The sequence below is a fragment of the Mytilus galloprovincialis genome, chromosome 4, assembly GCF_965363235.1.
Source record: "Mytilus galloprovincialis chromosome 4, xbMytGall1.hap1.1, whole genome shotgun sequence".
Taxonomy (NCBI): Eukaryota; Metazoa; Mollusca; class Bivalvia; order Mytilida; family Mytilidae; genus Mytilus; species Mytilus galloprovincialis.
The window spans coordinates 68078769-68139716 of NC_134841.1; the positions used below are offsets into that span (position 1 = coordinate 68078769).

The window sequence follows — 60948 nt, forward strand, 5'->3', positions numbered from 1 at the left end:
AAAAGCGATGCAGCAGTCAACATTGTGTTTGCAATGTTGCAAACTTTCTTCAACATTTTATTTGAAATAAAATGTTACGTAATGCAAACGTTTGCAAGGCGTTGATAAAATTCAGAACCAGAAGTTATGTCTTATCCGAAATAAGTAGTTTGAGCTATACAATGAAGCACTTTAATGTTTTTTTATGCATACGAATTGTTTTTCGAGATTTACAATTCAATTCAGTTCAAATATTAATTGCCATAAAATACAAATGTATAGTATGCGACACAACAAACCAAATTAACCGTCATCAGGAATATTCAACCCATAACATTTTAAAGCAAAGAGTTCGTAATAACGCTCCAACGTTAGCGGTATGAACAAAAAGGAAAAGTTGAACAGATTAACCAAATTCATTCAAGGTCAACGTTTGTATAAGTAGCTTGAACCATAGTTTCTTTATGATAACTTGAATTAAGAATTAGTTATTTAAAAACTAGTAGTATGTTCTAATTTCTCCTTAAAAAATACATTTTCTAATGTATTCTCATTAAAAAAGACAGAAAATTAAAACACAAGTTATTACTCTGAGAATACTCACTTAATTAGTATGGCGTTCATTATCACTGAACTAGTATATATATTTGTTTAGGGGCCAGCTGAAGGACGCCTCCGGGTGCGGGAATTTCTCGCTACATTGAAGACCTGTTGGTGACCTTCTGCTGTTGTTTTTTATTTGGTCGGGTTGTTGTCTCTTTGACACATTCCCCATTTCCATTCTCAATTTTATCACATATACTGAAAATAGTTTGAAGTCAATTCATAAATATTTTTAACCATGTTTACTCTTTCTCTTTAGATAACCAAAGACATAATGAAAATGATCAGTATTTTTCATGCGATATACAAGGGCTATTATATTTTTCATATTCAAAAATATTCCGTATTTCATTTGAAGTTATTATTCATTATTGAATCTCAGAGTAAAGGAATCTAGATTGCTATGAAATCTTTAGCAATGTCAAAACGTTTGATTATTTTTTTAAATAAGATGTGACGTCTTATCTCGATTCAAGAAAAAGCTGTTAAATTAAGTGTCAGTATGCGTACTTCAATTTCTTTCTGCTAACGTAGATAGCGTTAAAGTAATGAATATCACATTACCGGTTTAATTGTATTTCAATCATATGTGACAGGATTATCATATCAATTTTGTCTGACAAATAAACTACCATTACCAGATTTTATTTTTACAAGTATACAGTTTGTATATTAGAACTACTTTTTATAATATTGCTTATACCGAATGTAATTGTAAAAATCTGCAACTTGCAATAATACTTAAAATATACTATACAGATAATGTTTTGTTAGTTATCAAACACATCGCCCTAACGTCTTCCAACCAGTCACAATGGAATTTAAACTAACAAAATACCTTGTGTAAACAAACAGTAAGTTACATAATCTGGCTTTTAATTGTTTTAGCGATGCCTTTGAAGCTATAAATTAAATCCATTACGTTGTCAGTTTTACCTAACTTTTGTTTACGTTATCCTATTTTATGTTTTCGATCAGATTTAGCATCTGTTCGACTTTTGTTTATCGTCTGCTTCATATAATTACACTATCGTGTATATTAAGATTTTTAACTCCCCTCCCGCTAAAAGGTTTGAAACCGTATAGTTTTCAAACCCCTGTCTTTTAGTGGATAGGTGTCACCAATCGTGCCACTTCTTGGATTCATTGAACAGCAATCTTGTCTTTACTTTATAGTAAAGCTATAATTCTTGCTTTATGAGATGTATTCTAACAATTCCGTTGGAAAGGGAAACTCAACTCCTTCAGCTTTACGGACGTGCGTTTATAAAACAGTCTTTACGGACGTGCGTTTATAAAACACTGTTAACTACTCATTGAGAGGTCTTAAGGTTGTCATCAACTAAGTAAAATCACAAAAATACATAACTCCGACGAAATTCAGAACGGAAAGTCCCACATATAAACCTAAAACGAATTGATAACAACTGTCCTATTCCTGATTTAGTACAGACATTTTCTTATATAAAAAAAAAATGTTGATTGAACCTGGTTTTAAAGATAGATAAACCTCTCACCTGTTTGACAGTCGCAGACATAGTAGGAAAAATGTCAAAATAGGGGTACATCAGTCAACATTGTGTTATAATCTGAAACACTATGTACACAAATATCTATATCATATTTCAAAGAGGCATAAAGACGAAAGCTCATTAGTATTTATCGAAAGACGAGACCCCCGGGTGAACTCTCGCTGAAGATCCATCATTGATTATCAACAAGGTTTTCGCATCTCCTAATGAATTCTTAGACAAAGAACGTATCTATTGCACAATTCGAACAAATTTTCCAGTTACAGTAGATATTCTCGCCTTTCATCTCTGGAATCAAGCAAAAGGTCAACATGGTATTTGATTTGATGCTTGTTTGTTCTCATTCTTAATATTGATGAAAATTTTGCCCCTGGTCGTTTAGCAAATCATTGTTAGAATAAAAAAATGAGGAGATTTAAATAAACAAATATTAGTTATGGTTTTCAAACTATTTTGATCTGAGCGTCTCTGATGGGTCTTATGTATACGAAACGCGCGTCTGGCGTAAAAAATTATAAGACTGGTACCTTAGATAACTATGAGCTATATTGTGTTTTTATAATAAATACAAGTCCAGTAAAACGCTCCGGACACATGAACCTTATAATGTCTTGTCAGTTTTTATAGGTGCAGTAATCACAAGAGCAGTTTATAATCAAAATCTAATTAATGAATTGTTCTAAGTGTACATGTATCCAAGAAAATAAATAATAAACAAGGAAAACATTAACACAGTTCTGCATTTATATAATACGTAAATTTGTTAACTTTGATTGATGTACCTATCCCATTGTAAATTTGTATTTATTAATAAGTGTATACAGACTCAAAGTAAACATGCCAAGTCTGATAATGTTTTATGAAGACAAATATTTACTAGGCGTTGCCTTGAGTAAATTTTAAGAAAGTGAAGTTGTATAACTTAATGGGAACCGGTATGGTCTTATGCTACAATACTATATTACCCTTTGTTGGTCAATGGGTCGAGCAGTAACTTTATAAAAATAATGAATTTTAATTGCAAACAAAACATTTTCAATGGTAAAAAAGGTTTCCTATACAAAAAAAAACAAGTATGCGTATTTCTCTGATTATCATGTATCGAAATGCAAAAGTTAATATTGTTACAAAACAAAACTTATTCAAACAAGAAATATTCAGAAATTTTATGATTCTTTGGACTGTAAAAATATATAATTATGCCAAGTTATGGTCATATCATATTAACCAATAATTATATGTATCTATGTTACAGTGAAGAGTTTAGAAGCATGGTTGTTACTTTGTTTGATAACAACAAGCACATTTCTTATTTTGAGCAATAGTTTGGATTAGTTCTTTCCTCAGAAATACCCCCCCCCCCCCCACCCACCCCCCAAAAAAAATAGTGTTTATCTTGATATGATAGAAATGATAGTAGAGAATATGATTGTCATAGTTTGAAATATGACTTTGAATGGCTTAGAAGGTAATATCTTGTGACATCAGGCATATGACCCCTGTTGAGAATTGTCTTCATGCTTCCAAAACTCGATGTCAAAACCAATATAGACCAGACGAATATATTTTGTCCGCCATTTTGTTTTCCAGATGCAAAATGATTTTTGTTTTTGGTTGTTCCCGTATTCCTACAGTATTATTTAATAACGAATTCACGGTCCTACGAGAAAAAGTTATGTGTTGGTTAATTGTTATTGATTGGTGCTGGTGATCGTTCAGATATAAACTTAAACGAAAATGATGATGTGCGCCTATCCGTGCCGACCTCGTCTTATTTTCATATGAATCGTAGTTCATTCAGACAATTGTCAAGACCAAGATGAACCAGGCTGTTTGAATTCACTTTCAGATATACTTCATTCTCTTCCAGTCTCAATTTTATTCAAGACCATTGTGTATTAATTGTGAAGTTGATACGGAATATTTATCAACAAGGTAATGGTCAATTGTGTATACTTTAAAGAAGTTCTCACATAAAAATTGTTTTGATTAAGCGTGGTAATTAGAATACGAAGTCTTCAAACTTTTTTTTTTTGTCACTTAATAGGCAAATGTGCCACTTCGATGTGTCGATATTTCTGACGAATTGGTGCCGATAGTAGTTTACGAGTTACGTCACTTTGTTGACAATTTTCATGAACAAAATACTTTTTGATGCTATCATATATTTTATGATGACATTAAGCACCATATGCAGTAATTTACCAGTGGATATTATTAAAACTATTTATTATCCTTTTACCTAATATATTTAGATACTAAAAAGAATCTTTTTATAATTTTAAAAATAATTTAAACAAACTGAAATAAAATGTAAGGCTTTGATACCCAGCTTTGATATTTACATTAAATGATATTTTGTGCCATAATATATTTATATTCCAAGATGAACTTTGGTAATGTTTTTTCTCTGCTGTAACCAAATCATATAAACACTGAAATAAATTTCTACTACATAAAGACGGATATCCATAATATGCAAAAATACTGGATCTAGACAGGGTTATTAAAATGATCACAAACAGGAATGCCTTGTCCTACCTTTTCCACATATACACTTAAAAGAGATAATAATCAAAGTATTCTCAATGTAAATTCTTCATAATTTGAAATAAAAAGAAATTGGTTTGCAATCCTTGCATGATTAATCTATAATAAGAACAAGAATGTGTTCATAGTACACGGATGTCCCACTCGCACTATCATTTTCTACATTTAGTTCACCATGAAATTGGGGTAAAACTCTAATTTGGCATTAAAATTAGAAAGATTATATCATATGGCACATGTGTACTAAGTTTCAAGTTGACTGGACTTCATCAAAAACTACCTTCACCAAAAACTGTAATCTGAAGCGGGACAGAAGGACGTTGGGACATAACAACAAATTTTGTCTCATTGATTGACTATGCGGTATGGGCTTTGCTCATTGTTGAAGGCCGAACGGTGACATAGTTGTTAATTTCTGTGTCATTTTGGTCATTTATGGATATTTGTCTCGTTGGCAATAAACCACATCTTTTTTTTTTATAGTTCTACTAAATTGACTCAAATTATATATATATAAAAAAAAATAAACCAATGTAAAATTATTTAAATGGTTTATATTCATGAAATTGCGTATAAATAAGAACGAGAACGATCGCGATCGATTCAATTCCATATTGTTCTATTTATTTATTTTTTTCTAATTAAATGCATATTAAAAGTATTTCAGAGCGCTTAAAGTTAACAATTATGTTTTAAATCACAAGTCATGAATTAGTCACACTTCATGTAAGTGTGAAAATGCTTTGAATTAGGAGTGATTAAAATGCAAATCTGAAAGAGAATGTTTTAAGTTCAAAGGCAAGACTTTTGCATTTATTATTGCGGGATTCCATCATCATAAAAAAGGAAGATTTTAATCATGAAGGAGTTGTTTTAGTCATCTGAAAGTTGTGTACAGACAGAAAAAATTCCCTTCCTTTATTGTTCTAGTTAAAACGTCAAATATTTCACTTAGAGAGAAAAATTCAGATCTGAACTCGCCATTTCTTTTTTAAACAAACACACTAAATGTGTGTATATTCTGTTCAGATGCATGTTGACATCGATGTGTAAGACTAAAAAACTACAATGTCAAAAAATGTCTTTCTTTTTGAATTTAGTTCAAACGGGTTTCCCAAGGGGTGACAGAATGTTCTTGATAATTGTTTAACTTGAGATACGTATTATTAGTGAGTTATATATAATATATATAATCTGTGTTTGTCTGTAAAAAATAAAGGAAAAAATAACACAACAATTTTGCATAACTTGTTACGGTAGTTGTTAGAAGACCTCCAAATTAGGTATTATTTTCTCCAATGATAAGACACATACTTAGAAGATAGAAATAAATCTATTTCTGACCCAAATAGCATGTTGTGTCGTTGTTCTCTTATATTTAATGCGTTTCCCTCAGTTTTAGTTTGTTACCCCGATTTTGTTTTCTGTCCATGGATTTATGAGCTTACATCGGTATACTACTGTTGCCTTTATTTATACGTCGGTTGGACTTCTTCTGGTCTTACCTTTTTAACATGCCAACATTTAATTGTGTTTCAAATTGTTTTCTTATCGGTCAATGTTTACAAACTCCTGATGTACAAAATTCCATACAGGATGTGTATTCGAAAGTTGACTTTGCGCATGTGCGTACTTGGATGAAAATAGAAGGAAATTTTGAGAGGCTCGATATGAGTAAATTTATCCTGATTCTTTATTTGGTAATAGTTTTCAATGAAATAAAGTTTATTTGAGGTTTATTTAACGGAAGCTGAATAATATTTAGTACAAAGAAGTAACATGTTGTTGGGATGAAAATACGAGATTATAATCGTTACCTAAGAGATGGCGAATTTCGCGCCACTCTTAACTGTAACTATGGGGACACCATAGGGACAGCTAAATTTTAGCAATTGCTAAAGCTACATAGCATCGTCATATAAAAACAAGAGTGTTTGGCTTATTCGGGGTTTTGGGATTCCACAGTCTAAGAGGAAAGGACATACGGAAAGAAATACAGATGTTCGGACAGGGCTATTTTTAGATGTGAAATATGAACACCTATAAACGGAACTGTCATGACAGCACTAGAGGAATCAAGCAACAGTTAAAGAGCGGCAGGAGGTCTCCGAACAATTACAGAAGAATCTGCCTGTACGGACCAACACACTGCTAAGAGGCTGAAGACAAGCACACCTTTAGAAGCAGAGGGTCACCAATTATTACATGAGAGATTTGTAAGTAGATGTAATGAAGATATCCTGGCTAGGCCACTAATGAATGCACACAGTCGCATGGACGAAAAAGGAAACGACAGACAAAGAACAAGACAACACAATGGACCCGAGTAGGACATTTATAGAAGACCAGCAAGAAATATAGAAAACGTGCATTACCAAAACACAAGATGTCAAGATTTTCCAGATTGCTCAGGCCAAGGAGCCCGTGTTCCCAACAGGAGGTCCCAGCATCACTTACATGCAATACACAGAAATGATGACATGCCCGAAACAAACAGACAAAGAATATCAAAATTAAGGACAGCAAACCAACACAGACAAGAAAATGAGTATGCTGCACCAAGGCAAGAAGTAGGACATAATGGAATTACAGGCTTTCAAGAATATTACATATCAACCCCTACTGGGTATAGACCTTCATCACAACAGCCATTTTTGGTGACAGATAGACAGACACACACAAGAAGTGGCAGGAGAGGAAGACACAAGAGGAATTGGCCAAGCATGTTGACACATATCCAGTGCATAAGAAAATAGTAGGTATACAGAAGACATCATGGATTACCATCAACCCTGACAGTTTCTTTAGACATTCTGATATGCCATTCTTCATTTCGAGTGATGATATCGTTGTAATCAACAAAGAGAAGAGCCAAGAACACTACACCAAGAAAAGAAGGGAAACGGAAGAACAGCGACACAGACTGTGAAAGAGTGTCTTCAAGTTCCAGAAGCGAGTACTCTTAGGTCAACAAATACTGGCAGTTCTGCCGTCTTCTGAAGAGAGATGAGATGGGGGAATATGATGCCGTTACTGTTGCGTCAGGTGATTTGGATAACACTGAGGTGGTGAATGTAACTACAGTTGTTGAAACACCAAGATTAGAATTAGAAAATTCTTCAACTTCAACATCATCATCCAAATCTACATCCAAAGAGGAAATTGACAAGCAAATGCAAAACTTTACCTCACAATAGAACAAAAACTTAAAAGAAGAATCCAAATTCATAAATAAGAGTTTTAAACTAGGGGAAGAAAATGTGAAGCAATTAACCTCAATGGTCGGGGAGCAAACTAAGGCATTCAAGATGGCTAACAAACTAAAAGGGCTGAACCAGTGGTTAAGGGACAATAATGAAACAAAAACTGCAGATAAAGACAATAGAGAAATTAGAGAAAATAGGGATAATAGGGACAATCATACAGACAGCAGAGAATACCAAGATTATAGGGCCAGAGGATATTATCCATATAGATAGATGCTCAAACAGTAGTCAGTGATTTGACTTTAATTGTGACAAGTTGTTTTATGAACAGTGACATTTTTCGCATCATATATATATGTATTATATAACATAAATGAAATCAACAGTCTTAATGTTTTATGCCTTTATTTAAAGTTCAAGTTCGGAGGACCTCACTTAAAACATAGGGTATTGTAATGATCTACAAACTGACCCCTCTTTTATTACAAGAGGTTGTGTAAGTTATTAATTTTGCACATTACTTATACCAACGTAACATATGTTACAGTTAACGATATGGTTCATTTACATAAATATTTGGTATATGAGATTGGTAAATGTATGTACATGTGGAGGAGTCAACATACAATTTTTGTGTACGAAGTGGGACGTCTGGTTTTAGAGGATTTTTTTCGTTTAAGCACATGACATCTGTTTCAGAGGTTATACGTCGGTTGGACTTCTTCTGGTCTTACCTTTTTAGCATGCCAACATTTAGTTGTGTTTCAAATTGTTGTCTTATCGGTCAATGTTTACAAACTCCTGATGTACAAAATTCCTTAGAGGATGTGTATTCGAAAGTTGACTTTGCGCATGTGCGTACTTGGATGAAATAGAAGGAAAATTTTCAGAGGCGCGATATGGGTAAATTTATCCTGATTCTATATTTGGTAATAGTTTTCAATGAAATAAAGTTTATTTGAGGTTTATTTAACGGAAGCTGAATAATATTAATAGTACAAAGAAGTAACATGTTATTGGGATGAAAATACGAGATTCTAATCAGTACCTGAGAGATAGCGAATTTCGCGCCACTCTTAGCTGTAACTATGGGGACACCATAGGGATAGCTAAATTTTAGCAATTGCTAAAGCTACATAGCATCGTCATATAAAAACAAGAGCGTTTGGCTTATTCAGGGTTCTAGGATTCCACAGTCAAAGAGGAAAGGACATACGGAAAAAAATACAGATATTCACAAAAAGAAAAGGTACAGAACTTTCTCTGTAATTTAATATAAAAGCAAGATACATATTTATTTTATAGCTTATTTAAGCTTTACAATTACTTGACAGAGGTGATTCTCACAATTTATTGCAAATATTAAAGAGAAACAAGCTATTCAGGACGAAATATTTATTTATAATTTCAACATTAAATTGATTTCTAGTCTGACATAATTCCAAAAAGAGTACATTTGCATATATCCATATACGGGGTTAATCCCGATATATTGATTTGGTACATGGCTCGAATATTTGGTACAAGGCAGAGTAACTCGTTTGAAAAGATTGGTATATGAAGTAAAGGAAAGAAAACTAAAGAACAAATTAACTTTATTGTAACTCTTGGAAATCCTGTCATAAAAAATAGCATTAGAAGTTCAGTATTACATTATTCCTCTATTAGATTTAAGTATATTTTCCCCATCCCAACAACCTATTTTTTATTTGTAGAGTTAAATGTGTTGCGTACACGCTACCCAAACCCCGTGATAATATGTTGTTTTTGATAATCTCGTATTCTTGTCTTTCATTTTTGCTAATGTGCATTGTGTATGTGCCTTTTGGTGTTATTACGATACATGTAGCGTGGTCTGTACTTATGCATCCCGTTTTAGTGCTATCGCTAAACACGTTTGTATGATTGTCTTTCATTTTTTGTAATGCACTTTGTCTATAGAGCCTTTTTATGTTTTTTTTTTTACATATATATATAACGTGGCTCTGTACCTATACATCTCGTCATTGTACTGTGGTAAATTTGGTTTTTTTTTCTTAAATTTTTACTAATATGCTTGGTCTATTGTGTGCTTCTTTGTAACATAATTGATTGTTTTGAGTGATTACGATTATAACTCAATGTTGACTGCTGTACCACTATTTTTGACATGTTTACCTGTTATGTCTGTTTGTTGTGTTCATGCATTGTTTTATTTCATAACAGCGTTTGATGCGACTGTCATACAAGTTGCAGTTTAAGCTAGCTATAAAACCAGGTCTAATCCACTATTTTCTACATAAAAAAATGCCTGTCCTAAGTCAGGAATATGACAGATATTATCCATTCGTTTGATGTGTTTGAGCTTTTGAGTTTACCATTTGATTATGGACTTTCCGTTTTAAATTTTTCTCGGGAGTTCAGTATTAAGTTATTTTACTTTTAGTGCACACTTGTGTTACAACTTCTTTTTCAATCTTATACAAAATTTATGTATTTTTAGTATTATGGAGTATTAGCGTTTTAAGATAATCGGAGCTACATGTGACGTTTAGTAGTGACGAGTAGTCAATACTTCGGTGTTGACATGAATATCAATAATGTGGTTATTTTTATAAATTTTCTATGAATTAATAAAAAAAACTAGGGATTTTCCTAACCCAAGCATAGATTACCTTAGCCGTATTTGGCACAATGTTTTGGAATTTTGGATCCCCAACGCTCTTCAACTTGTACTTCTTTGGCTCTCTAAATTTTGATATGAGCGTCACTGGTGAGTCTTATGTAGACGAAACGCGCGTCTGGCGTACTAAATTATAATCCTTGAACCTTTGATAACTAATAAGGACACAATCTCTAGTTCAGTATCAGATGAAAGAATTTTTGATTCATGTATTTTATTAAAGCTATTAAATACCTTTAAATTTGTATTTCAATTAACATTGAACGGCATTGATATTTGGCTCTTTAATTTAATTCGATTAACTCATGAGGCAGATATTACAATTTTGCAGGTATGGAATATATATTATATTTGTTATTCTCGTGGGATTTTGTCTGCTGCTTGGTCCGTTTTTGTGCGTGTTACATTTTAGTGTTGTGTCGTTGTTCTTATATTTAATGCGTTTCCCTCGGTTTTAGTTTGTTACCCCGATTTTGTTTTTTGTCCATGGATTTATGAGTTTTGAACAGCGGTATACTACTGTTGCCTTTATTTATATAAAGGCGTCTAATGGCACTACTGTTATGTCGAGATCCACTATGCTTTTGAAGCAGTTGGCATTTTAATTGGATGCCATGGATAAAAATATCAAAGTAACTAATGGCTTATGTGGATTAGTAGCTAAACATTACTTTATTGTAACAAATGCCTCAAAAGCAGATGGAAAACATATATGGATATCGGCTGAAACATAAAGATTTTAAAACTTATCAATTCGGTGAATGGTAAAACCGAGAAAGAGCTTAAGATTTTAAAGCTTATCAATTCTGAGAATGGTAAAATCAAGAACGAGCTTACAATACTGGACAACATGCCTTCAATTTTTGATATTTTGTTCAATGTCCAAAACCAAAGAGAAAACTTTAAGCTTTATCTTGAGTTAGTTTGCACCGTAAAATTCTCCATTAAAGAGCTGTCTGAATGTTGAATGAAAAATGCGTCCTTTTAATATAGTCGTTCTGTTGGTTGATATAGTCGAGCGTTTTGCTTTCACACCTGGAGTGAGACAAAAACCCACTGTTTCTGGGATTTGCAGAAGTTTGAAAAATTAAATGGCTCAAAATCAATATATTATCGAGCACACAATGGTTGTTGGGGGAAGGGGGTTGTTCCCTACTCATTAAAAATATATGCATATTCTATTTTGGTAACCTATAAATCAAGTTGAATGCATTTTTATCGTTTGGTTTTGAATTCCAGTTCTCATTATTACTACACAAAAAAGTATTTCTCACAATTTAAAACAAAAACCTTTCACACTACATGTAATAACGAAAAAAATCAACAAGATATACAATTTGTCACTTTTACTCACCTTGAAGATAAATTGAAAATTGCGAGTCATGCCAAAATGAATGAATATTTAAAATTAATGACTAAAAACCTTCTTTTCCGATAAAGTTTCTTCATATACCGAATGACACCCGTGCTACAGAACAAGAGAAAGGTGTGTTAAAAAGGAATGAATAAAACCTTGAAAATAGATTGAAAATTACAAGAATGAATGCCAAATTAAGATTAATGAATTAAAGAAGAGAAATGTTAAAATAAATAAAAAGTATGCTACAAACTGCATACCGTCAGCAAGATATACATAGAAAGCTGAAAAAAAGAAATTAAAGTTACTTCAGACTGAAGAAAAAAAAACACCATCTTTGTTGATATATTACCGCGTCAAAAACAAAAATTTGAAAACAAAAATACCGATAAGCTAGTAACTCAAATTTTCACACCAAAACAATCAGCAAAGAAAACATGGAGGTATCTTCACTCACAGATAAAGTTTCTTAATTAAAGAACGAAAACTTTATTCGAAAGATGAGGTGAAAGAATGTTTACAATTAAAGCGGGAAATATATGCTGCATTATTATCAATGAATGTAGATAAGTCATTTTCAAAAAATATCGAATTTGCAGTACACCCATGCTAATTTTTTTGTTTCTAATGGAAATTTCAGTTGTTATGGTATGAATGAAAGCTTGTCGGATTTGTGATTCAGAACATTATTAATAAACACACCTTACATCTATTTTGATGAGATTAAATTCCATGAAGACCGATTTTAGGGGTATTTATGTGCGTACAGTGTCAGAAAAAACACATTTCGAATGATTTTTTACGATTTTTTGATTGCCTTGATATCTGCAAAAGGGACTTTTTAAGAACGTTAATAAACACATATTGATAGCCGATATTGATACTCTGGCTTTTTTGGGATATGATTTACTCAACCGACACAACTGTAAGATTGACCTTGGCAAGAGTACCAACATTTGGAGGCACTGAGATTGCATGTCAGAAAGAGTCGCTAATGGCGTCTATTTTTTAGGTTACCATTGACGAAAAAGCTTAATTTGTTCATTAGAAAATTCAATACATGGTCCCTCATTAATAATGAAAGTGTCTGCCAAAGGTGGGACCTCCCCCTCGACCTTTAATAGTTTCCCGGCGGTAACATACCCGTAAGATTGGCTGTTTGTGTGCCTTGTGTGTAGGTTCTAGTATTTACCTTCTGGTTAACATTATTATTTTGTTGTCGCCCCAGAGACGCCTGAAATTTTCTGCATTCCCTTTTAATGTGACCTTTTGCCCCACAAAAGTAACAAAGTCCTGCTGGTTTTTGTCTGGTTTCCAACCTTTCAATGATGTTATCCATATCTTCTGTCTCCTCTGAGTCACTTATAGAAATTCCCGTTGTTTGGCGTATAAGAGGCGCTCTATTTGAGTATTTACTTACTGTCCTGATGTAAATGCCTCGTATTCTAGCCCTATTCTGACACTATGGTTTCCCTTGAAGAAGAAGAAGAAGAAGCCACTAAACATAAGTAGCAGAGATAGAGAACTCGATAGATAACACTCCCCTTATGAGTGTTCAGGAGCTTGATAAATCAGTAATGCAGGATCAAGAACAAGCCTAGAAACTAAAGAACTAAAGACTATAAAACCCTTATCTAATTTCGAACCCTTTTTACTAAAATTATACAAAATCGTTTAGGTATATCAGCTTCTTTCTTAGTCTCGAAGGACGCGACGAAACAAGATCCGGTTCTCCAGTATCTATTACATCAGACGATGATTCCGGAACTTTATCGAGAGAACCGAAATAGGGTTTCAACCTGTCATGGTGGATGACTATTTCTTTCGATCCGTTTTGCCGCGCTATTTTATAAATTAAGTCTATATAAACTTCTCTATACAATACCCCTACCAAATTTAGTTTGTCCCCAAACTGAACGCATTTAACAATAATAGTCAATAAGTGAGCATAAAAAAAAAACAATAGTTAAATGAACGCATTATTTGTATAATACTGAATTTGATGCACACATTGTTCGGCTGTGTCTTTTAACACAATTAGTAAAATCTACATGCAATAATGTCACAACTGCTTTCTTTATCCTCGTGCGTTTTCTTTGGAATTTCCGGCATCTTTTGTGTTTGGGTTCCTGAAATGGTGGTTAGTGGAGTAGCCTGTACATTTTCATCACGAGTTTCGAGTGTAGTAGAAGCCTGAACTCCAGTGGCCTTGTATCTACGGACTTGGATTTGTGGTACCCAGTGGCTGGTAAGTAAATAGACCGTTCCATCCGGGAGCTCACATCTCTCAGTTTTGATTAGACCAGAATAACCATCTGGCAAAATGGTAGTAGAGATTTTGAGAGGTTCAAAGCCTCTTTTAATAATAAAAATTCGGATTTTTTTTATAAACGTTTATAGTATTTAAACATATTAAATAAAACCTTCAAAAATAGAGGATATCTGCCCAGTTCACCCATAACTGCAATATTTGTTGCTTTTTTACTTACTCCAAGTATAAATTTACAAAAGCTTAAATGAGCCTTCTCTACCGCCAGGTCTCCACATAGTTTTTTGAAATAGTAATCCCCTTGAGTGTTTAGTTTGTGAAAGTTAATGTCATTGCCATACATTAAGACTGATTTAACTGTATGGTCAAAAACATGAAGTAGAGTTTTTTAGCTCACCTGGCCCAAAGGGCCAAGTGAGCTTTTCTCATCACTTTGCGTCCGGCGTCCGTCGTCGTCCGGCGTTAACTTTTACAAAAATCTTCTCCTCTGAAACTATTGGGCCAAATTAATCCAAACTTGGCCACAATCATCTTTGGGGTATCTAGTTTAAAAATTGTGTCCAGTGACCCGGCCAACCAACCAAGATGGTCGCCATGGCTAAAAATAGAACATAGGGGTAAAATGCAGTTTTTGGCTTATAACTCAAAAACCAAAGCATTTAGAGCAAATCTGACAGGGGTAAAATTGTTTATCAGGTCAAGATCTATATGCCCTAAAATTTTCAGATGAATCGGACAACCCGTTGTTGGGTTGCTGTCCCTGAATTGGTAATTTTAAGGAAATTTTGCTGTTTTTGGTTATTATCTTGAATATTATTATAGAGATAAACTGTAAACAGCAATAATGTTCAGCAAAGTAAGATTTACAAATAAGTCAACATGACCGAAATGGTCAGTTGACCCCTTTAGGAGTTATTGCCCTTTATAGTCAATTTTTAACCATTTTTCGTAAATCTTGGTTATCTTTTACAAAAATCTTCTCCTCTGAAACTACTGGGCCAAATTAATCCAAACTTGGCCACAATCATCTTTGGGGTATCTAGTTTAAAAAATGTGTCTGGTGACCCGGCCAACCAACCAAGATGGCCGCCATGGCTAAAAATAGAACATAGGGGTAAAATACAGTTTTTGGCTTATAACTCAAAAACCAAAGCATTTAGAGCAAATCTGACATTGGGTTAAATTGTTTATCAGGTTAAGATCTATCTGCCCTGAAATTGTCAGATGAATCGGACAACCTGTTGTTGGGTTGCTGCCCCTGAATTGGTAATGTTAAGGAAATTTTGCTGTTTTTGGTTATTATCTTGAATATTATTATAGATAGAGTTAAACTGTAAACAGCAATAATGTTCAGAAAAGTAAGATTTACAAATAAGTCCACATGACCGAAATGGTCAATTGACCCCCTAAGGAGTTATTGTCCTTTATAGTCAATTTTTAACAATTTTCATAAAATTTGTAAATTTTTATCAACATTTTCCACTGAAACTACTGGACCAAGTTCATTATAGATAGAGATAATTGTAAGCAGCAAGACTGTTTATTAAAGTAAGATGTACAAACACATCACCATCACCAAAACACAATTTTGTCATGAATCCATCTGCTTCCTTTGTTTACTATTCACATAGACCAAGGTGAGCGACACAGGCTCTTTAGAGCCTCTAGTTATTTTTGGTTTATGGCCTGAGAAACAATTATTTTAGTTTAAATAAGGCCTTTAGCCCTTTATTATCCATTTCATGTTGGCCATCTGTAAATTTGCCATTAATACAAAATTTGACACCCAAGTAGGTATAATTTTTTGTGTTCGTTTAAGGGGGGGGAGGGTATTATTTAAATGAAATTGAGTAGAAAGAAGTCTATCAGAATTGCTAAAAATCATGACTGGATTTAGTAATATTAACTTCGAGTCCCCAATTATTGCAATAGAATAATGGATTAAATGTTATAGTTTATTGCAATAGAATAATGGATTAAATGTTATAGTTAAGTTTGCTTCACAGGCAATAATATGCCTCAAACAATATTTCCAATTTCCATAATGAAGAAAATAATAAAAATCTACGTATAATTTAATCAGAGCTTGCTCCAAGCATAATGTACAAGGTGTTGATGAAAAGATTAGTTTATGGTTCTTTATACCAAACATTTAACAACGTTTACCGTCATTACATATTGCTTTGTAATTATCTGTCTAATTTCAACGATAATATAAATGAATTTAGTCCTCAGGCCGTTTTCGAAAGGAGGAGGGGAAAATAAGTTGGCAGCTAAGTTGAGGCGACCCCATATCGTTGTATTGGATCGGATTTTTAAACAAGTTGCGCACACCTGGTGACATGTCTGTTTTTAGGCTGCACGCTGCTGGTGGCAGCAGAAACAGGCTTTCTCGCGCCATTTTGGCTACTTACTGCTGTGATAACATGTACTTTGAAAATGCGTGCGGGACACATGCAGGTTTAAATACACATGCACAGACCTGCCTGCTTGGGAAACCACCCAACTCCGCTAAAGACGGTCCCAAGCGGACAACGTCATGGCAAAAATTCTAACAGACAAATAATAGTACACATGCCACAACATAGAAAACTAAATACTAAGCAACACAAACCCCACCAAACACTTGGGGTGATCCGGAAGGGTAAGCAGATCCTGCTCCACATATGGCACCCGTCGTAAAATAATCTAGAAAAACCGAGGGAGAATCTTAATATCTGTTTGTTAATAGTACGTCACCATTCACCAGAGATTAAGAAGTTTAAAGACGGAAATGTTTTAATGATAAATCAAGATATCATTAATTTAGAAAAGAGAAGCAGCTTTAACTATTTTTAATTAAGAAAAGAAAGGCAGATTACTCCATGAAAGTTTAGGTCACAGGTTTTACGCATAAACGTTTAAGATAAAACACTATAACAAGTTTCTTCAAATAGAATTTTGTTTTTCTTTACTGGAAACTAATTCAGAATAAAAAGATTTTTTAACATTTGAATGCTAATGAAGGAAACATTATTTAAATCTTCCTTTATACTTTAAAACTAAAATCTTTACGTCAAATGAATACACAACATTTCAAACCGTCGAATGCTATCAACATATATCCAATTGTCAATCACAATAAAACCTTACGACAATTTTATGTTTTGTATATCATGTCCGTTTCTCCTGTGGAACCTAGTTTGATTGATTGGTCAATGCTTACTGTTGAGCGACACCTATTTCATGTATATATAACATGTATAGGACTAGATCAAATTAGATTATTCACTGCAGGAAGATTCTGTGATAAAAGACAACATGGGTGAAGGGCTAGGGAATTCGGACTTCCACTGGAAAATGAAGAAAAATAGTAGACAGACATTTTGACTTACAATAGGCCATTTACGGCCTCCTCGGTGAATTGTAGTAACGATTTCTAAAGAGCAAAGAGACCGTGGAATTCTCTTTGGACATGTTTCACGAGGCATCGCATTCAACGTGTCAATTCTGACCAGACGTTGCTGTGTACTTGTACATCCCACAGCCAAAAGGGCGCATTACTTACAAGGGTTTTACTGTCGGTCTTAATTTGTAACATTTTCATTTCTAGTACTAAATGTGAGTTTTCTAATTATAAAAATACATTAACCATAAACCCTGTTTAACATACATTTATAAATTGAGGGATAACTGTTGTGTCTTGATTCTGTAATTTTTGGATATTTTCAACTTTCCGATTTGTCGTTTCAGTTATGTTTCTTTAATCATTTATATAGGACATCTAGTAGTATTAACTTTATATCTTCCTAGGTATTCTATTTTGTTTACCACAAAGACATTGTTAAACTCCTTAACTTATTAAATTCAAATTTGAGACATTAATATCTAGGTCATTTCCATCCAATATTAGAGAATATATGTCATAATCTTTCTATCTTTAGTAGTGTAAATTATTTTGCAATTGAAAAATGTAATTGCTAAAGATATATTTGCAAAGGAGCTTATCTTATAAAATCTGATCTTTCACTTTGCTGCTTTATATTTCTTTAGTGGCGGGCTGACAACATCCTATTAGGAGTCGTCTGTGAAATTTGTTAAACAACGGGTCATTTTATGTGATTGATATTCAGGAGTACGAACTCTACAATCTACCAAGACATTTATAATGTCAAGCTCCAATTCGATTTTGACGATGTTAGTACAATGTACAAACCCATTATTACCATATAGGAAACAATACTCCCACAACTAAGGACTTTAATCATTATTTTAAGAAGCTTCAATGTGCCAAAAATAAATTATTTTGTAATGATTAAATTCTCTGGGGCTATCCACTACAAAACATTGCGAATTCGTCTTCGCTTATTTAATGACTTTAAACGTCTCTCCAAATTGTCAATTCCCGAAAGTATTATTATCTCTTTTTAAAGGCTTGTAAAATAGAATTCGAAATAACTCATTTTTTACTACTTAGTAAACTTGTAAAGCAACTTGATTTATCACATTTTAACCTTGAAAATACTGGAATGAGTTTAAAAACTAAATGAGTGAAATACATTACAGTCAAATAATATACAAGATTGAGAATGTAAATAGAGAATGTGTCAAAGAGACAACAACCCGACAAAAGAGTGGAAAACAGACGAAGGCCACCGATAGGTTTTCAACACAGCAAGAAATTCCCGCATCTGTAGCTGGCCCCTTAACAAAAATGTGTACTAGTTCAGTGTAAATTAATGCTTAATTCCAACATTTTCTTTAAAGTAATAATGGTGGTTTTAATCGAAATATTTTATACAATTCAATTCAAATATTTATCGTCATATAAACTCTGAACAATAAGTTTGTGACAAATAACAGAAACGTACACAAAATGAATTTCAAAAAACCATATGAAAACAATAGTCATAAAACATAAAAAGTAAAAAAGCAAAACACAATCTATCTATATGATATACAATTACATTTATATAAATAAATCAAGGATCCCCTGTCCTCGGTTCTAATGAGTGTTTAAAAAAGGACCCTATGCTTTCTACTTCTTTCGAGGGTGATGGGCAAAGAAGATATTTAATTTTCTCATTTTCTTGCCAGGACTATATAAAGCTAAAAAAAATTAAAAAGGTCAACAAAAGAGTTCCGTTGGCCTATAATCCATTCTTAAATTCAGATAATATGCGAAATTCAAAAGATATAAGAACTAAGTTCTAAACTTTCCAATATCCTTCCACCCGTACGGGCTTTCCGAAGTTTGAGGGAACACACAATGTCCAACTTACAAGCGAATAAAAAAACTTTGCATCTACATTTTCTTCGGTTGTTAAATGAACAATAACATCACAATAATACTAAACTCTTAGGAAAATTCAAAACGGAATGTCCATAACTAAATGACAAAATCAAATTAAACCCAAACACATCAAACGAGTGGACAATTAATGTCACATTCCTGACTTGGTACGCAGTATTTTGACGAGTCAGAACGTACGCATGGCTATAGCAGTGACTCTGACTTAAAGCCAGACTCTTCAGTTGAGATTTAAAATATATAAGTTATTCTTAGTCACATCTAAACCCACTGCCTTATTGTCAATATTGACCACAACACTTAAAAGTTCAGAGACAGATCACTACGGACAACATTTGAATAAGAAAGTTGAAAACATTGGCACCGAAAAGGGTTCAATGTAGAGGTACTAGTAGTTTAATCAAGCAGTACTATGGGGTCACTTAATCCTTAGATGGTATATAAATTTGCACTCGCGTCATTTGTAAATAATTTATGTGTGTCTAGTGTACAGAGTTACATCGTGTGGTTATTGTTAATTTTAATGTATTTCAAGATTGTTTAAGTATAGTCAACTTTTTCTACAGCCATGTGTTAAATCTTTAACACCTAACGGAAGCGTACCGGATAAAACTGATAACCAAGATATATATACGGTAAAATTAAAGGCGACAATGATAATACATGTAAATCGCATAACTATTCAAAATGTTTCTGTATAACTGGTTTTGGTTTGTTCTAAAAATGCCGCCAAAAGGCAGTGTCTGGCCTGAATAAGAGCTACTTGATTGTGAAGACGTGCCCTTACTCTAAGATCGATTATGAAGAATAAGAATTCATGAACCTTAAAAAATCTAATTTGCATTTCTGACGCGAAATTTCAATCGGCATTTATCCGTTTCAGATCCGTTCATCATCCGTTTTATCCGTTATACGTCCAGAAGAAGTCCGTTTCACATTGTTCAACATCCGTTTTATCCGTTAAAAGTCCGTAAAATAAAAAAATATTACAAGACTTACAAAGGTCAGAGGCTCCTGACTTGGGACAGGCGCAAAAATGCGGCGGTGTTAAGTATGTTTATGAGTTCTCAACCCTCCCCCATATACATCTAGCCAATGTAGAAAAGTAAAGGCATAACAATACGCACATTAAAATTCATTTCAAGAGTAGTCCGAGTCTGATGTCAGAAGATTTACATACATGTATTTCAGTTGATCACAATTGCAATTCGGATGTCATGCTTATATCTGTAATAATCTTGACGACTTTTGGTCCTCGATGCTGTTCAACTTTGTACTTGTTTCGGCTTTCAAACGTTTGTGTCTGGGCGTCACTAGTAAGTCTTGTGTGGACAAAACGCACTTCTGGCGTATTAAAAATTTTAAACTTGTTGCCTTTTGTTAGCTATTATTCGTGTGTTTCTGTGTCAATTGTGTTCTATTTATTTATATTGTTGTCCTGTAATGTTGTGCTGTCATTTTAATGTTATATTTCACATGGCCATAAAAGAGGGAGGTGTGACATGCCTCAAAACCAGGTTCAACCCACCATTTTTTCCTTTAAAAATGTCCTGTACCAAGTCAGGAATATGGCCATTGTTATATTATAGTTCGTTTCTGTGTGTGTTACATTTTAACGTTGTGTCGTTTGTTTTCTCTTATTTTTGAGTGTGAATTCACATTACTATAAGACGTGTCACGGTACTTATCTATCCCAAATTCATGTATTTGGTTTTGATGTTATATTTGTTATTCTCATAGGATTTTGTCTAATGCTTAGTCCGTTTCTGTGTGTGTGTGTGTGTGTGTCACATTTTAATGTTGTGTCGATGTTCTCCTCTTATATTTAATGAGTTTCCCTCAGTTTTAGTTTGTTTCCCCGATTTTGTTTTTTGTCCATGGCTTATATTTCATGCGTTTCCCTCAGTTTTAGTTTGTTTCCCCGATTTTGTTTTTTGTCCATGGATTTATGAGTTTAGAACATCGATATACTACTGTTGCCTTTATTTCCATATATTAACACAACAAAAAGTCAATCAAAATACTTCCCAATCCTTATTTCGCTGGTCATTTAGGAAAAAAAACATTGGCGTATTAAAAAATTGGTAGGTTTGTTCTTTTTTTTTATTATTACAAAGTTATATATGTATATGTATTTTTTTTTCTGATTGATCGGTATTTATATTAAATTTGTTGTAACTGATTGAAGGTAACAGGCTGAATTAAGATAATAGAAAATGGCCATTGTTGTTCTCTTATATTTGTTTCGTTTCCCTCAGTTTTAGTTTATAACCCGGATTAGTTTTTTTCTCAATCGATTTATGAGTATCGAACAGCGGTATACTACTGTTGCCTTTATTTACTTACAAAAAACATGTAGTTTCAGGTTTAGTTTATAAGTTTAATAGAATAAATAAACCTATGCAATCCAAAAAAGTTTATAAAGATTAGAATTTCGTAGTTGTATATAGTTATTGTATATATTGTGTATTGAAATTTAAAAAAAAAATAGCCATATGTAGACCCAATGTTACGATATGAGATTACTATTTTAATGTGAATTTTGCCAAGGCAGCAAAATTAAATGAGTTTTTTTACATGTATATGATATTTGTTTAGCAGTTAAGAAACGGGTTTATTTTGGAAATTGTTATATTTTAATTTATCACCCATTTAAAAGCCAATGATGAACATGTAATTTAATATGTGATATGCTGTGTACCTAAAAAAAGGTAAAATCCAATTAAGGTCAATGGAGGTAAAGTGTTTGTCCATGGAAGCTAAGCGATTAAAAATAAATCGAATAAACCAAATGCTAAACAAATTCTAGTTGACGTAGCATTGATGTTTTAATACATGGACGTTGAGTTCATTCATCGATGAAGTTTTCTGTAAACCATTATGAAGATTGCATCATTTGGGAATTAGTTAATCGGGTTACATATACCTAGTATTTGGTCCTACATTATCCAATTAACCAATGTTTGTTTAATTTAAACGTTGATATTCTTAATGCAAACATGCAAGGAAATCTATCATTACAGTGTTGTGAAAATTATCAGTTTGCACTTAATGCATAGTTTTATTGATTTCAATTAATTAATAATCTTAACAGAAGTAAGTAATTTCAATAGCTTTAATTTAAAATCTGTAACCGTTGCGTAATGCTTTCTTGTTTTTTTTAAATTAAAGTATCCAGTAAATGTTTCAAAGTATAAAATGAAACTGTCAATGCAAAGATACAGATACAAATATTGTAGTAGAAGTTCCCATACTTTACGTACCTTTTTTTTAACTCATATAGCAGAATAATGTGGGAAAGTTGTAGGTGGAAAGATATAAATTATACTGTAATTGGACATTTTAATGTGTAATGTTCCTCGAATCTTAATCACTAACAAAGTTACTTTGACTTTATCTCCAATCCAGTATAAGATAGATTTAATTACATTGGGGTAACGCATAGAATAATGTAACTGATGAATTATGCTTTGACCCAACGGAATTCTGTTATACACTATTATTTTACTTTTAGACTTTTATCAAACAGTAACATACCCTATGCTCCGTCGTCTGGTGTGTAAATACAGGAGTGTGCTCTTTGCGCAGAAACTACTCCCAACAGATTTATGAGAATAAAAGACTTAACATTACACTCCGTAAATATTATAAACACAATCACGAATTGGTTGATTTAAACGATGGGTCTACACTAAACTAATTAATGACATTTTTATCATGTCTAAGATTGTGTTTTTTCTAATGTTGCCTTTTTTGATATCAGGTTACAAGCAGTTTGTTGAGATCAGTTATCTTTTGAATCGGAAGACACAAACAAGACATAGTAAATATATATCTGTTATGATTACTTTTCTTTTGATTCAAGAAACACAGACAAAACTTAGAAAAAATATAAACATATTTATTACAACTACAACATTGTCGTTTACATTGTTCCGGTATAACAAGAGGTGAAACATTGCGCAATAAAAATGTTTATTCGACACTAGTTGTAATCTGTTAAACCTTTATATCTTCATGACCGATGATTTACCGTCATTAATCTTTCATTCGAATTATTTCACACGCGAGTTACCCAATTTCCTCCGAGAACTATAATCTATATCAAATGTTAATGATAATAACTTTAAAGTATAATACTTGTCACTATATGTCCAGTATGTTTAGTTTTGAAAAAGGATGCATGCATTCTCATTTTTGACATTTTAAAATGTTTTCAATGGTTTGTGTGAAGTGGTAAAAAAGGAATACACAAAATACAGATTAGGCTCGTAATAAGTTGGTATTTTAACTCTCTGAAATTATGTCCACTTGTAACAATAAAAAATGCTAATTTTTCGTTTCCGTTCTTCAACTTTAGTTGCCTAAACCTAATATAAAACTAATATACATCACTGTCAATATAATGGAATTTGATGCGACTGTTATACAAGGTACAGGTTTAGCTAGCTATAAAACCAGGTTCAACCCACAATTTTCTATATAAGAAAATGCCTTTACCAAGTCAGGAATATGACAATTGTTATCAATTCGCGTGATGTGTTTGAGCTTTTGATTTTGACATTTCACACGACTTTCCGTTTTGAATTTTCCTCGGAGTTCAGTACTTTTTTTATTTTACTTTTTTTCAAATGTTTGAAACTTAGTTTGTGTTACTCATTTACTATTTCATAGTTTTTAACAAAAACATTTTGTGACAAAAATTTCGGTTATTGATTTGGGGATGTACGGCGGGCTGGCGGCAGCCAGATGTTGTCCGTGCATTTACTCATTTACCGTTCAACCAAAGCTTTAAAAATTTTAATACGTTGTTACTGACAACAAAATGGAGGTCATGTTCAATAATGACGATTTTTACTTTTACGGTTCTGGAGTTGTGGTTCTTGAAAGATTGAAAAATGGTGTTGCCGGTTGTGCCCGTGTATTTACTCACGAACCGTTCAAACAAAGCTTTTAAAATTCAAATATGTTGTTACTGATGACAAAATTGAGGTCAAGGTCAATAATGGCGATTTTAATTTTTTCTGTTTAGGAGTTATGGTTCTTGAAAGATTGAGAAATTGTGTTACCAGTCATGTTGCATTTACTCATAAACCAATCAACCAAAGCTTTTCAAATTTTAATATGTTGTTACTGAGGCCACACCAATTTTATTCCTTGTTCGACGGACCCGCCCGCACCTATTTTTTTCAAAACAGAATTTTTTATTTTTATTATATTCCCGCTTCCCGTATTAGGAAATATAATCATGTCTATTTCCCGCACCGTTTTTTTGTAAATATTATAAAAAGATCTCAACATTTGTTTTTAAAATCACAGTATTACCTTTATATAACGATTTTAAACCTATAAGCACCCCACCTCACTGTAAATATCTGTGAGAATATTTGTTTCAGCATAAAACCAATTTATTTCAAGTGGGAGTGCTCCGAAAAAATATATAACAGCGGAAATACCTGTACAGAACAAACATTGGTTTCTTTCCCCTTGACTTATATTCCCTATCAAAAAATGTTGGTAGTTAAAATAAAGTACAAAGAAATTCTGAAGGATTTGCCTTCAACTGCAATTATAATGTATGCTGACGGTCATACCCGCTGGAGGTTTGTGCACCTGTCCTGATTGATTCAGGGACCTGTCGTTCAGCAGTTATCGTTTGTTGATGTGGTTCATTGGTATTTTCCCGTTTGAAATATAAATTAGATCGTTAGTTTTCCTGTTCGAATTGTGTATAATACTAAGTTGTGGTCCCTTATAGCTTGCTGTTTGGTCTGGATCAAAGCTCTGTGTAAAAGGCCGTACTTTGACCTATGTTTGTTATTATCAGGTTATCCCTCAGACAAGGGCCTTGAAGGGGTCATTTTACCATGTTTACTGTTGTAGAAAAGAAAATAAGAAATATAAGTGCTACTATACAAAACCTTTGAAAACTTAGAATTTTTTACTCAAAAAGAGGAGAAATACATTATATTTTAAACAACTTTTCTAAAAGAGGGGTCCACTTATTTTGAATAATAATAAACTGTTAAAGTAAATGTGTTAACATGGTTAAAGTCCAGGAATATTACAAAATTTTTGGACATGTTTTGACCATTTAATACCATATAGATATTATAGTTCTTTGGGAAAATATTAGCCCTTTTGTACTAAAAGTGTTTTTACAAAAAAAAATATATTATAACTTATATTGACCCCTCATAAAAGGGATATTCATAACATTAAGGGGTTGTTCTGAACCTGATTATGACTTGGATGGAGAATTTTCTAATTGTCAGTCACACATACATAGACCAGATTTATTTATTCAATTATTTCTTGTTGAACAGGGAAAAAATACTTCATAAATTAAAGAAATGTCAAGGTACAAGTGATAAATCAAGTTTTAATATAGTTAAAACCTTCTATTTTATGTTTACAAAAACAAATTATAATCGCTCGCCTTTACTTTTTAAGCTTCACCTCAAAAATTTGCAAATTAAATATTTTTTTTATTTAAATTTTCAAATCGCTCGCTCGCCCCAATTTTTGGAGGTCAAGTCTGATATTGATGATTTGCACTTTCACTGTTATCAGTTATGGTTCTTGTAATATAAAAATTAAAATTCCAGGACACGAACAAATATTAATAAATCCGGTTTGCTGTCGCTCTGACAGCCTCTTGTTTGTTATTCAACTTTTTTGCAAATAAGTATGTTTTAGTAGTTTCGAAATACCATACCTAGTGTTATCAGACAATTTAACTTAAACATTTGCCTTTCAAATTGACGAATTAGCAGTTGTTATGTTTGTATCATGTACACTATCAATGGAAGTTTTACGATTATCAGTTAAAGTAAAAAAAAAAATCGTAACGGCTAATTAAAATTACCTGGGTGTAGAAGTTTATAAATTTAAAATGTTTCATATGTGTATTCGTTATAGGTCATGGCAAAATTAAGGCAACAGAATCGTACCGCTGTTCAAATCATGAAAATCGATTAATAACAAAACCACAAAGCAATGTATCGCAGGAACTTCAAAATGGGCGAAGGGTAATAGTCTGCTGCTTTGTGTACCTCATCGGCCATGCAAGTCCTTAAACAGTATGTCGCGAACGGTGAAAGGGTTGCACATATTATTTGTTAAGGATAAATGCGTTGTTCATGGCATGCAAAAAGTAAAATCACAAAAATACTGAACTTGGAGGAAAATCCAATCGAGAAGTCCACAATGCACATACCTGGGGAGGGCAGTGATACATTTTTAACTGCAATGCAACCTTACTGAATTTCCTTCAAGCTTTATTGGGTTGTTTACGGTTCTAAAAATTAAAACTAAACGCATGATATAAAGCAGACAGATGACCTTAAAGAAACTTAGCTTTAATTTCGTACCTTGTCAGCTAGACTTTAGCAAGAAATTTTTGATATGATTTTGAGACTCAACAACGCCCAAGTTGAGAAGGTTAAACATGATTACATGTTAGTATTGGACTAAAACGAAGGCAATAACAATCAAAACCAAGGGGTAAACAAAGACTCACAAAACCAAAGGACATTAATATCAACAGTTTAGCGATACATTATCATAAGGGCCCTTATTTTTAGTACCGTTGATTCATTGTTTAAATCTGTGGATTATTACCTGAAGGTATCTATAAAATAGATATTCCATAACAGTCAACCAACTCGTGATGTCGTCCGTAAAATTTTAGGATTTAAACCTCGCCTCTTTGAACATTTTGTTCAATGGTTTCCTTGTACGCAGCCGCCCTTTATCATATAAAATTGTGTTGGGAAATGCTAGCTCTGTACTAACTAAGAGATATGAACTGCATGTGGAGGCAGTGCTTGAAGGTCGCTACATACAGAATGAACGTTATCATATTTTATATCAAATCTTCAATGAAAGCTCACAATTAGGAGGCTGAAATTATATCTTTTGTAGTCACGTTCGCTCTCATTGTTAATTTTACATGATATGAGACGGTCTTAACTGCATCTGTTATGTGTATTACGTGAAAGTAGAGGATGATGATAGCTTCTTTTTATTCTTTATAAGCAAGCATCATATAAATAAAACAAGAAGTTTGCAAGAACCTGTTATTCCCATGGGAATGCCGATTATTTGTTTGAAAACACGTCTTCCGTACGTAATCATGAAGACAATCATCTTGACAATGTGATTATAAAAGACTTCTCTTTTGCCGAATTCATGCAACTGGAAATATACTTCAACACGTCCCTACATTTGAGAATTAGTGAAGGAAAGTTAATGTTTTAGACCAAATGTTTATATCTATACTGTGGAAGATTTTTTTACTGTTACTTTTAGTGTTTTATTTTATTCATATATATACTAAACTAAAAGATAGTCATACTATCCCAAGGGTGACTGGGGAATAGAAATATGGTCACTTGGTCTTCTTCCGACCGGCAGTAAAACGCTTGCCGAAGTGGGGCGTCCGTTTGGCGCTGCGGGATGTATCAAGTTCGCAGTCACGTCCGGTCAGATTGGGGACGTTAAATCCGATGCCTCGTGTAAGGAGAGTGCCACGCTCTTTGCACGTTAAGAACCCTTGCAACAACTCTTTGAGGGGTCCGTAGGTGGCCTGTTGCAAGGCAAAATTTCTGTCCTTATCCAATATACCCTCATTTTCCAGTGGCAGTCCAAATTTCCCCGACCATCATCCCAGATGACCTCTATTTTTTCAACATCTACCTATAGTATTTATTGTAAACTTGTTCTTGTCCTGAATATGCATGAAATATTTGCCACTGGTCGTTAAGCACATTTTATCTTCATCAATCATCATCTTCATCAGACTTGGACAATAAAGGAAGTAAAGACTTTCTGGTTTTGTTTTTACATTTAGGTGAGAAATTAATGTATCAATATACATGTTCAATGTTTATAGCATTATCATATAGTTATGCTATATTGCTGTTTTACTTTAAAGAAGAAAAAATACATTTAGATATAATCACGAACGTTTTTAATTGAATCAGTAACGATCCGTCTGATCAGTTGATAAAAAAAACTTACAAGAGTCTTTGAAGTTGAATGGTTTAATACTTTCTATAGCCGCTATTATTTTAATTAGAGGAAGCTATATTCAAGTTAAGCTGTTCTGGAGACAAGAATAAAACTGATAAATCCTTTCTAGTTAAATATGTTTAAGCAGGATATGTGCTGCTATCAATTATAGGTGATCAAAGTAAATGTGTATGCATTTAGGCTGAACCTATTAACTCAATAATCCAATCTTTGATGATCGCATATATTGTATATAAAATATTCTAGCAATTCCATTTATACACGAAAATATGTTAAGAATAAGAATCATCAAATAATACAAAATAGATATATTTTCAGTTTATATAAAGAAAAAAAACAAACTTTCATCTTTGAGAATAGCATAGTTTTGCTAACCTTGACAACGCAATCAAATTTCACATTTTAGTTTTTACTGTTTCACACTGCTTTCATTCAAAGTCGTCGGGACAAAACACCCGTTGTTGAACGATAAGAATTATTAATTTGTGTATAAATGCCAAAAGTTGCAGCTGACGATAAATTTCATTTATTATACACAATTCATTCATGGCACGGAAATTGTATTTCATTGTAATTGTGTTAATTGAAGCAAAAATAACACTTTGGTTTGCAGTTTTATACTTGCTTCCGCTGAAATATTTCAATTATCAAAATGACAAGAATAAAAAGTAGAATCACAAAAATACTGAACTCCGTGGAAAATTCAAAAAAGAAAGTCCCTTATCAAATGGCAAAATAAAAAGCTCAAGCACATCAGACGAATGGATAACAACTGTCATATTCCCGACTTGGTACCGGCATTTTTGTGTGTAGGAAATGGTGAATTTAACCTGGTTTTATAGCTAGCTAAACATCTCACTTGTATGACTGTCGCATCAAATTCCATTATATTGACAATGATGCGTGAACAAAACATATAGATACAATGGGTAAAAATGTCAAAAATAGGGATACAGCAGTCAACATTGTGTTATAATTTCAATCACTATATTAAAAAACAATTTAACAAGCTCATAAAGTCATACATCAAATTTAACAACCTCATTCATTGCTTTTTATTATACGTTTTTAATTATCTATGTAGAATCCACCCATAAAAGGTTGAAAGATTTTAAGAACTGGGACCGAATCCTTACCCTGACAGACACAATGGTTTGATTAACATTAAATAGTTATTAAAGGTACCAAGATTATAATTTAGCAAGCCAGACGCGCGTTTCGTCTACATAAGACTCATCAGTGACGCTTATATCAAAATAGTTATAAAGCTAAACAGGTGCAAAGTTGAACAGCATTAAGGATCCAAAATTCCAAAAAGTTGTGCGAAATACGGCTAAGGTTATCTATGCCTGGGATAAGAAAATCCTTAGTTTTTCGAAAAATTCAACGTTTTGTAAACTTAAGGAAATTTATGAAAATGACCACATAATTGATATTCTGGTCAACACCAAAGTCGTAACTACTGGGCTGGTGATACTCTCGGGGACGAAACGTCTACCAGCAGAGGCATCGACCCAGTGCTTTAAATAGTTATCAAAGGTACCAGGATTATAATTTAGTACGTCAGACGCGTACTCTGACGTAGAATATTGCGTTTAACGTCACACAGGTAGATATAAAACACATTTGTCGTTCAAAATATGAACAGCATATAGTCTATAGTTCGTTAGGCTGATCCCCTGCAGAATCTAAATTATAATTTTTCCTTGTCCTTCTTGTCGCTCATCTATACGCTTATTGTCAATATCTTCTAAATAAAAAGATCCACGTCGTTATGTATCACAGAAGCACAAAAGGGCATTTAGTCAATTCAAATGCAAATAATGACGTTGTATTAGTTAGAGGATAAGGATATTCGGTGAGACAGCAACAAAGCAAAATATCAAAATATATCGAGACTATGGTAAATATAAAATGCCAATCTCTAAATCTCCTGGAGTACAGAAATATAGCAAGACATTTCGATCATACAGATATGCCATCAAGTCGCATACTTAAAAACGATAACCAAATCGAAATTCCTGATGCCCAATAGAGTAAAGAATTAATTTTTTATTTCAATTTTATACCCCATCCCCCTTTCAAAAAGAAAGAAATATTAGGCATGAAGAATAAACCTATTGCTTCAATGGAAAGCAGGACAAAATAGATTTCAGGGAGTTTAATCCCCATCTGTAACAACTCAGTTGGAAAACAGGAATAAAGCACTGATTCGTAACTTTTTGGTCTGATCAAGTACAGATAGGAATTTCTATGAATCATTTTTTTTAAAGGGGTCATAAGTGATCTCATCATATCTTTTTAAAAGAACCAACTTGCGTTGTTGCATTTATCTATCCAATATGAAGGGCAAATTAAACGTCCGAACCTTAAAATGGTGTTTTATCATAGCTTATAAGTGATAATACCACAGGTATTTGGGGCATGGATCCCCCTTTATATTCGAATATCTCTTACCTTTTCTTATAGCTACATTGCATTCGGAACCCATCTGTAAAACTGGTAAACAAAAACAGGAAAGCAGTTTAGTCAAACGGAGTTATGGAACATAGCGCAAGACCACGCAGATGGCTCTGTATTTTCACTTCCGTGAATCGAGGTTCAAACAAAATCAGTAAAACAAGACACAAAACCGCCGCAGATCACCATGTGACCTATTTAAACGTCGAGAAAAATATCTCAGGAATCTAAGGATGTACTTTTAATGAAAAGTAAGTGAGTTTTTATATGAAATTTTTATCGATTTCCTGACCTGATCCTCCAAAGTGAAAGTAGGTCAGTCATCGAAGGTAATTACCTTTTCTTTTTTCACTTGGGGCTCGTATGGATAGTAAAAAAGTTATTGTAATCGACTAGCATTGGATTGTTGAGACTTGATATATGTTTATACATTGTAGAATATTGTAAATAAATAAAAAAAAAAAACACTAAACAATTTTTTTTTTAGTGAGGTCCAAAAAAGGGTGATCCATGCCCCAAATACCTGTGGATAATAGAATTTTTTTTAATTTTCAAAAGAAGTGTTAGCCAATATTTATTATTAATAACACACCGTTGCGTCAGTACACGTTTCATCTTAAAAAATGTTGAAGCTACAATAAGAACAAATGATCGCATAAGCTGATTGCTTACATGTAAACGTGTTTATAATATTGAAAATATACTTTTTTCAATTAAGAATTGAATGCTTCTTTTTGTAAATTCATTGTGGTGTAAAAGCCTTGACCGAAGTACATTTTGTTCCGCGCTTCATCATTCATTCAAATGTGCGCACGGTAAACGCTTCTAAAGATTTAGTCCTGGTGTCTAGAATGAGATTATTTACAACCCCATGAAATTGAAAAAAGAATTATTTAATACTTATAATTGCATTTGTTAGTTAGGATCAAGAAAACACGATTTCTATCAAGTCTTTCCTTTATTTATTTGTACACTTTATTGTGGGACTTCGTGTCATCATGAATGTTACATTCCATTGTGTAATGAATGTTAATTTCAGAAGGATGCGATATTGCTGTTAGCAAATCAAATTAAGGTATCAGCAACATACACATACATGCATGCAGAAACATACATGCAATGTAATTGTAGGACACTGAATATTCGTGGATGCGCACATAATCCAACGTAGTAGCAACTATATATGATGTATGCAAGCTTGTCCTTGTGGATCCCTTTTCATTCGTTTGATGTGATTGACTTCTTCATTTTGCCATTGATTAGGGACCATCCGTTTTGAATATTTCTCGGATGAGTTCGATATTTTTGTTATTTTACGTCTTTTCACTGAAAAGAGAAGGAAATTCATTTATCGATTTAGATTCAATACAAAATATACTTAATAAAAGCTGTATATCCTAAACTGTAATTTGAAAAAGCAAATAACATAGAGTAAGTACATTTACCGATGAGCGTTTCCCCTATTGAACTGATATTTTCACTACAAGAAACAGAGAAAAACAAAAATGAATGAAATAAAGCAAAATTAACTTAATATTTTTTAGGGTTTTTTTTATTTAATAAACTGAATTACATACAAAATCAATATTAAATCTAATAATATCATTCAATAACACGTAGCTCCAGTCATTTCCTAGATTTAATTAATTTATTACGTAATGAGGAACGATCCGCCAATAAAAGAATAAACAAATTAAAGGGAAAGAACAGTTCTGCATGTTGCTTTCTTTTAATGTATTAAAATTGTGCAGTTTTCCAATTAGTGAAAAGAACTAGTAAGCTTTTATGACAGTTGTTTTACATTCAACACTGGACACTTTTAATTTGCAAAACACTCATTTGCAAATCCGCCGCCGCCTCAAACAATAGCTACAATATCATGTATATAACCAAAATGTGCGGAATTACATGGGATTCAATAATTTCATTGGTTATATATAGTTTCTTTCATATTTATTTTGCAATTTGAATTATAAAAACATGGGATTTTCAATATCCCATGGGACAAGGCAAAATCCCATGGGATTGACCATTATCCCATGGGATTTTGGTTAAATCCCATGGGATTTTTTTTGGTCCCATGGGATAATTGTAGTCCCATGGGATATTTGTTGTCCCATGGGACAAAAAAAATCCCATGGGATTTTTATTATCCCATGGGATTTTTATTATCCCATGGGATTTTTAATATCCCATGGGACAAATTAAAATCCTATGGGATTCTAATTGTAAATATATAGATATAAATATACAGTAATGTGTATGTTACAATGTATTCTATTTGGTAGTAAATTATTATAATATGAATCTTTTTAATTGAATATCTTTTTTTCTTGGGAAATGTTAATTTAGCATATTGTTCTATAACTGTTAATAACTAAACTTTTAAACAACAAAGCAGATAATGTAAGTATCAATGTATGTTTATTCATGAATTACAGAATACTTTCTTGAAACACAATTATTTACCATTTGAAATCAATAAAACCTCTATTGTTAGGCTTAACATACTAGTAGCTATTTAAGTAAATCTATTTTATTCACAATATCCCTCAACACAAAACATTAATAGTTTCTTATCATCCAGCATTGTTTGATGGTATAGTCCACTTTTTGGTCATTCAGCACAGAACTTTGACATTATTGTGGTTTCAATATTTTTTTGTATTTTAAAGAACTTCAAATCATTGACTGAGTGATGAAAATAATAACTGATCCAACTTTTGTCTTTGAATTTATTCTGGTCTTGTTTCTTTGTTTTCTCCATTTATTCTAGGTGGTGAATTTGAATCCTTCTGAAAAAGAACCAATAAAATCTAAAGCAATGTATTATACAAAATTGTTTGCATACATGTAGCAATAAAATGATTTTCAATAAAAATAGCTATGCGGTATGGATTTTACTGATTGTTAAAGGTTGTCCAGTGTCATCAGTTGCTAACAGCCTACATCCTTTGGTCTCTGATGGAGGGTTGTCAAATTAGCAATATACCACATCTTCCTATTCTAATACCATATAACAATCAATTAATTTGTTCTTCTTTATAACATTTGGGTATTTTCCCAAGTTATATACATAATATATATACTGTAAATTCAGAATTAAGGTGGTACCCAACACTTTCACTAAAATTAATTTGGCTCGTTTAATTTTTATAAAATTTTGTCAAAGTATTTACTTTTACCCTTTAACAAAAATATAAAAATTTCAAAAATTTTGAACCAACCGTTTTGTCAAAAAAATTACTGATTATATAGCAGTTTGACAAACACCAATTTTGAGCATTGAGAAGCTTAATATTCCTTTTACAACACAACGTAATTAAAACGTTTAGCTGACTTTACAGAGTTATCTCCCTGTAGTGTTAGGTACCACCTTAATGCGAGTTTTTTTTTATTGCGAAAAATGCAACAGAGTTGTAAACGCAATAATTTAAACTCGCATTATGAAATATTTTATATATATTAAACCAGGATTAATCTCAAAATCGTAAAATTTAAAATCGCATTTAAGTCTAAAATGACAGAATCGCAATAATAAATGCACGCAATAATTTATGAATTTACGGTATAAAGATCAATGTTAAAACTTTAGACAACTATAATAACATTCCATTATTCACAAGAATTTGCAATATGTTATACAAAATGCAGACAACAGAAACAATATTTCTTTAAGCTTTTGAAGTTTTGACAGATTTCAATTTGTGTTTTATTTCAATGAAAAAATACCTTGAACTCTTTGAACATATTGGAAATTATAGCATTGATACAAAAAAATTATGTATGTTTCATCCTTATTTTTTGTGTCGTTGGCTTGCTGTCTCATTTTAATATACATTTATACATACATCAATAATCTTCTTCTTTATTAAAAGTAAAAATGGGATATTTTTGATTTTGATATCCCAAAACATTATAGTTCTATCAAATAACTTATTACCAAAAAACACCAATGTGTTTGATATTAATTTTAAGACATGTACATGTATAAATGTTCCAGACCATATCAGTATTTGGATCTTACATTTACGGTCCAGAACTTACAGTTCCACCATATGTGTACAGTCAGACCATTTAAGTATACTTGTACTGTCTGGTACCAGCTCGACTAAACCTGTGTTTTTATTTTAATTGCAATTAAACTATTTGTATTAATCTATTAAAGATTTCAGTTATGTTGATCTGTACTGTACATTTGTTTCTAATAAACTTGACCAACTTCTTAAAATTGGGCAGACTGTATGCGTACAGTCCACATACTTGTGTATGTTCTGGAACATAAACATGATTAGCAAGCATTTGGCAGGATGTCATGCTAAAATCTCATTAATATTAGTACTAAATTTTGAGTATATACATGTAAATCCACAAGTTACTTACTGAAATTCATGGCGAACACTCACCAAAATCTTAAAGAGGATACAATTTAGAGGAAAGACTGGACAGATGAATGCACTAACACTATCAAATCAGAGCATAAAACTTACCTAAAAACAAGATGTTTTACATTTATCCAGGAGCAGGATAATTGAAAAGTTGTTTTTTTCTTTCTCTGCCGTCCATCATATAACCTTTGAATTCATTCATGCAAATTATGAAAATCTGCAAAGGTAAGACCTTGAACCTCAGCTTATCCACATTTTGAATTTTGAACTGCATACTTGTCCTTTTCATCTTGCTGACAACCTAAACATAAAAAAATGATAAATACATAATTCTAGATTGACTTTGTTTTTATTTTTGTTGGTACAAACAATTTTCTCAACTTTAAAACGAAAACATCATCACCAAAAAGGAGGTCATACTAACCTCCGAAATATTTAAACAAACCGCAAATTATTACTTGATTGAAGATCTTGTCGTAAATTAATGGCATAGATACTCTTATTTTTGAAAACTTGATGTCTATTGCATACTTATATTCCTTTGTACGAGGGTATGCATATTTAGATGGACTCCATGGACTTTAATGTTAAATAAGCATGATTAATTTAACAGTTTTTCAGCTCTATCATCTATGTGTACTTTTTGAGAGAATCTTGCAATACTGTATATTCTGATATTCAGAACTTATTGTGAGGTTTTTATTAATACAACTGAAAGCTGTATCTCATTTTCATTTCTGATACATATTTATGTGCTGAAGACCAGTGCCGAAATTTTCTCACTGCATTGAAGACCCATAGGTGACCTTCGGCAGTTGTCTGCTCTTTGATTGGGTTGTTGTCTCTTTGTCAAATTCCCAGTTTCCACTTCGCATTTTATAACATGTATGCTGATTTTTCTTAAATTACAATATTTAATCATGCAATTTTGTCCATTATTGAAAATACAGTAAGCAAAAATAAATGCACAAAAAATTTAACATTGTTATATATGTAAAAGGCTTTTTTTTAAATTCAAAACAGTTGCCTACACTGTCAACATGACTGTTAATTTCCTTGTTTGATTTCATATTTTTAAAGCCTTTATAGCTAGCTAGATGGTATGCCGGGGCGGATCCCGCCATTTTAAAAAGCGGGGGTTCCCAACCCAAGACAAAGGGGATGGTCCTATATTCATTTGATTTATTTTATTGTCTCATAGTCATACAAGAATATATATGGTTTGAGGGTTGGGATCAGGGATCTGGAATTTTTTTAACCTAACCACTGGGGATCTCAACCATTTGAAAGTTTCTCAAACATGTGGGGGTGGGGGTGACCCCCATGGACTCTCCCTATATTTCATTTGATTTGTTTTATTGTTCTATACAAGAATATATATATATGGGTTAGGGGTGGGGATCTTGACCGTTTACAAGTTTTCAAACTAGAGGGTGGGACTTCCCTTTTATTTTATTTCATTAATTTTTTTGTCCCCGACAAGAATATATATGGTTTAGGGGTGGGGATCTGGATCATTCACAAGTAATAGCACATTCTCAAATTGAACAGGGTGGGGTAACCCCAAAGACCTCCTTTTTATTTCATTTCATTTGTTTTATAGTCCCATTCAAGAATATATATGGTTTAGGGGTGGGGATCTGGACCATTTACAAGATAATAGCATATTCTCAAATTGAAGGGGGTGTGGATTACCTCCCATGGAATCACCCTCCCTTCTTTCTTCCCCCTAAAATACCTTTTAATAGGTCCTAATGCACAGATGATCACAGATAGTTTACATTATTAAGGTCTTTCCCCTACATGGGAAAGACCTTATTGTTTTTCTAATGTTTTTTCTTTTTCTTTTTTTTCTTCCAACATTTTTTTGACAGGGCCTTCTCCCCTTTCTGTTGAAGTTATCAAGACCAATTATGGACCATCGATAGACCTCATCATGAACTTTTACCAGATGAACTTTTGTAGGATTTCATCATCCCCTTTAGAAGTTATCTCCCTTTTATTGATTTTTTTCAACATGGCCCCCCTTTAATGTTTTAAAAGATATCATGACCTTATATGGACAATAGGTAGATATCATCATGATGTATTACCACATGAGGCTGCATAGGATTTCATCATCCCCTTTGAGAGTTATATCCCCTTATAGCAATTTTTGATATTTGCATTTTCCTCAAAAAGTATTAGAGATAGAATTTAAATGAAAATGACAGCATGTACAAGAACAGATGGCAATGTTTATAAACATAAACAATTAATTTGTTACTTATCCTTATAAGGAGTTATTTCCCTTTAAAAATTATAAATAATTTTTGAAAAATTCTATTTTCAGAACCGGAAGTCATAGAGACCTTGAACCTTGACCAATAATCTTTAATTCATGTGACCTTCAATATGCACCCAAGGTCAAAGGTCACCGAGTGCAAAATAAAATTACGCTGCAATTTCAAGCTTACATATTAGGAAAACGATAAGACTTTGCTGCATACATACAGCGTGTAAAGTGTTCCTCTCCACGAGCTCTACATTTTATGTAATAAGCCCAAATATGTCTGACCGTCTGTTTAAAAGTTACAACGGGATGATTCTTAAAAGTATAGTATTGTGTGTATATCTTTTTAAAGGTAACAGATATCAACCTACTATAAACGGCAAAGATGATCAGTAATTCAAGACCTTCAATTTGAGGTCAATGTCAGGTCATGATGAAATTTCACCTTGACCTTCACATAATACTATGACCTTGACCTTGAGATATTTGAAAGGTCAAGTGGTCCTGAGTTAAATGGTGATAGTCAGATGTCTCTACGACTTCCGGTTCTCAAGTTTGGTATTGCATCATATATTTGATGATTAATTGTGACCTTGGTGAACTTTGAAATTGTCCCAATTCTTTTTCTATAATGTTGTCCTTTAACTTTATATCATTTACCATTTAACAGATTTGAGATATCTATTGTCGTTTTAGAGATAATGCAGTTTGAAATTTTGCAAGCGGCGGCCCGTATTTCTGAGCCAACAACAGCTTACCACTTAAAATGTTTAAGAAATTGAAGAGGTTAACATAGTTATATGTTTGACCAAATACCAAAAACATTCCATTGAAAAAAACACCAAAAAATCAATTTGAAATTTTCAAGTTTTGCATTGACTTTGTAAGTTTCATAACTTCTATTTATATAGTTGATATTGCATCATTATTTGCACTTTGTCAAATGGGGTCATCTGATATATCAAATTGAAGGTCTTAGTAAACTCTACTTAAAAATGAAAAATTTTAACCCCCTTTTCATCCCAGGGGGACGGGTGGGGTCATTTAGTGCAAACATTCAAATTTCTCAGATGGTAAGGTTGTCGCATATCAAATGAAAGAACATAAAGCGTACATTTCAAATTTCAAATTGACGTCTCCCAAAAATGGGTTGGAAGGGGTCATTGAGTGCAAAAAAGAAATTTTCTTTTAATATAGGGTTGTTGTATATCAAATGAAAGGTCATGATGTGTACATTTGAAATATCAAATTCCCGACTTCCAAAAAATAGTTGTATAGGTGCAAAAATCAAACTTTCTAGAACATGGCGTTGTCGCATATCATTTAGTGTTAAAAGCAAAAAGTTTCAGAAGTTATGCTTGTCGTATATCAAACGAAAGGTCGTACAAAGTACATTACGAAAACATCACTTTTACAGGAAAGACCTTTCAATTGTTTTACAAACAATTGAGATACTAGTTTTCCCTTGATTTACACTTTAGAATATACACTATACAGGTGTAATTTTTTTTTAAAAGATAATACAACTGAAGATCAGGCCCGTAGCCAGGAATTTCCAAAGGGGGTTCGTTTGACTCACAAACTCGACTTTAACAGTCACAATTCGAACAGAACATTGACTTTAACAGTGCTTATTTGTTTTCAAGGGGGGGTTCGTCCCTGGCTACGGGTATGAAGACCACAGTGGTGGATCAAGAATTTTTCATAAGTGGGGGCCCACCGACCGCCTAAGAGGGGCCTGCTCCTGCAATGCCTCAGTGATTCCATATATAATCAACCAATTTTTTTCCCAAAAAGGGGGCCCTTACTCCTGATCCCCCCCTTTTTTCCCCCTCATTTCAATCACCCTGATATAAATTTATTTTTATCACTTACAATAGGAATGGTTTGAATTGCCCAATAATTCTTATATACCCTTAATATCAACATATTTCATTTTTGATAAATGAAAGGCAAAAGATTTCTATGGTAGAAATGGATAGTGGGAAGCTTTCAGATTCACACCATGCCGGTGGCTGTGTTCAAAGTGCTGGGTTTTTATGATCCTCGTTGTTTGTGGACTAACTATCTAGACCAGTGGTGGATAATAGTGTGCGTGCATTAATCTTCTATACCTTCTTAATCACTATATTCAAATACTGACGGCAAGTGTTGTAATGTATCAATGTCTTATTTGAAATTCCGTGCGTGCTATTTCTTTACACGTGGGATCGAGAGTGCAGGGGAAGGAAACTTGTCAATTATGTTTATTTCTAAGCCAATATAAAATGAGCCGCCGTAAAATTAACCTTTGGTAATCCTCAAATTGGTGCAAGAGGCTTTACAGGCTGACTACTAATACATGTCTCAATCTCAAAATAACTCGGCAGCGTCAAATAACAGTGCATGTAAGGCTCGTCTCGGAGGGGGTGTCTTTTTTTCTGTCTTCTTTTTTTTAGTTATATTTTTAATAACTTACACTTTTTTCCATTATTCTCTTTCTTTCACTATTCTTTATTCCTTTTTTTTTTTTTCTTTGTCCTTTGTTCTCTATTCTGTTAATTCACATCTATACCCTCTTATGTGGACTTACGGTAGTAGTTTATTTTTTAGTTCTGGCAGAGATGTTAGATGTAATATATATGTCTCTGGTTCTGGTATTACCAAGGATTTGTATAGTTAGAACTATACAAATCCTTGGTATTACCAAGTCAATTTCTTTTTCATGCAGTGTCATGAAATATAATGGTTTTATGCATATCAGCCAAGATTGTGCGTAACATTTTAATAAACAATTCATCACTATATACACGTTATTTGAATTTTATTAAAATCGAGGAAGAACATGAATTTGGCAGCTGTAGTGCCCTTAAACAGGTAAAGTTCAATTAAAAAATTCTGATCTACTAGCATTCAACACCAAATTACTAGTCTTACTTGCTGTATATCGATAAATGTGATTGTATATTGTCAATACCTCAACATCGAGAATACGTCATGTGAGGTGTTGGTCGCTATGTTTGATACGGGGTCACCGGTTGCGGCTTCGAGACAGAGAAAAAAAAATCCAGGTAAAAAGTGTAGAATTTGAAAATTTGAGTTGTAAATTTTCCTAAAAAAGTACTTAATTCCGTTCATCTAGTAAATTTTCCTAAAAAAGTACTTATTTCCGTTCATCTATTATGGGTATAAACAAAAACTGAACAAGAAAAGTATTAGTAAACAGACAGAAAGTCGTTGAATTAATTATTTTACAATTGTTTAAATATATGAGAGAATTAAGGCGAATTTTCTTTAATTACAGATAAATGTATTTTAAGTTCAGGAAATGATTTATTCTTCGAGTACGTCAAACAACCGCTCAGGACCTCCTGAGTGCACTCAGCACATACAAAGTGCACTCAGGACCCATTACCGACACCGTATCTGCACACATGATAGATGTTTATATTCGTTATACGCTTCTTATTTTAGAGTTAAATTTTGGCAGAATTTGAAATCGTAGGGGCGGATCCAGCCATTTTAAAAATGGGGGCTAACCCAGGACAAAAGGGGGGCGGTTCAACTACATGTCCCCATTCAAATGCATTGACCGGCCAAAAAAAGGGGGGTTCCAACCCCCCGGAACCCCCCCCCCCCCCTCTGGATCCCCGCCTGAATCGAACTTTGATAGATATGTTAATTCTTATAAAATAATGAGGGCACGTGTCTCTGATTACACAACTACTGAGCCATGAATTATCCAATCAACAAAATTGATTGGATTATCTTTATTGTTTTTTTAGGAATTGTATCGTTAGTTCAGTTTTACCTTTAACATGAATTTGCATATAGAAAAAATAAAATATCTCATTCGATGTACTTTTTCAGTTTATTTTTCATGATGACGGGTAAATTAATTTGTTGTGTTTTGCAGTTTACGAATAAAGAAATTATTTTATAGTTGCGTTTTTTCTGTAACAAGTTCGATTTTTGTTTTTCAGTGTGATTCTCTCTCTCTCTCTCTCTCTCTCTCTCTCTCTCTCTCTCTCTCTCTCTCTCTCTCTCTCTCTCTCTCTCTCTCTCTCTCTCTCTCTCTCTCTCTCTCTCAATCAAGTTTTTAAACAAACACAATGTTGACTGAATATCAAATTTTATTGAATTTGTATATTTTTATTCTCAACAAACCATTATACAAGAGAAGACAATTATGTACAATATTCAGTTTAACCTTAACGTAAATCTGTGCACGAAGACTTAGTTGTGGTTTGAACGGATTTCGTGTCAATAGACTGTCTTCGAAATAGTCTTTCTCGTTGTAACAAAAATCATTTTTTTAAATTAAGTTTAGAATCTTACTACAATCTAACTTACATATTGTTTAAAAATAATTATACCCAAAATATCATAATTTTCAAAAAACGGAGACGAAAACGGAGACAAGTTCATTTTCAGAATTTATTTTCACATTGAAATTCATTTCAGGCTTGTGAAACTGGACAAAACGACTTTAATTAGAGAAAAAAACCTTAATAAATGCGGATTTCTTAAAACATTCGTATAACTCAAAAATAAAATTCCTAGACAAGTTCGATAAAAATGAGAAATAACATCTAACTACATGTATATGAGTTTGATTGTTTGAAAAGTACGGCTTTTACAGTTAAGAACGGATTCCATATACAAAACTTTAATTAATATAAATTCTTTAAAAGTATGAACATTTATTTCCCTTTTCAAAATCGTACAAAGAATTAATTACTGGTCCAGGACAGGATAATAAAATTAAGAATAAAACTTAAAAATTTATGAAACGAAATTTTAATAAAATACAAAAATCTTAAAACATCGTGATATTCATTTTAAACGTCACAATATTACTTACCGCATGGTCACACTGTACTAACAACACAATCTATAAACAACAATAAAGACAATCAAATCAATTTTGTTGATTGGATAATTCATGGCTCAGTAGTTGTGTAATCAGTGACACGTGCCCTCATTATTTTATAAGAATTAACATATCTATATAAGTTCGATTTCAAATTCTACCAAATTTAACTCTAAAATAAGAAGCATATAACGAATATATGCATCCATCATGTGTGCGATGACTATTAAAGGTCCTGAGTGCACTTCGTATATATGTCACGAGTGCAATCAGGAGGTCCTTCTAGCGGTGTTTAGGCGTACCGTTATTCTTCTGGCGGCTTCAAATTTTTTTTATCAATAACTTATACACAAGGAGACATTTTTTTATTTTATTTTTGACAGCATGAACCCCAGTTAATGAGCAAACACAAATTAAGAAAGAAAAGCGTTTACAATTAAATTTTATGAAAGGAAAAAGGGGGGGGGGGGATAATAAACAAATTTTATTTACGCTCACATACTTCTAAAAAAGATTTGCATATGTAAGCTCTCTATAGATAATGTTAAATTATTTCAGGAGTTTTGAAAAAAGAATATATACAGTTTAATTTCGACTAAAATAATGATTCTTTTTATAGATTTGGTACCTCAGTTTTGACTTGATTATAGAATGTTTGGCAATATAAAAAGACGAAAGTAGACAAACCCTAATTAAGCAGGGTTTCACAAGTTGATCTCCAAGCGGCCAACATTGTACATCGAATAAGATCTATATTTGTCAACGTTTTCAAAATGAAATAACTTGAATTGAAAATTTCCCAACTGTGATTGAAAATTTGTTATTTCTAAACGTCTTCAATTATTATTTCGGAAAGAAAAAATTATTTAGCATATTCATATATTTTCATAATTTTTTCCAAGGAAACCTTTTTTTTTGCAAAGTTTACTTCTATATGTTTTTAACCATCACCAGCGACATATTCTCTGCCATCACCAATTAGTCCTAATTATTAAAGATCAATTGACCAAATTCAGAGACATATAACACATATTATATGTCTCTGATAACATTAACGTTTTGGAATCCTAATGCAAAAGACAGTCGATTCAAACTGAAATAACTTCTTTAAAGATGGTTTGATTTTTTCAGAGACACATGTATTATATGTCCATGTATTATATATGTCTCAATACATGTATTATATGTCTATGATTTTATCAAAACAAAAATTACAAAATTATAAAATAAGTTATCAATCGAATGTATACCCTGAACTCTCACTATTATATATACATGTCCTAAGTTACTTAATGTCCTGTGTGCAACCAGGAGATCTTGAACGGTTTTTAGACGTACCATAATTTTATATGCATATATTTAAAGCTGTTCTTAATTATATGCATACTAGGTATCAGTGGCGGATCCAGGGGGAGGGTTTCGGGGGTTGGAACCACCCCTTTTTTTGAACGATCAATGCATTTGAATAGGGACATATGGTTGGAACCACCCCTCCCCCTTTTGTCCTGGGTTGGGACCCCCCTTTTTCAAATGGCTGGATCCGCCACAGAGGTATATTTATATATATGTGTGTATCAGACCAAATGACTTCCCAATTAGCAGAGGCGGATTTCGTTTTTTTCCAGCCCCCCTAAATCTTGGGAAACAAATGGTAGATTATATACGGAATCACGGAAGCATGACTGGACGTGACCCCTCTAAGGCAGTCAATGAGTCCCCACTTATGAAAATTTCTGGATCAACCATTGCTTAGTTCTAGTTATCTTAGGTCCTAGTGTGAAATAAAGCCAATGGGTCTTTTTAAACACATCTTAATTCATACATGTATACGTTTTCTCAAGGATTTGTTCATGCAATATTGAAATTATGTTTACTCAATGCGTAATTACTGAAGTTTATATTTGCTACTTTTCTTCTTAATTTCATATAAATTATTTTTTAATTTTTTTTTCGTCGAAAAATTAGTGGTGTTGAAATAGGGAATGGACAGTCACACAGATACCTATTATCACATTTAACCAAAGAAATGTTGTATAATGTCATCAATCTGTATTACACGTAGACAGGATGTTCTCTAGAAAACTATACGTTATACACACCCGAGAATACACGCACTGCATGTCGTAATGGAAAATTACTGTATGTTATAGTTACCTGTAATAAGCTTTGCAACACCATGTCATAACAGTTCAAAAAGATTTTCTTCAAATCAAAATGGAATATTCATTTTTTCTTTAAAATTTAAAACTTTAAAAAGTAGACTTTGACAAAATTATGAAAGGATTTGACTGCCTTTTTACAGAGACTTTCTATTCTTACTGTTATCAGTTAGTATAGACGGTTCCTGGCTTAGAATGATTCTCTGCTCAGCAAATGGTGCGTAATTAGCATTTGAATCAAATTTCTTGTAGAAGTAAAAAACACAAATTAATGTATTTGACAACTTTATTCAGGAGCACAGTCTATATTATCCGGCATAAATAACTTCGAGATTTATGTGGAAGTTTACTCTGCTGCTCCAAGGATTTGTATAGTATACACATCCTTGGCTGCTCGATCTATGCTAATCGATGTTCCAGTATATTTCATATTTATATTTATTTGTGAGGCCCTCGTCATCATTTATATTCACTAAAAGCACAGTCGCCTAAAAGATTTAATAATTATAGCGAAAAAATTGCGAAAATTGGGGGAAATAATATATTTTTAGTAGCATTATTATTTTAATCTTAAGAGGTTCCCCGGCCGTTACTTGCAAATTCAACTCTAAAATGAGAAGTGTATAACGAATAAATACATTCATATACGACGACTATATAGGGTCTGTCATGAGTGCACTTTGTATGCCCTGCATGTGTGCACCCAGGAGGTCCTCCTGAGCGGTGTTTAGACGTACCGGGAAAATCTTATCTGATTCAGGATCAATTCATCGGTTACACTCCCCTGTCACCAGTGATCCTTTTTGCTGACATTCTGAAAAAGTATTGTGTAGTCCCTGTGTAAGTGTTGACTCTCAATTTGTACATGTGGTTTTTTAACATTCCCCGGACTTCTGCAAACAACAATTATTCACTGATTAAGATGGAAGGTAAACGAACAGAAAGTCACAGGACATTCCGACAAAAAGTCACAGGACAAAAAGTCAGACACATGTCAGACTCAGACATAAAGTAACAAAGTTGATAGGACAAAAAGTCACAAACAATTTGTTGACAATTGTTTGAATGTAAATGAAAAAAGATTTTGAAATATCTTCTTTTTATTACATATATTCAGTTTTAATTTAAGGAAATTGTTCATAATATAAAAAAGAAGATGTGGTATGATTGCCAAGAGACAACTGTCCACAAGAGACCAAAATGACACAGACTTTAACAACTATAGGTTTGTACGGCCTTCAACAATGAGCCAATATAAAAAAGATGTGGTATGATTGCCAATGAGACAACTGTCCACAAGAGACCAAAATGAAACAGACATTAACAACTATAGGTCTTTACGGCTTTCAACAATGAGCCAATTTTAAAAAAGATGTGGTATGATTGCCAATGAGACAAGTTACAACTGTCCACAAGGGACCAAAATGACACAGACATTAACAACCATAGGTCACCATACAGCCTTCAACAATGAGCAAAGCCAAGGTAAAGCCCATACCGCATAGTCAGCTGTAAAAGGCAATCATACCATATCTTTTATTTATATTTACATGTCAAAAAATGCGTGCAAATGTAATCAAAAGCTGCACACATTGTACGTAATGATTTTTGTGTGCAAATGTAATGGTAATGTGCACAAACCTAATGCACTGATTTATTTGTTTTTAATAAATTTTAATTACAAAGTTGCTACATTATGTTCATGTATAAAACTTCAAGAAAAATACAAAAAGAGTGTTTTCTTGTTCAAAGAAAAATAATCTCAAAACTAAATTGTGACAGTGTGTGACTTTTTGACTGTGACTTTCTGTCCTACATTCAGATTGAATAGGGGAGTTTGGTTGACCCTGTCTCCCTCTTTCTGAGACGACTATCTCAGTGATGAGCTTTATGTTTCATATACAAATGTATTGTGCTTGTCATGTATGTATGTCGGATAAAAGCTCTACAGAGCTTATGTTATATGTATAACCGACAATAAATAAATAGCCCCTAACAAGTAAGAATTAGGTTACTTCTTTTTGTTTTGACATCTTGCAAGGGTTTTTATACATGTACCTCCGTATTAAAATTATACCCCCACTTTATAAAAGGGGGTATACTGTTTTACCCCTGTCTGTCCATCCTTCCTTGCGTCAGTCAGTCCGTCCGTCCACTGGATATTTTTTGTCCCATTTTCGTCAGGAACTACAATAGAAGGATTTCTGAAATTTGGTTTCAGGGTTAAATAAGTCGGCTATACCGTGTGATGCATTTTCAGATTCATCACTCCACAACTTCCTGTTTTCCGAACACTTACAAGTATGATTTAACACATGATAGCCAAGTTGAAAGTTGAAAACTAACATCCTAATTTATGTACAAAAAAAAAGAAAAACAGATATGTTTCACATAAACAAACGACAATCACTGAATTATAGGATCCTGACTTGGAACAGGCTCATCCTTAACAAATTGGCAGGGTATAAGGAACTTTGAAAATGTTTAGTTTTTGTGGCTTGGTCTTTTTTCCGGATACTGTAAGCAATAAGGCCCCTTTATTTAGTGAATGAAATAATTGTAAGATTCACATATCTGTCTGCCATATTTTATATGAACTTGCCCTCATTTTCATGGTTCATTGGTCAATGAATTTATGAAACACTGCATTGTTTTGTCAGTTTATCATAAGTAACAGGTAGATTATATTTGGTAGATATGAAACAATTGTAAGGTGTGCATGTCTGAATGGCAGATTCATATATAAACCATGACCGCATTTTATTGTTCTTTGGTCAATGATAAGTTTTCTTGGTTTTGTCATTTTATCCGTTTTTCTAAGCATAGGTCTACTTGTTGTTGTATGGAATGACTACAAGGTATCATATAAAAAAATGTCTGCCTGCCAAGGTTAATTTTACTGTGACCTCTGATTCATAGAATAATGATAATATTCATGATATTGAACAGCAAGAATGATGAGTAAGTTGATGTTATATACAAATAAGGCAAAATTTTCAGTTGCCTACTAATTATGTAATAGTAGTTATTTTTGTCATTAAATGATGTTTACTCTTTTATGTGTAGGGCAAGAACATAAAAGATAAAGGGGAAACTATAAACAGAAGAAATTATCAACAAAATAAGATTTACAGAGTTCAACAAAGCCTAAATGGTAAGTCCACTGTTATAAAAGTTTTTGTCCTTGAATAATGATTAATTATTTATTAAAATAAGATGTGGTATGATGAATGAGAAAACTATCCATCAGAGTTCAATTTAGTGGATGTAAGCATTGTAATTACTTATTAGAGGCCATTGATGACCTGTAACATGTGTAAGTAATGAGAAAACCCATACCCTATACATGTTATAGTAATCTATAAAAGACAACACTAACCAAATTTGAAACAGAGCATCAATTCAAACGTCAAATATACCAGACTAATTTATAAAAACAAAAAATTAGGAAAAATAAAAATGACAGATATGAACCAACATCAACCACTGAACTATGTACAAGCTCCTGATATTGGACAGGTATAATATGGCTGGGATGATATAAAAAAGAAACACTAAGCAGTCTGATTTCCAATGAGACATTTCTCCAATAGAGATCAAATGACATTTAAGAAGGCTCTTGGGTATAACAGTTTCAGGAAAATATTTAATATTTTTTTTTCATAACTCATTTTCATATGGTACACCAAATCATTCAAACAATCAATTCGGTTTGGCCCCAGATGACTTTTAAAATGTATATATCATTGAAAAAGCTCCAAATTATCTCCCTTTGGTGCAAAAATGCCATTTTTTGGCATAAGAAATGTAATATCTTTTTTAACTCATCGGTGGCCTTTATTTTTATGCCCCACCTACGACAGCATTATGTTTTCTGGTCTGTGCGTCCGTTCGTCCGTCTGTCTGTCTGTTTGTTCATCCGTCCATTCGTCCGTCTGACCCGCTTCAGGTTAAAGTTTTTGGTCAAGGTAGTTTTTGATGAAGTTGAAGTCCAATCAACTTGAAACTTAGTACACATGTTCCTTATGATATGATCTTTCTAAATTTTAAACCAAATTAAACTTTTGACCCCAATTTCTCGGTCCACTGAACATAGAAAATGTAAGTGCATGTTTCAGGTTAAAGTTTTTGGTCAAGGTAGTTTTTGATGAAGTTGAAGTCCAATCAACTTGAAACTAAGTACACATGTTCCTTATGATATTAGATTTCTAATTTTTAAACCAAATTAAACTTTTGACCCCAATTTCTTGGTCCACTGAACATAGAAAATGAAAGTGCATGTTTCAGGTTAAAGTTTTTGGTCAAGGTAGTTTTTGATGAAGTTGAAGTCCAATCAACTTGAAACTTAGTACACATGTTCCTTATGATATTATCTTTCTAATTTTAATGCCTTATTATATTTTTTATCCAATTTCATGGTCCATTGAACATGGAAAATGATAGTGCGAGTAGGGCATTCGTGTACTTTAGACGAATTCTTGTTTATTATAATTTTTAAATAAGCTGTACTTTAACTAAACTATTATAAAAGTTAAGCAATTTCTGTAATTTAGTACTTGAATATTCAAATGAAAGTTTATCATAATAATCATAAACATGATAAAATAGCCATTTTATTGATCTCTTCACTGATAATTTTTGAGTTTGTGTATTTGTAGGTCAGACATCTCGATTTTCATGGTCATCATTCACAGATCAATACTGAACAGAAAACTTAAAGCTGATATTTTCCTCCATAGTGCGACTTTTTTATTAATTTGAAATTGAACGTGTTTTTTCCTACATTTATTTGAAAGAGGAAATTTCAACATGATGACTATAAACAAAAAGGAGTCATATCATCACGATCATTGATGCACAAGAACTTGATCATATGAATACAACAATGTAATTATCAATTGAAAGATGGAACGAATGAACAAAATATTAGAATGTTGTTGTCCAAATAAACTTGCTTCGTCTTCTCATTTGAATCTCTCCATTCAATAAAGATGTACAGAGGAAGATCTTGGAAGAACAGATTGAAAAAAATGTTTTGTCTAAGAATTGCAGGAATATTCTAGTGAATGAAATTATTTATTGACTTCACTCTTATATAGTGGACTGAATAATTGTACATAGAAAATTGTGAATAAAGAAAACAAAAACTTTAACAAAAAGTGTTTATATTATAAATTTGCAAATATAAGCATACTATTATGTACACAACAAAAGTATATATAATTCAAATTGTTTGCATATGCAAGTATTGCAATGAAACTATAACAGAGAAAATCTTACCTCATGAAAAGAGTAAACTATTCAGTCAGAATATAAAATATTTTTTCAGTTCTATTTTTCATAATAGAATAAACAAGACGAAGATTTCAAAACAATATTTTTTCATTTATTTAGACATTTCATCATTTTGTTTCAGTGAACGGACTTTATTCTTTGACTGTAAATATTATTATACATTCCAAAATAAGAATAATCTTTATTGTCATATAAACAAATAAAAAACATGTTTGTGACAAAATTAAAAAAATATATATATATGTATATATAAAAAATATAAAAAAACTTGTATACATTTAAAACATTTTACTACCAAACAGCATTCACTGTAACATACACATAACTTTATATTAATATATATATATTTATAATTTTAATCCCATAGGATTTTATTTTGTCCCATGGGATATTGAAAATCCCATGGGATAATAAAAATCCCATGGGATTTTTTTGTCCCATGGGACAACAAATATCCCATGGGACTACAAAAATCCCATGGGACCAAAAAAAATCCCATGGGATTTAACCAAAATCCCATGGGATAATGGTCAATCCCATGGGATTTTGCCCTGTCCCATGGGATATTGAAAATCCCATGTTTTTATAAATCAAATATCAAAATAAATATGCTAGTAACAATAGAAAACCAATGAAATTATTGAATCCCATGTAATTCCGCACATTTTGGTTATATTCATGACTTTGTAGCTCTTGTTTGAGGCGGCGGCGGATTTGCAAATGAGTGTTTTGCAAATTAAAAGTGTCCAGTGTTATTCGTTTAAACTTTAAATTTTGTCATTTTATGAGGAATTTTCTGTTTTGAATTTTCCTCTGAGTTCAGTTCTGCATGTTGCTTGGTTTGAAAAAAATGTATTAAAGTTGTGCAGATTTCCAACTAGTGAAAAAACTAGTAAGTTTGTATGACAGTTGTTTTACATTCGTTTGATGTGTTGTGAGCTATTTGATGAATTTTCCTCAGTTCAGTATTTTTGTTATTCAACTTTTTTCATATTCTAATCAGATTAAAAATTTTAACTTTTTAACGCGCAAAACTCGAAGTGATAGATGGATATCGATTGAACTGCCTGATTGATTACTTTCAAAGACGAAAAAAGCCGAAAATATAAACAACAAGAATTTTTTATTAGTTCAACACGTTTAATAATTTCATGCGTCCGACGCTCTTTTCTGGATTTACCTTCATCAGGAACGATCAAAGCCAAACATTTGAAATCCGAAGATGTATAAGTACCGACGCCGGTGAAGAGCTATATAACAAAAGTACCTAAAATAAATAGCTAAATTCATCTAAAGTCAACTTTGCCTGAGGGAGTTGAAACCTTAGTTTCTTACTAATTTCAAAATTTATAAACAAACAATAAGAGCTATACAACAATAAGTTAAACTATGATAAAGAAACCAAAAAATGGTTTCAATTTAAACTTAAAATGTTATGTAAATGTTTGTTGAGCGGGATTATTGTGTGAAATTATTTGTTTTTTTCCCACAGATACAAATATAAACGTCCATTGCACTGTCAAATCGATAATTATGTTCTCATACTCAAATACGTAACTTCTTTAAAGACTCATTATTCTTTCAGATTAACTTTCATGCTTTCAAGCAATTGAGTATTCAATATCACATTCATTATTAATTTCTTCGCATTATTCCTTCTATAAATATTCTTAAAAAAAAGTGTTCTATGGTTGTTAAGTCATAAACATCATCGAAGGCCAGTAACCCAAAATGATGTCAATGTATAAACATGTGCCAACTTGTAAATTTCTTTATTTTTGGAAGGCAATGTCGACAACTTGCTCCTGCATGTATACTACGCACAATTTATATTTATTGTCAAATTTAGTTATCGATTCCTTTAATCTGTTTTTTGTAAGTTTTGATATGAATATTTATGTCAAATAATGATAAGCAATTGTAAAAAATAAACCTTTTGATGTATTAATTTAATGCTTGGTGCATTCAATTACAAGGTACTGAATTCTTTATTGTTTAAAACGGTGATTGTCAATAATAATCTTCCATAGATTTTATATCCAATATATGAAATGGTAAAATATAGTTTCTTTTGGGTGTACTCATTGCAACAAACTGCATTCATTTGATATAAAATATTGCAAAAAAGGGGGGGGGGGAAGATGTCACATATTTACCAAAAATTTGGCTAAAAGTAGAATTTCAATCGCCTGAAGTAATACCTTTTCTGAAGCTGTTTACATAGATCTTTCAGTTAATCCAATGAAAATCATGTCTTTCGTCTCATTTTTTTGTAAAATTGCGTCAAAAACTTCGTGCAGAAAGAAAGTGTTTGTAAACATTACATTATTTCTGGACCGATGACCGGTCTAGCTATGAAAATAAGGAGAGTCAAACAGAAAATAGCCCATAAAACATGTTAAAAATAATCTTGAGGTTCTTATAAACCATCTTTGAAGGCTAAATTAGTACTCAGCTGTCTAAAAATGAATTTTATTACACAATAACTTTCTTATTTGAAAAATCCACCGGGGCCAAAATGCGAAACTAAACTCCTAACTGTGTATTGCTACCTAAAGCAGTGTCGGGACACAGTTAAGACAGTATATTTTTTTAAATAAAAGCTGTTAAAAAAAGGATAAATTATATACTAAATAAATAAATGATTTGGAAAATACGTTGAAGGTATAAAAAGTCAGTAGAATTCCGAATGGAATGAGGTGCAGATATATCCGGGCACTCTGGTTCTAAACCTTGGTTCCATCTGTTTTTTTTTTTTTGGTGCTGAACCTTTGTTCTATCCGGGTTCTTTGGTTCGAAACCATGGTAACTGGTTCAACATCTGGGTTATTTTGTTATACCAACCCAACTTCTTGGTTCCATCTGGGTTCTATTCTTGATCATTCTAATGTTCCCATTGAACTTGGAGAAGATAATCGCAAGTATCTGAATAAAAAGATAAAGTAGGTCAAAAACGCTAAAATTCTTTTATAACATTAAACGTTTCATCATCGATGGTAAAGGAAGCTGCAAGGTATTTGTTTTCTCATTCTAATTGTTTTGATTAGGGACCTAGATAAAAATAAAGCATCTTATAGGTTTTTAAGAATATACCGAAATATACAGTATATCGAACATCCTTTTATTTAATTCAGTCGTTTTGTTTTCATTTATTTTCCTTTACTCATCTCTTATTTCTAGAAGTTTTAAAACCACCCAACTAGGATATGTTGTTCAACTGGCCAACGATATGTGCATCTAGCCACTTGACCAGTTGACGACTGGCATATATATATATTTCATTGCACATTTATTTTAAAGGTCGACTGAATTTTATTCAATTGGCTTTGTAATAATGTCAAATTTGATAGCGATACATGTGAAGTATATGTAACAAATCGTTTTGTTCAAAACAGAATATTAAAATATAAATGCAAAAGAAAGTGATGATCAATTTAAGTTTGTAAGCTTTAATTAGTTGCAAAATAAGCTACAAAATATTACCAAATGTATATGTACAATGTCAAAATTTGATACTCCGTGTGAAGGGCATGCATATAACCATTCGGCCAAAAATAAAGAAATCAAACTTAAGATTTAATATTTTTATAATAAAATTTTGTGTGTTAATGACAGTGCTAGTGGGATGAGTATCACCAGCACAATAGTCAGAACTTCTGTGTTGGCGCCATAGTGGAGGGCATAAAGTGTTACCCTAATCGGTCCGTCCTGGACTTCCCGAAAAAATGGGTTCCGTTCTCCAAACTTTAGTTTGCCTCAACCAAATACTACAAAACTTATACACAATATAAAAAAGAAGATGTGGCATGAGTGTCAATGGGCACTTTCCACAAGAGACCAGATGACACAGAAATTAACAACTGTAAGTCACCATACGGATTTCAACAATGAGCAAAGTCCATACCGCATAGTTAGCTATAACTAATAAGTTATACAATGACAATCATAAAATAAATATCCTTCCCGAACTTTAATCTCCCCGGTAAAAGGCACGGCCGTTAAAATGCCTCCTTAGAAATATTAATAAACTAGAACACACCCGCGAAATCGCGGGCATATACAGCTTGTGAACTGTTGTAGGATGATTTTTGTAAAAGATATTATGTATGGAGAATTTCATAAAAAGGTATCAAAAGCCCTCTCCCTTTTTCCAAAGTCCGATATTCGTTTCCTTTCTGTTAAATTCAATTAGTTTCGTGTGTCTGGCCACATTTATTCTTCTCCTTTGCTACAATGCTTCCTTTGGTAAAAGTCAAATCAAATTAAAAATTTGCACCATTTCAAATATGAAATAAATCTAACTGCTTATATATAGACCATTATTAGTCTAAGAAAATAGGCTTCTTGGACAATCCACAAGTGCTTTTTCATTTGAGAGCCTTAATAACATGCTAATGGTAAAATATGAATCATGTATAAATGACTAAGACCGACTTAGGCTAATTTGAGGGGTGGTCGGAGGGGTCCTGTTCCCAAAATTCCGGGCTTAAAACCGTGAAATCCCGAAATGCAGAATTTAAAGAAATTCATATCCCGAAATCCCGAAATCGAAAAATATATTCCCGGACCCCCTAAGGATCAATCCCCAAATCCCGAGCTTAAAAACACCCGATCCCGACGACCAAAAAACGGTCCTGCCTCCATCTAATCTCTACCTCACTTTCATTTTTGCCAAATCACTATTTTCCCTGTCAACAATAATTTTTTGTGCCCCATTTATGGGCATTATGTTTTCTAGTCTGTGCGTTCGTTTGTTCGGTCGTCCGTCCGTCTGTCCCGCTTCAGGTTTAAGTTTTTGGTCGAGGTAGTTTTAGATGAAGTTGATAGATAAAGGCAGATGTGGTGTGAGTGCCAATGAGACAACTCTCCATCCAAATAACAATTTAAAAAAGTAAACCATTATAGGTTAAAGTACGGCCTTCAACACGGAGCCTTGGCTCACACCGAACAACAAGCTATCAAGGGCCCCAAAATTACTAGTATAAAACCATTCAAACGGGAAAACCAACGGTCTAATCTATATTAACAAAACGAGAAACGAGAAACACGTATATATTACATAAACAAACGACAACTACTGTACACCAGATTCCTGACTTAGGACAGGTGCAAACATTTGCAGCGGGATTAAACGTTTTAATGGATCCAAACCTTCTCCCTTTTTCCGAAACAATAGCATAACATCACAACATAGAAAAACATACGATAAAATATCAATTGGCAGACTTAACTCAATCAAAAAACATATGATTACACAATGAACGAATAAATTTGATCTGCGATATCTGAATACAAATGCACAGTTAAATAAATATTAGAGACAAACATTCATGACCAAAAAGCTGACAAACAAATTCAAACACACTGAGAAATATTTAACCAATCAATGTTCACTATAGAAAAAAACCGGTTTTTAATAATCTTGAAGTTTATACAAATGTTGTAAGAATAAGTGAAAAATTGAGGATATTACAAATAATCAAAGCTGGTGTACAGACAAGATCCATATAAATAAAAAATAACAAAAAAAGCATTATAAACAGTATCAACAGGTCGAATTAACAAGAAAATACGATTTGAGAGTATTCGCAGTTACTGACAGCTAGTTAAAAGCCAAAACCAATTAATAGTAAAAAATCATGCATCAGATACTAAAATCGACTAAAACACATCACAGGGATTTAGTATTTTAACGTCATTAATAGTCAAAGAAGACATGACTTGTGCAATGCCAAAAATAAATGTATCGACAGGTAGTAGTATAGTGAAGAGCGACTTCTATAGAAACAAAAGTTAACGTGTCTGTGTCTCTATACATCTCGCCTCAAAAGATAATGAAATTTAGTTATGTTTTAATTTGCTAATGACAAAATCAATATTAGTGCCAATGTGAACTATATTCAGAAATCTAATTACAATATTGGTACGATAACCCTTACTTATAAGTTGGTTTAAAGGTTCGATGAGTTTACAAGGATCACATAGTGATTTCCTCTCTTTAAGTACAACATTACCATAAAATTTAGGATGTGAAATACCATTTTTAATAAGCTTTCTACAGGTATAGCCAAATTTACTTATCAAATCTTTGTATCTATGAAAGAATTTAGTAAAAGTTTTAAGTAATTTATGGTATCGAAATCCCTGACACAACAATTTACCAGTGATGCATTGATTACGTTCGTTAAAATCTATGACATCAGAACACACACGGGCAAACCGAACGAGTTGCGATATATAAACACCGTATGATGGAGCCAAAAGCACATCGCCGTCTAAAAAAGGAAAATTAACAATAGGAAATGAAAAATCGTCTCTTTTGTCGTAAATTTTAGTGTGAAGTTTCCCGTTTGAAATTGAAATGTCTAAATCTAGAAAAGGACAACTGCTGCTGTTTTTGTTAGATTTAGTTAAAGTAAGTTCGTTTGGGTAAATTTCTGAAGTATATTTAGAGAACTCTGGATTATTCAACGAAAAAATATCATCCAGATAACGGTAGGTATTTTTGAATGTATCAACCAAATGTAACAATGATGGGTCTTTACTGAGTTTGGTCATAAACTGAGATTCATAGCAATATAGAAATAAATCTGCTATTAAAGGGGCACAGTTGGTGCCCATAGGAATACCTACTACCTGACGATACACTTTATCGCCGAAACGTACATAAATGTTATCAAGCAGAAAGTTTAAAGCTTCAATCATATCCTCACATTTCCAGTAAGTGTATCTAGCATACTTTCCTTTTTCGTTACAGAAAAAGGCCTTAAACGAGTTACAACAAATAAAATTACGATGAGATTTTTCGAAAGACCATTTTATCAAATTCAAAAACTTTTTCTTTATAAGATTGTGTGGAAGTGTAGTGTACAGAGTAGAAAAATCATAACTGTCAACATAATTGTAAGGACCATTGAAAGCATGTATTTTATCTAAAACCTCTAAAGAATTTTTAACACTCCAAAAATAATTAATACCATTATTTTCATAAGCTTTATTACAAAAGTTAATAACCAGTTCTTTGATAGTAGTAAGGGAGGTGGTTAGAAGCACTGATAGATTAGTAGTAGAACACTTACTCGAAGCGGAGATGAAACGGAATTTAAATGGTTTTTTGTGTAATTTCGGTAACCAGTACATGGTAGGGACTTTCAAATGTTCGGAAGATGCTTTAAGCTGGGCAGTGGCAGTGGTATGCTTGTTAACGATTTGACTCTCTGTGGTGCGCACTGACCTGAATGTAGAGGAATTGATAATTTCGTTTTGAAGAACTTTCGTGTAGTATATGCGTCACACCACCACTACATTATTTGCTGCCTTGTCTGCCGGTACGAACACAAACCGCTCTGCGAGTACCTCGAGTTTGTTTTTTATTCTAGAAATGGGTATATCATGGTTCCTATTATTAATTTCAGAATTGTTTTCTAAATGAGATATTCGAATATCAACAGTATTCATGATTTTATTCAAATAACTGTCTAAAGATTTTTTATCGGATTTTTCACGTTTGCACCAATTTTTACAATAGGCAGACAGAGCGTCTTTAATGTCCAGACGACACTGTTTCCAATCTATTTTAGATGGAGGACGGTATTTCGGTCCTTTCTTTAGAAAAGTTATGACTTCACGGTCATCGACTATGCTGAGGTCTCCTGTGATAACATGACCATAGGGAACATATTTAAAACTAGATGTTTCGCAATCTCAAGTGGAAGGAACATTATTTTCTATATTGACGTCTGTTGTAATTGACGTATAATTGAAAATCAAATTTCTGCTCGGTTTTTTATAAGAATACGAAATAATGGGTTGTTCTATATTATCAAAATATGGAGGTATTAAGCTATAGACAGAAGAGTCATTGAATATGCTAGACAAATTAATAAAATCAATACCTCTATTTATATATTTTAATTTGAGAAAATGTGGTTTATGATTTTCAGGTTTATCCATAATAGGAAAAAGCCTGTGATGACATGTTTACTTATTTTAATATATATGCAAGTGGTATATGACCCCTTAAATAGTAAAGATTTAAAAAAAAAAAAAAAAAAACAGTAGACAGAATCAGGGACTTTCTATACTAAAGTTGCAGCAAAAGTCCCTAACAGAATACAGAGAGTCTCTATATATTAAAGTGTGTTATAGTAGTCTTAGATATATGCAACTGATATAACCCCTTAAATAGTAAAAATTTCAAAGAAAACAGTAGACAGAATACAGAGAGTCTCTATATATTAAAGTAGTATAATCGTAGTTTACATGTAGATAAACGCGAAAAATAATTGTCCTCTATAAGGAGGTATGATAGTTGTGGTTCTTGCGATCTAAACACCATGATATAGAGAACGCTCTGATTGGCTTGTTTATTTTTCATTTTTGTTATCTATCATACGATTGGTTGTATTTGTGCATGTTTCATGACGGAATCATATCCGGACTTCTTTTTTGTCGTTTTTCTCCCAAAATAACTCAATCTTAATAATCATAAGAATGGATGACAAATGCGACTAATCATGTTATCTATAGGACACAGAGGCATGATGATTGATTTATTGTGGAAGGAAGAGAAGCGACACACAAAATGAGGTCTTCTCGTTTAATAGTATAGATAATATTCAATTTTTACAATCTTTCTACCCAAACCTATTTATGAAATTTAAAAATCACACTGCAACTTATCCAATATATATTATAATTGTATCACTATTTATAAATTCTGCAGGCAATAATGTCATAGTCTATCGCCACTTCAGGTGTTTCTGTTGTTCTCTAATGTACTGTTTCTGTCTGTGTTTCTGTTGCGGACACTTTCCTTTCCTTTGGTATATCCGATCCGGTACCGAATGGTTTGTCAGGGAATAAATGGTTTCATCAGACAACTCACACCTTCCGAATAAGGCCTGAATACCCGTCAGGTATTGTGGTAGATGTAACACCCTTCCGCCGTTCCTGCTCTCTAAGGTGACTCAACCATGCAGCCTCTTCCGCCAGACTATACAACGAAGGCGGGCATGCCAGAACATGTCTAAGATCTTCCTTGTCTTTTTCTTCTGGAACTAAATAGTGTCGATGGTCATGTACCCTGCCATACTTTTTATTTGTCACTAACTTTAGTCGGTAGATATCAAGGGGTAGGTCGTGTGTCGTCTATTTCTACTAACCGGATATCCTCCTCTGGTTTCTGTATCACTTCTTCGGGTATTTCTATTGTTGTAGTGTGGATAGTGTCCGGTTCATCATTACCTCCTTTTCTCATTTCCTCTATCTCCACGATCTCCATTACGTCCTCTTCTTTTGTTCTTGTTTCCTTCTCAGTCGGTTGGTCTTCTGTTTCCGTAGAAACCACAGATGATGTGTTTGATTTCTCCTTAGTTGTGTCCACCTTTTTATTCACACACTCCACCAATAATTCATCCTTCTCTAACAGCGACACACTGAACAACTGATTTTCTTTATCTGATGTCAGTTTATAGTGGCCACCAGCTCTTCGAATTCTGTGTCAACTGGAGATGGAATCCCTAGTGGAGAAATTGGTGTTGCAATATTTTGGGGAATTCTTTCGTTAAAAAGCTACTTTATTTCTTCCTCTTTTTGCCATAAATGTTGTTGACTGTTGATTGCACAGCTGTTGTGTGCTCCTTATTTTCTCCCTTTTCCGTTTTACCATTATAATTCCTGGAGTTATTCTCTTTCATCAGTTCAGCCTGTTCCACACGATAACGATACCAGTGCTGCGACCGGAACCTTACATTGGACGATACTTCGTATGGGCACCACCTGCATCTAATTTTATTAACGTTGTGCGCATACCTCATATGCCTCTTCAAATTGTCTTGAGTTCCGTATGTCCTCATACATACCATACATGTATTCGTCTATATATATATAAAGAAAAGAAAAAAATATAAGTATGGGTTAATTATGAACCGACGTTGAGAGAGGGGATTATTGATACCAGAGCTACGGTGATTCCACCGACTACATTGCCTGGAACTACTATGAAGTTCAAAGTTAAAAGGTTAGTAACATTATAATAAAAATCCAACATATTTAGTTAGTTTTGAACATCCAGTCAACTAATTCAATTATTCGACATAATCTTTGTGATAAGCTGGTTTATGCCGACGTCGAGTCTTTAACTACATTTTTGTCTTCTTTTTCAGGGACAGCTTCATCAGATTTCTGGATTGATGGATTTGATGACTCAATCACATGCCATTTATCGACATGTCCAAGATATGGCTTTAACCAGTCATGATGTATAATGATGTCCTTTGACTCTCAATGTCTCTTCGTTTTATCGATTAAATCTGAGTACACTTCGGTTATAAAATATGGACCACCCAATGGCATTTAGGTTTTGGGCTCTTTCCTTTGGATTTAATTGGATTAAAGATAAAAAAAAAAAAAAAAAACTGGTACCCCAACATGGTAGTGTCGCGCGCTCGCCTTGTTATCGTACTAGCGGTTTTGCTTGTCGCTTGCTTCTTTCGTCTTGTCTCTGGTAATTTCATGAACTTGTCATAATTCTCGAGTCAGTTCATGCACGTAATCGCCCTCTGTTTTTATTTTGCCTCGTCAGATGTGTCACGGTACTTTCCTATCCAAAATTCATGTATTTGGTTTTGATGTTATATTTGTTATTCTCATCGAATTTTGTCTAATGCTTAGTCCGTTGCTGTGTTTGTTACATTTTAAACTTGTGTCGTTGTTCTCCTCTTATATTTAATAAGTTTCCCTCAGTTTTAGTTTGTTACCCCGATTTTGTTTTTTGTACATAGATTTACGAGTTTTGAACAGCGGTATACTACTGTTGCCTTTTTTCTTCGGTTTCTGGATGTTGCCCGTAAAGGAGATCTAATGGCAGGTCTATTTCCCAACCCTCGTGTAAGGTTTTCCGTTTATTGATGACACATATGGTTGAATATGTTCATATTTGGTTATGACACCTTGTGTTGAAGATGGGTTAACATCAAACACACCCAAATTGACGAGCACACTTCTATGAGCAGACTCTGCAGAATGGTCATGAACA

At 32.9% G+C, this 60948-nt stretch overlaps 2 long non-coding RNA genes across 2 annotated transcripts; one reads left to right on the top strand and one right to left on the bottom strand.

Moving 5' to 3' along the window:
• Positions 1-33351: 33351 nt before the first annotated feature.
• On the bottom strand, positions 33352-40840 carry LOC143072793 (uncharacterized). Its single transcript, XR_012977312.1, has 3 exons — positions 39719-40840; positions 35435-35633; positions 33352-33739 (listed from the first exon to the last, which is right to left on the bottom strand). It is a non-coding gene; the product is annotated as an uncharacterized LOC143072793 (long non-coding RNA).
• A 4366-nt stretch (positions 40841-45206) lies between these two features.
• LOC143072794 (uncharacterized) lies at positions 45207-49429 on the top strand. The gene is made up of 3 exons (XR_012977313.1): positions 45207-45455; positions 47682-47769; positions 49274-49429. It is a non-coding gene; the product is annotated as an uncharacterized LOC143072794 (long non-coding RNA).
• Positions 49430-60948: the final 11519 nt, after the last annotated feature.